Raw genomic sequence first — 72089 nt, forward strand, 5'->3', positions numbered from 1 at the left:
ATTTAGTATTTTTTAGTATTTATAGTATAATCTAGTATTTTTAGTATAATCTAGTATAATTGAGTATAATTTAGTATAATTTAGTATAATCTAGTATAATTGAGTATAATTTTGTATAATTGAGTATTTTTTAGTATTTTTTAGTATAATTTTGTATAATCTAGTATAATTGAGTATAATTTTGTATAATTGAGTATTTTTTAGTATAATTTAGTATAATCTAGTATAATTTAGTATAATTTTGTATAATTTTTTTATAATTATCAGGGACAAGCAAACGTTCCAAAGCTAGTGAGGACGAGAGCTGGGTAGTTACTGGACCGGTTGCTGGTGGTCCCGTTGATGGTTCCGTGATTCCTAGTTTTCTAGGACATGTTGCCTCACGGATGTTGGGAGGGGAGATTCGGTCGTTTCTGACATGCTATAATAGATCAGCAGCATGCAAAGATTTATGTCAGTGGTTTTCTGATGCGTCACCCGAGGTAAGCATAATATAGTGTGTCAACATTTATTGTAATTCGTATTTTTAACTATAAACATACAAAACATTCTGTAATTTTATAATTTTATGTGTCATTTTACAGCTGAGGGAGATGATCGAGAGGACTGGTTTATCCCACCTTCCACGTGCCATGTTCAGGAACCTCGACACTCCGCTATTGACTGCGTTCGTGGAGCGGTGGCAGCCCGATACGAACTCCTTCCACATGCCGTTCGGTGAGATGACTATCCAGCTGCATGATGTGTGGCACATTCTTCGGATCCCGATCGACGGTCAGATGGTGTCCGAGTCTCCCCCTGTTGACTCGCTTCATGCCATGTGCATGATGATGTTTGGGGTGACTCAGGCTGAGCTTCTATTGCCGACTAGTCGTTTATGGTCAGGTGGAGGTGTATTTGTTGCGGCTGTACAGAGGCTACTGGGTGAGGGTAGGGATGACGCTACTCGGGCAGCGGCGTGGATGTGGCTTATGCTTGGATCCACTCTGTTTGTTGACAAGAGTGGAGATAGGATTAGACCGGCCCATCTTCATGAGGTTTACAGCGGTGTCAGCGGGGCAGTTGGACTATCATGGGGGTCTGCCACATTACCCATGTTGTACCGACAGCTGGGGATAGCGAGCAGAGGAGATTGCTCCGGTATATGCGGATGTTTGACCCTACTGCAGGCATGGATATATGAGTATTTTCCGGTTTTCCGGCCGCATAGAGGAGCTCACCTGATCCCAGCTGACCATGCCCGTGCAATGAGATGGGAGGTCGGGGTCCCAGGCAAGACGACCGCCCGACTAGATACCTTTCGGGGGCAGCTGGATCGTATGACGGCGGCAGAGGTATTTTATAAAATTCTAGAATTTATTTAATTATTATTTATAGTATATTATTTGTATAATTGAGTATTACTTTTTTCCAGGTGACGTGGTTGCCTTATGGTCCTGTCGCTGATGATGATCGGCTTCGGGTGTCCTACGCCGGTTGGATACGGTGTAGAGACATCGTCGAGCCGTATATGCCCGACCGAGCGCTGCGACAGGTCGGATATACTCAGCCTATCCCAGCTGAGCGTATTAGACCTGATAAAGCAGTACGACCATGGAAGTCATTATCGTACAAGCTCACGCATTCCTTAGTCACAGTTGAGGACACCTGGCGGAGATTTCCATCGGCTCAGGGCATCGATCGGAGGAGATGCCGACCAGTCGGATACGATCCCACTGCCTGTGATCCTGCTTATATGGGTTGGTATATGCAGTATTCGCATCCCCATCTCCTTCATGCACCACAGGCTGGACCGGTACAGCATTCTCGCGCCAACAGCGAATTGGTAAGTTTATTATTTTTTAATATTATTATTTTGTATTGGTTTATATGTGTTTAATTTTAAATATTTATTTATACATTTTTTTTGCAGTGGGTTAGCTGGTTGTGGCGTGTCACCCAACTAGCGGCTACCCACCGATCTGACGAGGATGTTCCACGCATTAAGAGGGAGATGGATGAGTTTATGGATGCGTGGCGTCGGGCGAACTAGATACTCATATATTTGAACACTTTTTGTTGTATATATTACGTTTATAAATGTTTATGTTTATTAATGTTTATTTTAATTTTTATGTTTTTAAATTTTTTTTGTTAAGTACATTTAACGGACTATTTACGGGTTTAACGGCATATATACGGGATACATAACACAATTTTACGGGATACATAACACAATTTTTTGCTCTCTCGATACACGGGCGTGTGAAGATCACGCCTTCCCGTGTGGTCGGGCGTGATAGCCCTACGCCTCACCGAGTGGTCGGGCGTGATACTCATACGTCCGACCACTCGGTGAAGCGTATGGCTATCACGCCCGGCCACACGGGAAGGCGTGATCTTCACACGCCCTACCATGTGGTGAGGCATGATGTCCATACGCCCTTGCATCGAGAGAGGGAAAAAAAGTGATTTTTCTACCCCAAAACCTATGAAAGGGTAATTTCGTCCTTTCACGGGACTAGGGGTGGGAAAATGGGGCTGGGTTTAACAACACCCTATATTTATTATGGAACCAAAATTTTTATTGTCCAAAATTACTATTTTTTGAGTTTTCTCTTTCTAAACATTAACTCTATCTCTCACAAAAAACAAACACCTAAATAACCTCAAACCTAAAAAGTTGAAGAATTAAAGTTACTAAATATCATTTAATTCGTAAAAAAAAATTCATTTTGAGGTCGTTATTTGTCAAATTTAGAAAAATAATTTTTTTACCAACAATAGGTACCGATCTTAAAAAATGTAAAACCACATAATTAACTTTTTGTTTTCATTTAATTAGATGTTCACAATAACTAACTAAGTTGATAAGCTACTATCATTAAAAAAAAATCATCAGAATTCTTTTTTTTATTTGAGAGAAAGAAATTAATCACTAAAAAAATTACAAGATCTTTACAAAGAAAATCAATTAGCAAACTAGGAATAAAAACGAATAAAACTCGTTAGCATTGGAATGTAAGATCAGAGATTTAAGCTATTAAAATAAAAACACTTAAATCACTATTTGGCTTCTAAAATTTTGTTATTTGACATTTGCCCTATTATTTAGTATATTTAGCTCCTAACTTATCACAATTTGAATGCAAACTTGGTAAAAATGTTATCTCATTGATATGTTGCGATGTTTTGACTTTTGAACATGATATTTTTCTAAAAAACTAATTAATTATTTACATTTAAGAAAATTTACATGACAAAAATCTTTAAGACATATCATATTTCAAGTTCATGTGTTAAAACATCACTATGTGTTAGGTGGGATAATGGTTTTATTAAGTATCCATCATCTATTAGAACAAATCATTAACTAAATGTGATCAAATAATAAGCAAGGAACTAAGGGGGTGTTTGGTTCGTATAGGGGTAACAGAATGGAATCAAGAAAGGGAAACAAGGAGAAAGGAATGGAATGACTCTGAATTCCCTTCTCTGTTTGTTTCAGTTCCACAAAAAGAATGATATACCTATTATCCGATTTGTGACTGTTTGGTTCAAATGAGATAATAAACTAGAGTTGTGTTTTCAACAATAACTTCTATACATACCTGTATCTATATTAATAAATTAATCACATGTAGAATGAAAATCAAAAGTGAGATTAATCTAGGGATTAAAAAAATACAAGGATCAAAATAAAAATAAAAATGTAAAAATTAGTCAAGAATATTTTTTTGAGAATAAATAAATAAATAATATAAGGATAAGGATAAAAAAAAATGAAATTAATTCAAGGATTAAAAAAGTATAAATAAATAAATATATGGACCAAAAATATAAATTAAAACAAAATAGAGACTAAAATGAAATTTTATAAGGAGAGTATATGTTCAAATTAGTGAGAGAGAGGGGAAGGGGAATGGAAAACCTTAGGGGGGTCGGGGGGGAATAGGGTTAGAGGAGTTAGGGTAAATCTAAAACTAAAAGAGGGTAAAGGGAATGGTTGAATTGATAAAACAAACACCAACAAACGGAATGAAACCTCCTTTATCCCTTACCCTTTTCTGAAACCCCCAAAACAAATGACCCCTGAATGATAAAATTTTGAATAGGTGAAGGTAAAAAGAGTGGTTTAAGCCAAATAAAAATGATAATGAGTTTTGAGTATTGTTTGATAAAACTGAAAATTAAGTGCTGGATTTTAACGGTTGAATATTTTAAGTGCTGAAAGTATTAAATAATGTAAGTGCTATAAAAATATTAGTCAATAATGTTTAACTTAAAATGTTAAGTTAAATATTTTAACTTATTTTAATAAGTGATTTTTAATTTAATTGACAAATTTAAATGGTACATAAATAACCGTTATCATACACAATTAAATCAAATAAATGTTTAACATTTTAATTTAAATGGGAAGTGGGTTATCAAACAATACTTTATATTTATATTTATATTTATTTTTTCATTTTAAAAACAAATAGTGGATCTTGGTATAGTGTTTGAAGAGTTTTGGTAGTAGGTCAAAAGAGAGGAGCTTTGAGCATTTCAATGATTTAAAAGAAGTAAGAGTCCATCCATCTCAATGTCATTAATTATTAATCCAGATCTTAATCTTGTCCTTTTTCTTTTATTTTCTAGAGTTGAAAATTGAAAAAAAGAAAAACGATATTGTCCCCCAATTTCAACATTCCCCTTCCTTTCCCTTTTTGTAGCATTGTGGATCTAATTGCAGCTAAATCCCCTTTTTAATCCTGTCTTATACCTCTACTTTCTACTGGGTCCACTTTTACTTCAATTGCTTTGCATTTTTATCTTTACCTCATGCACTTCTTTTCCATTTCCACCCACAAATTACACCTTCTTTATTTTGTTTTGCAATAATAATTCTGATTATATTTTCTGGTCCCCAAGGGTCATTTCCAGACAGCAAATAAGACAACTTTATATACATAATACTATTAAATATTGGTTCCGACATTTACGGTACACTTAATAAAGATATTTTAATCAATAATTTTTTTAAGTATATATGTTTGTAATGTAGAGTTATTTATTGGCTTAATACATAAGTTGTCCAAAAAATTTGATTGTCCTCTTAAACTTTCAAAGTATCTTGATAGTTCCCTCAAATTGTATAATATATTCAGTTAGCTCCCTAAGCTTACACAAAATGTAATCAATTGATCACTCAGTTACAAAAAAGTAAGTTAAATGCGGAAGATGTATTGCACGATCGAGTCTTAAAAAAAATAAAAGGATCAAAATCGGAGTATACGGTTTTAATATTAGAGAAGACAAGTCGTATAACTTCATTTTAATCTATTTTTGAATTATGTAATAACATTCTAAAATGTGTGTAATATGTCTTTCGCATTTAACTTACTTTTTTACGATCGAGTGATCAATTGATTACATTTTATGCAAGTTCAGATGACTAATTGAACATTTTATGGAAGTTAAGAGGACTATTGTGAAACTTTAAAAATTAAGGGAGCCAATCAAACTTTTTGGACAAATCAAGCCTTATTTATTTAAGATGGAAGAATGGAGCCAGCTCATGATTCCCTTTAGTTTAAAGTGGTACAAAGCACATGCTATCTTTATTCCATTCCCTGCCTATTGCAACTCTTAATTACCTAATTATCACTATTAATATTCTTATCCTCCAATTATCAATATAAAAATACATCTGCTATTTATTTTTCCTTAAAAATATTAAGGAAACAATAATATTTTTGAGCTCTCTCAATCAAAATGCTATAATTTGATGAAATTTAACCCTGAAATTATTATTTGTTAAAAAAAATATCAAATTATTTTGTAAAAGAAATTAAATCACTACTATTTGTGAGTTATTTCTTTATTACTGTTGATAGTAGATAAGTCCAATATTAATTAAATATTTTTAGTCTAAATAAAAAAATAAAAACGAACTACAAAAAGGGAAACTTATCGATATTGTATCAAACTTTAGGAGCTAGAATTGAGAATTTAGGAAAATTTAGATGGTAAAACTATTACTTTTCCGCGGAAAAAAAAAAGTTAATTTCTATTATCACAAGAATTGTCAAAAATAACGCCGGAAATTTATAATTAGAAAGAAAAGAAAAAGAAAAAGTGAAAAAAAGAGTAGAGCAATATGCACATTTATGAGGGGAAGTGGTTGTCCCTGTCGAGGGCAGTTCTGCGTAGACTTTGCCTCGTTGGATTGTACTCTTATTCCTACTTTTAGGTTTGAAGTTTAGGTAAATTACACCCATTACTCATCAACTTTAATCATTTAATCATTTTTACGGTATTCTTTCCAAATTTTAAAATGTAAGGTAAAAACTATTATACTTTCTACTATTATGGTTATTAAAGTTCAATAAATATCTAAAAATAAGCGTTAACGATTTTAAAATAAAAATATATAAGAATTAAAGTTGTTTAAAACCATATTTACTAAAAAATCATGTTTTTTATTTTTCGAAATCAATATTGTTGAAATAACATTAAAATGAAAAGTTGAATTTTTAAAATTATTTAGAATGTCACGAGTTCTCGGAATTTTCTACTTTTAGATCATCAACAACCATTTTAAGACGTTAATTAAAATTTATAGCCATAATAAAATTGATATTACGTTTTGAAATTTAGTAATAAAAGTGAAATTCAGTAGCTATGGATGTAATTTAGCCTTTGAAGTTAATATATGTTCCTTTGAAAAGATGGGATTTACTATTTGATCCCATAAATAATGTGTATGTCAATTATTCACTAAATCAATAATTTAATATACGTGCTATATTAAATATTAACAAATATAATTAATTATTTATTTGTTTATATAAAATTTAAAACCCTAAAATATATATTTCATACTTCAAACTTTAAATTCTAAATTTATTTTGGGGGTATATACTCTAAAATATACATGATGTATTGTCAAAATGTTGACTCCACAGGATGAGATGTACCAAAATTTCTCCATCCCATATAATGTTAATTATAGTAATGGCACCACCATCACACTGTATCAAAAACTAGCAAATATTTATGGATTTATTTTGATATAAGGGTATAGGTGCTATAACGGATAAATACAAAAATAAATATGCGTATTAACCCAAAACTAAAAGCTACTCCTATTAATTAACTTAGATAATAAACATACAATGTTACTATTAATTTTCTTTGGTACACATAAAAGTGTACAATTTTTTTATGACCTCCTACTAAAATGTACAAATAGTAATTTTGACCGGTCAAACGTGAAGTCAACACGTTATGTGAGCAATTTGACCTCTTTTAAAGTCGAAAGTTAACTGTTAACGGAAAGTCAATACGTCACGTCAACAATTTTAACTTTTATAGAGATCAAATTATTGATGTAGTACATTGAATTCTCATTGACCGGTCATAATTACCGATTATACATTTTAGTGGAATGTACTAAAAGATTATACAATTTTGTTTGGAAAAAAAGATGTAAAACACAAATGTAATTTACCCAATTTTGTTGTATGAAGATGAAAAGTGTAGAGTCTAAGCTCAACTAACGAGGTCAAACATCCAAACAAATAATAGTAAAAAAAAGGAAAAAAAAATGACAGTGGCCGACATCACTTCACATGCAAACAAAAAAAACTATAATTTTCCTAATAATGTTTTGTTTATTTAATAATTTTGAGTTTGGAAAATTTTCAATTTAATTCAGAAAATTAAAACGGGTATACGGTAACGTATATACATGATAATAGTGGATGGATATATTAGGTGCAACCGTGCAAGTTCTCTCATACTAGTAGTTTTTCCAGTTTCCGGATAAAATGCCAACCATCTCTGCTTCCATTTTCTAGGATTCGACAAACAGAGATGCTAGGCAATTTAACAACAACAACAAGAACATCAATTATTGACACTTGAGTCCACAAAAAAGAGGATTAAAATGAAAGATTAGGAATTAACGAGGATGTATCTGCATTTTGATTTGCTCTGCTTTTCTTCGTCGGCTGCTCCGGTGAGGAAGACACTGATCCCACTGCCCAACTATCATTTGAACTCTCTGAACTAAATGATACATCCATTACACATTTTGGACTACCCGGATACCAACCGTACTTCCTTTTCTTTGATTCCATCCTGTAATATTCCATTATCATCTCTTTGCACTCATTCACATTCTCCTCCTCCTCCTGTTTTGGAAGAGTTTCAGATTAAAGATTTAAACTTTTTTTCTACTTTAATAACCGGAATTAATTTGATTTAAAAAAGCAAATAATCACCTTATCAATTCCGAGAATCCCCGATAGTTGGCTTTCAAATTCATCTCCGATACTGGGTTGTATACCATTGATTACATGCAGCATTGTTGCAGATGCAATTACACTAGGAAGATAAGGTAAAGACCTGGAATCTGAGATTATAGAGAGAACAATAAGCTCGGATCTCCGGATAAATTCCCAGCAGAGATAATCCTTAAATCCAAGCCTCCTTGCTATGTAATCGATAAACGATAATGGAGTCACAGGGTTCATTCTCCATTCAAGCGTGGAAAGTACTAAAAGCTCCATTCTTTGTATAGTTTTAGCCTCAAACACATACTTACTGTCCTCCACCTTCACTTTCACAAATAATAAATCATCAATCAACAAATGAGACATAAACTCTAATTTATGATTAAAGTTAAATTAAATGTAGGTACCTGTAGGTCCAACAGAAGTGGGACTTGGGTCTCCTCCAGTTTTGCTGCTAAAGAAAGACAAGCCACAGCTACGAGTTGGGTCATCCATGGCTTCTCTGTCTGAAGATCGAACTTAAATAGGAACCTATCGAGATAATTTATGGCCAAAACTGAAGATAGAACGGTGAATGAGTAGTGAGCATTGACTTTAAGTATCCAATCCACAGCATCACGGCGAGCTTGAGCTAGAGATGGGTTTGTTTCTAGTTTTTTATATAGTTGATTTGGGTCTTGTTTTGAAAACAAAGAGGAAAGTTCATCATCTTCCCAAGTTAAGTCTTGTGGTAGCAAGATTGGGGGAAAGTGTTGATCTTGAAAATTATCAAAATCAACAACTTCTCCTCCATCCCAGTTATTATCTTCTGAGCAGTAAAGAGCATCATTGAGAAAGAAAGAAGAAGGGTTTGAGATGGGACAATGTTTTGCCATCTTCTTCTGGGAAGAAGATTGATTAAATTGGGATATTGGTTCATTATAGGTCAAAGGAAAAGAAGAGCAATAAAGACTGAGTTAGAGGCATCTCTTCTCTTCTCTTCTCTTTGTGGGTATTGTGTAAAAGAAAGAAACAAAAAGAGGAACAAGAGAAGAGAATAGGGGCAGTGTTTGTGTATTGTTATTATATACTTGATTAAATCATGGCCCATGTTCCTCATTAACGAGACACGTGACATTTGCACCATTTTCATTTTCATATGTTTTGTTTAAATAATTGTTTTGAACCGTTATGGTTCCAGATCATTTTTTACTAGGAATTCAATGAGAATATAAACTATGTTTTTGTCATCCACCTCAACAATAACACTGAAAATTAAATCCAAGTAAAAGTACTATAGCAATCTTTTTTCTACGGTGGAAAATGTTGATTGAATTCAAAAGGTTTGACAAGTTCACTTCTCCCTTTATGTTCATGTTTCTTTAAATTCACCTTGAGTATTTTTAATCTCAGATTAGTTCATCAATATACATTTTTTGTTTTGGTCATGAACAAGGTATAACCTTTTTAAATACAAATAAAGCAATAGCATACGTTGGGTTTAACACACTTCGCAATTTTAAATCTAATTAGTAAAAAAAAAAAAAATTGTGTAATTTCAAATTGAGGATTGAAAGGCGTTATACATAAAAAAAAAAAAAACATCTTCCATTAATAAAATTTGAAATTACAACATCTAGTAAGATTAGGTTTTAAATTGCAGTATGGTACGTGAAAGCTATATCTGTTATAATCCATTACTACCCTGTCCCTCTTTGTTTTCTTTGGACAGGACTATATTCACAACTAATCAATTATAAATTCAATAATAACATCCTTTTCCACAGGCAACGTCTAGTTGAACACAAATCACAAAGTAGTCAAAGAGCAATAATATTCATAAATTTCCTCTTAGCAAATGCCAACCACCATTTGTTTGGTGTCCCATTGGGTCTATATGCAACACTTAGCAGTCTTCCGCTTGTCTCTTCCCTAATCTGCTTCAGATAATTCCTGAACAGCTCTGCAATTCAAAAACCAAACATTTTTAGTTCACATAAGTAACTACCCCACTCCTAACATGGAACACAACCTTGCTCAAAAACCAAGAACCCAACATTTCAGAATTATCATCGCGGGTGGAAGAAAATCTGTTGTTCCCATTTTCCTCTGCCCTTACATTGAGTGAGAGACAGATAAGAGGACAAGAAAATGGGAACAACAGATTTTCTTTCATCAATCCCATCCCATTCTAAAGATCCTGTTTTAGTTTTTGTAGCCAACCGAAATTACTGTTTTTCTGAAATGTTATTTTACCACATTAAGTTTCAGTACTACTCCCATAGTTTAGTTTATGCCTTGTAGATAACAGGACCATTTTATTAACTTGATATGGTTGGTCTTAAAGAGACTATTGGTAATGGCAATAATATGGCCAAGAAAAAATCTTAATGATTTCAGAAGGAAATCATGATCTACAAAAACTAGTCCTATCATATGGACCACATGATTAGGCAACAAGATGAGAACCACAGCAATGACAGAAGTAAGATATAAACGAAAGGCACACAAGAAAATTGAGGTTAAGGTTACTATCCCTATATTCTCAAGCAGCTAAGAAAGAAACTAGACAAAAGAAAAATAGTTCTCAGTAGGTTTGGAATGAGAGCAATGATGTTGATACATAACAATAGATTAAACATTGAAATCTCAGGATTATTCACAACAAATTAGAAAGACTACAGAAGCACGTTGAAATATAGAATAAAATTGGACAGTCTCCCCAAAATCAGCGCAAACATGAACATGGAGGAACGTTACCTGCTTCATTTTGAGATTCGGGATTCACAAAAAGGCCAGGAAAAGGAAAACCGACCTCTCCAGGCACAGGAACTTTCTCAAGACCTAAATTAATGATGGCCTTGGTCCCTTCTGCCAAGGTTCTGCACCCTTCAAGCCTCTTCAAAGCCACATTGATATAGAATGTTAAATATATAAGGAGCTTATCAGCCGGGCTCTTAATATCAAAGTTTCTAAAGAAAACATTAGCGCGAAAAAATGTTATTGCTTCATCAACAATGTCAGTTCTATCTGCACAAAAGCATATGCTGATTAACATAGTTGAATAAATTAGGGAAAGAAATTGGCAGCAAAATTATTCAACAGCCAACAGGAAATATCTATAACCTTGGTCTGAACTGGGAGCAGGACCCTTTATATGGCTTTTCAGAGGAAGTAAAGGGCATCCACAAGCTTTTTCAACTCCTTCCTCGTCCACAAAGCTAGAGTGATAAACCTGCCGTGACAATCATCTTCAAGTTGCATAGAAACTAGAGCTATATATAGCAAATCAAAGTAAATATATGGACTTCCATAACAAAAAGGAATTCCCGCTTACAAACAACCAAATTTATAATCATCTAAATGGTTTATCAAATTCACACACAAAATCTAGGGGATATGCCAAAAGTAATACCCAGAACCGGTAATCAGAGCTGGGAAGGGGGGAAATAATAAATGTGGTTCAAATCGCAACTAGTTCTTCCAAGAACAGGAAGATCTTAAACACAAAACCATAAATTAACATGCTAAATCAAGTTGATATCAACAAATTGAAAAGCTGGAGTCGGAATTACCAGATTCAAGAAATATTTTAGTATTTTGCCAAAATAAAATTTGTTAAAGATCCCAATACAAAATAAATAGATTGCGTACCATTTCTTCAGTGGAATAGATCGATTCCTTCAAGCTCAGCAAAATGGCTAAGAGAAGATCACAAATACAGCATTCAGGTAGGATTTCAATAATTTTTAGAAGGCATTAAACAGATAAAGAAACAAAATCGTAAGGAATTAAATTGAACTAAAATGAGGGTGTAGATGAATTCTTAAATGTAGAAGTTACCTGATTGAGGGGGTGTTTGTTTCTCCTTTTCACATCTGCAAACTTTGCAATTTTTAGGTCTGATTAGTGTTTTTTTTTTTTTTTTTTTTTTTTGTGTAATTTCAATTGAGGATTGAAGGTAATGGGGATATAAAATTATACATGAAAAAAAAAAAAACTCATCTTCCATTGATAAAGTTTAAAATTCCAACATCTAATAAGATTAGGTATTAAATTGCACTGTTGTACATGAAAGCTATATCCGCTTTAAACCATTACTCACAGGGCTAAAGAGATTGACTTAGGTATGCTGAAAATTAATAGCAAGGCATCAGTTAAACGAAACTAATATACAGGACCTGAACTATCTATTTTAACATATATCAACTGCCATACCAAAAACTTCCCACGAAATTCAGACAGAATTTAGATGATCCTCTCTCAATTAAAACTTATTTTGTACAATAAGATTTAAACTTAAATCTCTAGTTTAATGAACAAAAATTTGATGAACAAAAACACAGAAAGTTGGTAGTGACTGTGTTAATTGTAATTTCTCTTAACTTAATTTCTCACATGGTGGCATGTGAAATCTGCATCTCAAAATTGGATAAGATATCAAGCAAGAAGATTGCTCAACTATATTCAAATTTATATTTGGACAAAAATGCACAACAGATAAAACAAATTGAACAACTTTTTATTTATGTATTCCTAAACAATATAGGACAAATTGTTCTAGTTATTGATTCCAACAAAAACTAAGCAATTGAAAGCCACGAAAACTGAAATGGTAGGACGGACAGAACATTTAGGCAAACCCAGACATCATCAAACCCAGACGTTAGCAAACCCAAACATTGGTATTTACCTTAATCAACGACGACGGTGAGAGATCAGAACGACGGCGGTGCGAGACAGAATGAGGAACGGCGGTGTGAGGAGATCGGAAGGGATGAGGAACGATCGTGTGAGGAGATCGGGACGAGGAGGAACGATGGTGTGAGGAGGAGAGACGGCGGCTTCCTTTCGTTCTTCTATATTAGATTTTCTTAAAGGCATAAAGCCCAATTGAGTCCCTGAACTATAGAGAAAAAATCAATCAGCCCCCATTCTATTCAAATCAGCAAAATGGTCCCTGTAGTATTTTTGGATGATTAATCAACTCCCTCTCTTAACTGCTATCCCTTCTTCGCCTTCTTCACCTGCCGGAACGGTTTTGTAGAGGAAAACAGAAAAAAAAAATGAGCTACATTTACAATCTAGGCACAACACCAGACCAAGTTGTATCAAGTAAATCATGGCCCCAATTTCATCCATCCAAACACTATAATTATTATTAGGCTAAATTTAGTAGAAGGTTCAATTTACCATATAACCGGCCTTACTACATCTATGTATTTCTCTGATTTTCAGAAAAATATCTATGGTTTTTAATCAATTATTTCAATTTATCACTTCAAAATCCACCAAACCTTGCAAAATTCAGAAACTAGATTAAAGAAACTCCCAATTGAAAAGTCACTCCCTCGACAAATCCATTTTGTGGTTACTCAAACTAGACATCAGAAAAACCCAGTAATTTGGATTTCATACAAAATCAACATCACTAAGGAGCAAAAAAAATTAAAGATGGGTCTAAATAAATTTTTCATAGATCTCTGAAAATTCTAAATTAATTGCAGAAATAGAGAGTAAAAAAGCAATTACTTACCAAGAATAGGAGAGAAAGCTTCGTAATGAGAGATTGATTGGCAGACGTCAAAGGATAATATTAGTGATAACATTGTGATATTATCCCAAGGATCAAAAGGGATATTTGATTAAAGAACGCCATGTACCGAATCCAGAAATTCCGCGGCGTATCGAAGTAAAGAGATCCGACGGGCGAATCACCTAAAACTCGCCAAGAGTGACCCGCTAGCGAACCTATGAGGCGGATCTCCACAAGCTCTCAATCCGCCATGAGAACGGCAGAGCCGACCTTGTAATAAAGACCATTAATGAGCTATCAATTAGCTAACCGCCAACTTAAGGGTAACCAGTAACCGCCATTAATGGGGCATTAATGGAGACTTTCTAGTTACTGAGAGTTACAACTTCACGACTATATATAGCCTATGTCTCAGGCTATCAAGGTACACATTCACTTACCCTTTGTCAATTCAGTTTGCTCTCCTGTTCTTCCTTACTGACTTTGGCATCGGAGCTTCCCCCCGTCGAACCCAACGATGCCCCCACAGGGACGGAAGTTAATCAGAATTTCTCCACTTGTTATCAATTGGTGCGGTGAACGTGGAATCCTTAATCAAATAAAGGGTTTCCATTCACGTTAGAGAGAATATGACAAATGGAGAGCAGAACCCCTCCTCAGGGGTTGAAACACCATTAATAACGTCATCGAGTCAACCAGTAACTAGTGTTGGACGCACTGATCCCAAATGCTCCCACAACACAAGCTGAAAGTAGTATGCCCCTGGATGCATTCATCAACATGTGTGCAGAAGCAATAGGAGAAAAGTTTGGCCCTAAAACAGGTGATCGCCTACGGTCATTCATGACCATTCCTCCGTTTTGGAGCATGACGCCCACATCTACGATATCTTCTTGGCCCCAGATGACTTTAGGACCGAATGCCCTCAATTCTTCGTTTCTCCAAGCTCACAATACAGAATCCATGGTAACTTCCACGGCGGCGTTTGGAGAACGACCGATCAATCGGGAATTATTCCCTGCTGGCGCAGGAGGAAGTCAAAGGAACGATCAAACTCTTCCTGGCGGATCTGCAAGCCAATGGCTAAATCTAGGCGGATCAGATATCCCAAGGCGACCACGGTCGAATCTCTCCTTGGGTGGATCAGAAGGGCGAAAACACAAAAAGCGTAGAAAAGAGAAGAGTAGGCGGTTCGAATCACCTTCGCCCCGACGACCGAGATCCTCCCGAAAGGGTAGATCACCCCCATTTACTGGACGTAGACAGAGCAAAAGGCCAGTAGAGACACCACGTTCGAATGGGCCACCGCCACCACCACACCAAGGAAATGAAGGGCACATTCTTTCAGGAGGCTCTAGAGGGGGTAGCGGTCAAGCTCCCCCGGGCGGACAGGGTGGAGGACGTGGAGGTGGAGGAGGAGGTGGGCATGGAAACAGAGGCGGACGCAGAAGCGGAGGTGGACGATCACCCTCAGATCCGTCTTCGGGATCCAGCTCTTCATCTTCTCCAAGCAGATCTCCACGGAAGGGCCGCCCAAGGGCGGGTCCGGAGAATTTTGACGACAGAGTTCGAGCTGCGGTGCTCCGCATGAACGAGGAGAATGTCAGGCATAACCCATTCGCCAATAGAGATTCACCCTTCACGGCTTGGATCGAGGCAGAGGAAACAGATAGACATTTTAAAATACCTAATCTCCCAATATACACGGGTGCTGACAACCCAGAGGCCCACGCCAGAAAATATCGAACACTGCTTCGCCTCAACCGTGCAACTGAACCAGTGCTATGCAAAATGTTTATGACCACGTTAGGAGGTCCCGCTTATGACTGGTTCCAATCTCTACCTCCTGGCTCGGTAAACAGTTGGGATCAACTAAGCAGGGAGTTTTGTGCTAAATTCGCCGGCTGTATCCCTCCAGTGGTCAAGTCACGGAAGCTTTTTGAATTAAAACAGAAGCCGAATGAATCCCTTCGAGAGTACGTAAACACTTTCAACAAATTTTGTATACAAATTGTTGATGTCGATATCTCCATGGTAGTGGAATCTCTGGTAAAGAACACAACTTGTAAGAGTTTATAGGAGGATCTAATTCGAAAGAAGCCCAGCAGCATGGCCGAGTTGATAGAGCGTTGCAAGGACTTTATGGAGGTGGATGACATTCACCGCGAGTCACTATCTCCGCCCAGAAAGGACAAAGGCGAATCTCGCCACCGAGATAGAGAAAAGGACAAGCACCAAGACTCCTCCTCTAGAGGCCAGCGAAGGGGTTCAAAGAACAAATCAACGTTTGTCACGTCCTTCATGCCTCTCAATGCCTCTAAGAGCGAAGTGCTCATGTGGATAGAGAACAGCCAGCACAAGCGGAGCATTTCATACCCCGAACCAAAAGGGGGGGAGTACACCAACACTGGTAAAAATCCTAAAAATTATTGTAAATATCACAGGAAAAATGGCCATGACACAGATGCATGCTGGGAGTTAGCCCGGGAAATAGAGCGTCTCATTGAGAGAGGAAAATTGGATCGGTTCATCCAAAATGATGGCAAGAAGGGAGATGGTGATAGATCCAGAGATGACCCGAAGAAGAAAGGAAAAGGGACCATCAATGTCATAGCAGGCGGACCTGGGTACCAACCAGTACTGAAAAAGGTAAAGACCACCGCTCTTGACAGGGCATCACTGAATCGTCCCTTTGTAGATGTAGGTCCAGAGATCTCTCCTCATGCAGATGCCTTGGTCATTACTATGATAGTGGAAGGCTGGGAAATGAAAAGAGTGATGATAGATACTGGGAGTTCGTGCAATGTCATCATAAGGGGAGCATTCGCCAAACTAATGGTGGACCCGATCCAGGTGGAAACCACCATAGTAGACATCCTGGGAGTGACAGGACACACCATTCGCACAAAGGGCCAAGTAACGTTAGATTGTGAGCTAGCAGATGACGAACAAGTCTGGAAAGGCGATCTGGAATTCTCTATCTTGGATGGTCAGTTAGCCTATAATATGATCCTTGGGCGACCTTTTATCTCCGAAGCAGCGGCCCTTATCTCCATTTGCCACTTAACTTTTTATATCCCCACGGCCAATGGAGGTGTAATGATCAGAGGGAGTCAAAAAGTAGCTCAGGAGACATATTCGGCATCATTAATGATTCGCCCCCAGTCAAAGGAAGAAGACGAAGAAGAACTCATCACAATGGCCTTGGGCGAAACCGAAATGTACCTCATGGCAGATGAAAAGAAGGTACGGATGGCTAAAGGGCTCAAGGGAGAAATTAAAGAAGCAATCACCAAGGTTCTCCATGAAGCAGAAGACGTCTTTGCCTGGAAGGATGAGATCCTCCCCGGGATTAGTCCAGATGTGATCACTCACAAACTCAACATCGACAAAGATGCAGTCCCAGTTGCCCAAAAGCGGAGAAACCATGGCCTAGAAAGGCAGAAGGTGATAGAGGAAGAAATCGCCAAGCTCCAACGGGCGGACGCCATTGAAGAGGTACTTTATACACAATGGTTGGCGAATGTCGTTCTAGTGAAGAAAGCAGGTGGATCCTACCGCATGTGTATTGACTTTACAGATCTCAATAAAGCTTGTCCAAAGGACAACTACCCCTTGCCGTGTATCGATATCCTCGTAGATGGAACCACGGGACACACTATGTACTCCTTCACTGACGTGAAGTCCAGCTATCACCAAATCCCGATGGAGCCCTCCGATAGAATCAAAACCTCATTCGTGACTCATCAAGCCACTTATTGCTTCAAAGTCATGCCCTTCGGACTTAAGAACGCAGGTGCAACCTATCAACGGATGATGAACAAAATATTCACGGAAAGCATAGGTGATAAATACTCCGTCTATGTGGATGACATGATCATCAAGAGTACCACTGTGGAAAAGCATGCAGATGATGTAAGGGAGGTACTGGGCGTACTCCGGCGTCACAATATCAAACTGAACCCAGAAAAATGTACCTTTGGTGCAACGTATGGAAAGTTCTTGGGATTCTAGAGATGCAAACGCCACGGAATATCAGGGAAGTGCAACGCCTTAACGGGCGGATCGTAGTTGGGCAGGTTTATCTCTTGTTCGGCCCGCAGATGCCAACCCTTTTATGAGGTCATCAAGAAGCAAAAGGCGTTCGAGTGGAATGAGGATTGTGAGAAGGCCTTCGAAGGAATCAAACGGTTTCTCACAGAACCGCCCTTAATGAGTCGGCCCTTGAAAGGTGAGGACCTTTATATGTATGTCTCGGTTACAGATAAAGCTATTTGCACGGTCATGATAAGAGAAGAGGACGGCCAGCAGTATCCAATTTATTACGTGAGCAAAGTATTAAAGGATGCTGAAACCAGGTACTCCAAGCTTGATAAAATGGCGTTGGCTGTTGTCACCACGGCAATCCGCCTCAGGCCATACTTTCAGGCTCATACTATTATAGTTCGAACAAACATACCCATGAGGAAGGTATTGCAAAAGCCGGACACCTCAGGCAGATTGATGGAATGGGCAATCCGCCTTGGAGAGTTTGATGTACGATACGAGAGCAGATCAGCCTTGAAGAGTCAAGTCTTGGCAGACTTTGTGAATGAATTCATGGAAGAAGGGATGAATCTCCCAAAATCTCAGGTCGAGGAATGGACGATGTACACAGACGGAGCTTCCTCGGCAGAAGGAGCGGGTATAGGCATCATGATCACAGGCCCTCAATATATAAAGCTAAGGTACGCGGCAAAATTGGATTTCATAGCAACCAACAATGCAGCGGAGTACGAGGCCTTAATATTGGGACTACGCCTGCTGAAAGAAATCACTCCCGAGCGGATCGTGATCTATAGAGACTCCAAGTTGATGGTCAACCAGGTGATCAAAAACTACGAGGTAAAAGATAAGGTTTTGGCCAAATACGTTGCCGAGGTTAAAATATTGCTGGATCACCTTGAAGCTAAAGAAACTAAATGGGAGTTGATCCATGTACCTCGCGGTTCAAATACCGAAGCAGATCATCTAGCTAAAATGGCTTCCAGCAAGGAGAACTGGGTGGATCCACAATGTCCATTCGAAATTAAAGCAGCTCCAGCGTTCGCCTCGAAAGAAGTATCTCTACTCACGACAGTAGAAGGGGATTGGAGGTCTGCCATCCGCCAGTATCTGTTAGATGGAGCACTACCTATGGACAAGGAGGAAGCTCGGCGGATAGTCAGGAAGGCGGCCTGTTTCTCTATAATAAATGATTGCCTTTACAGAAAATCTTTTAGCCATCCTTGGTTAAAATGCATTTTGCCAGAAGAAGGACAGCAGGTCCTCCAGGAGCTGCATGAAGGAGCATGTGGAGCCCATGAGGCATCCGCCTCCATCCTAAAAAAGTCCAGGCTAGCAGGATTTTATTGGCCCACTGCAGAACTTGATGCACAGAAACTGGTGGAATCTTGTCATAGTTGTCAGATTCATGCGAATGAATCTCATACTGCAAAGCATCTCCAAAAGCCCATCCTGGAAGGTCGACCCTTTGCCCTTTGGGGAATTGACATCGTTGGACCATTTCCTCCTACTCGTAGACAAAGAAGGTATGTGGTAGTAGCCGTAGATCACTTTACCAAATGGGTGGAAGCTGAAGCTGTCTCCTCCATTACTGCTGAGAGAATGGTAGAATTCGTCAAGGATAATATCGTGGGAAGATATGGCATCCCACACACGATCATCACGGATAATGGAACGCAATTCAACTGTGGTGAGTTCAAAGCTTTCTGTGAAAAATTGGGCATTTTGAACAGATTCGCCTCCGTGTATTACCCACAATCCAACGATATGACCGAAGTCACGAATCGGACAATCGTAAAGGGAATAAAGAAAAGACTGGGGGAGCATGATAAGAAATGGGCGGATCAGTTAACAAGCGTCTTATGGGCGTATCGTACTACTCCTCGCACGGCCACAGGCGAAACCCCATTCGCCCTTTCTCATGGCGTGGAAGCAGTTATCCCAGTCGAGATATTGGTTCCAAGTGACAGAGTTGCATTCTATTGCGAGGAGGACAACGGTCAGAGATTAAGAGAAAACCTTGATCAAGTGGAAGATAAGAGGGACAAGGCATATGTGCGTATGGCGGCTTATAAGCAGCGGATCGCAGCTTATCATGACAAAAACGCCAAACTTGTAGAATTGAATGTGGGAGATCTCGTGCTTCGCAAGGCCGACAAAATCCAATCAAAAGAAGGGAAGGGCAAGCTAGGGCTCACCTGGACTGGTCCATACCGCATAGTGGACAAGATTGGGTTTGCCACATTTAAAATCCAGGACATGGACGGAAATACACTGCCACACACTTGGAATCTCCAAAATCTCCGCAAGTACTTCGCCAGAAAATAGAATGTGAACGAGGCTCACATATAAGACCATCTGGCTGTAATAAAGCATATTGTCTATCAAATAAAAAGCAATTGTTCTATTGTCCATATTCTTTTTAAGTATTTTTTATAGCAATATAAATATTCCAGTCTCAAAAAGAGGGGGGGCATCAAACGCTCTCCACATTAAAAAGTACTGCTATCTCATAGCTACTTTTTCTCCTCAAAGATAGGAGAACAATCTCATGGGCGGATCCATCTGTAAACGATCCTCATTCGAGATAGAGTTAAAACGTTCCTTGGACGCAAGGTCTTTACACTCTCTTACTCCCTTCCCAAAGAAGGGTTCACAAGACCTATAGGCGGATCACTTCACCTCAAAGATAGGTAGCAAGTTGATCCCTAAAGGCAGCTTTACTTCCTCTAAAGGAATAAAACAGCTTCAAACCTTCACAAAGGTTCGCACAATGGAGTATGGCTGGCCACCTAGTTTTACAAACAAAATAAAACATCAAGTAACAACAGGAGCATCCTCCTTAACATTCGTCTCGCCAGAAGCACCTGCTTGAGAAGCTTCCTTCTCGACAGCCCCGGATACGCCCACCAAGGATACCTCCTTTTCCACGGAAGGTGTTTCCCCAGGAAGAGGGGTGCCATCAGTTATCGGCTCCTCACCAGACTTCGGAGGCACTTCCTCGAGGTCCACTAGCTTGACGTTGGTGGCAGGTTTGCTTTCTTCAATATGTCCCTTCATCCATTTCCGAACATAGTCACGGAGGTAGTCCTTGATGTCCGGGATTTTGTTAAATTTAAGAACATCTTTTGGGTCTGGAACGGCGAACTGCGGATCTGTGAAATCGATCTCAAGATGCGCCAACGAGACATACGCCATGATCAGTTCGCCGTAAAAGAAAGCTTGCTCACCAGCCATGTACTCAGCTTCTTCTACAGCATTCTCATGCTCCTTGGAATCTGCCTCAATCTTCTCCTTTAGCTTCTTTATCTCGGCGTCCTTAAGGGCCATGGCGGACGTGGCGGATGCGATATTCGCCCTGGCATCAGCTATTTCTTTCTCCAACCTTTCTATGGTAGCCTTATCCGCCACGCCTTGAAGGAGCTCAGCTTCCATAGCACGTATGCGAGTATACATCTGTCAAAGACAAACAGTTTTGTCAAAATGAAGGAACAAAGATATAACTTTTTCTAAAAACAGGGAGAGTCATTCTGGCAAAGGGATCTACCGTAAGAAGCTCCGTCTTTCCCCTTTGAGCATGGATTGATCCCGGAATCTGGTTCTGATTCCTCTGTACCTCGTCCAGCTGACCCAGAGCCTCATCTAGGTCATTGATAACAGATTCATTCTCTAAAGATCCCTGGACACCATACTTGGCAGACCAGTATCTGCCTAGGTCAGGCTTCGCCATCTGCACGAAAATGTAAGGATCAAAACTTAGATTCCAAACATAGCTAACAGATAAGAGATAAAGACAACCTACTTGTCCCATCTCCACCACGAGCATGGCGGATCTCATGGCATCCGCCATAATCTTCGGACCACCCAAAGCTGCAGGTTTCCTCCTTTTTAGAGGCGGATCGGCCGCTGTCTCCATCGGACGTTTCCCAGTATCCTTTTGGGGATTCGCCATTTGAGCTTTCTTGCGAGCCTCATCCTCCATCAGCTTCCTACGCTTCTCTGCAAGAGCGTGATTGGCCTTAGATAAACCCCTGCCAAGGAAAACAACAAAGTAATCAAAGTTCAAAAAGAAAACGCAGTTACCTTGGTCAAATTGAGTAATCTTCGAGTAAATGAACTTGTCCCCATCCTTGCGAATCAGGGGAATATCGCTCATCATGAAATCTAGGGCATCAGCATATGTCCAGGCATCCGCCTTGACACTTTTCATGAGCTCCGCCACCACCTCATCACTATTCGTCAGAATACACATATCTCCCACCATATGTAAAGGTTTGGGATTCCAATATGTTGGGAAGCCTAGAGATTCGCCCTCATTTATCTTCACGTAGAAGAATTTTTCGTCCCAGCAATGGACGTTGGACATTTTGCCACTAAACGGCGAGTACACTCCAAATTTTGCAAAAGTGAGAAAAGACTCAGACTTTCGCTTTGATGGTTTATAAAAGGTGTTGGAAATAGGGCTAAGGTATAGCAGCGGAAATATAAAAATTTTAGCCTACTTCCTTTTAACCATAGGATCCATTAATCGTTATTTCATATAAAGAGGAATAAGAAGAAATACCTTTCGTTGATCAATCTACCGTTGCAAACGAAGTGCCCACAACTTCAAAGGAGAGGTAAACTGTTTACCAATCTGCCCCTATTCGAAACAGACCTTCTAGACCTCCGAACGACAATCCCTTCGGTGAAAACGTGGAAGAATATGTCTAGAAGCTACTGTCCAAACATCGCGACGATCCGACGGTTCAATCTCCGGGAATCCTCGAAATAGTGAACTGACCTGATGTAGGCGAAGAAAAACGAATTTCTCCCTTTTGATTGTTTTTCTTCTTTCGTGAACACGGTGAGGTTAAATTAGAATCAACCCTTATGAGATGTAACCAAAATAGATTACCTCTAATTAACCAACACAAGATCAAGGAGAAAGAGGGATGAATTAGATTAATCAATCGATGGAATGCCGAATGAATTCTTGTCCACGAACTTGGGGATGGGAATTCTTTTCTCTCTCTAACTAAGCAATTTCAAAAATCACTTTAGGGGAGGGTAGAGGCTTAGGTCGAAACTCACATGTAGGAGGGGTATATATATTTGCTTGTATCTAAACCCTAGTTAGATAGGAATAGGTTACTTAATAGGAATCCAATTCGGAATAGGATTTCTAATTATTATCTTACTATATATCTAATATAATTAGGATAATAATAAATAACCTAGTTAGATAATAATAGGAGTATATTAATCTAATTAAAACTCCTAACTTGATTATCTCTTAATTAATTTAATTTCACAATCCTAATCAAATTAGGATGAATGGAATAAATTAATTCCTTACTCAAATACATATAAATTTCGGCCCCTCCATGTAATTGGGCCTTACTGGGCTTAATTTTGGGCTTCCATCTATTAATCATATCCATCTCTCCTTTTGGTTCCAAGTCTTATGTGTGATCCATTAGGTCCTTACTACTTCTGGCCGTATGCAACCTATTAAATTAATTTCTTCAAGAATTATATTTAATCCCTTGCATAACGGAATGATGTACAGAGTATGTTATTGGCAAGTCCATAATCATTCCCCCAGAGTCCGTTAAGAAGACAGGTTGATTCTGTCGTTAACCCTTCCGTATTAGTTACGGTATAATACGATCCTTTATCAACTACATCCTTGAACTGAATCTTATGACTATGGATGATGTCAAGTCACATATAGCGAGACGTTCGTTTTACTTGTTATTGGCCGAGTCAACTCAAAAGATAGGTTAAGTGAAATCCGAATTTCTACTCTTAAGCTATCACCTTGCAAGGGTTTAGAGTCGAGTCTTCCACAAGCGATCCTTGGATGTATCTCCCATTCATCGGGAGTGATAAATGCTCAATCCAATGTATAACTACCCTGACATTACCTCCTGCGACACCCAACCTTTGCAGTTCACACCCCAGAGTCATTTCTGTTAAGGATCGTGGGACCACGCGATCAAAGTCTCACATTCAGTAATTCAGGATGACCAATTAACATTCCTTTGAGTCTGAGGATTAGTTATACCTATTAATACCAATGAGATGAACAGGTGACAAGGATGAATCTACCCATCCTGTTATCTCAAGTCGGATCCCCAATCCTAATGAACAACGTTTCACCGGATCTATGTAACTGTCCAGATATCTATATATGTGAAGCTTGTGAGATCAGCTTTCTGTCGGACAGAAGACATTGTTACATACAAGTCTCAACAGTGATATATCAATCCTAAACATATCACTTGACTTGGGGTGGTTTTAAGTTTATTAGTTTATTATAAAGTTTTGTCTCACTTCATGCTTGTATGAACACTTTATAATCACTTTAAACAAACTTACAGATTTCCTTTTATTAGACTTTATTTAGTGCTTTAAAAGGGATTGCCTTTATATAGTTATAAAACATATATCTTATTAAAACAAATGATATAAAGAACAATTCATTTACAATAAGTTTGTATCCTGCAACAATTGTCTATAGGACACTAAACCCCAAGATACTCCCACTTGGACTAAAGCCAATTGTTTCTAAAACTTATCCCAGTAGAAGTTAAATGACGATCATGTACTTTCTGGGCTAATGGCTTTGTCAACGGATCTGCAACGTTGTCCTCGGTAGGTACTCTTTCTATTCTCACATCTCCTCTAGCCACAATCTCTCTAATGATGTGGTATCGCTTTAGGTAGTGCTTGGATGCATTATGAGACCGTGGTTCCTTTGCTTGCGCAATGGCTCCATTGTTATCACAGTACAGAGTAATGGGATTGACAATGTCAGGCACCACTCCTAGTTCTGTAATGAACTTTTTAATCCAAACTGCTTCCTTTGCTGCTTCCGCAGCAGCGATGTACTCTGACTCGGTCGTAGAGAAAGCTACGCTTCCCTGCTTGGAACTTTTCCAACTGACCACGCCCCCATTCAAGATAAACAGGTATCCTGATTGGGATTTAAAATCATTCTCATCTGTGAGATGACTAGCGTCTGAAAATCCTTCAATTTTCAGATCTCCTTCTCCGTACACTAGGAACATATCTTTAGTCCTTCTCAAGTACTTAAGAATGTTCTTGACGGCAATCCAATGCTCGTCTCCCGGATTCCCTTGGTAGCGACTCGTTACAGATAACGCGAACGCTACGTCAGGTCTAGTGCATAGCATAGCATACATAATCGAACCGATCACGCTGGTGTACGGGACAACAGTCATGCGTCGTTTGTCATCATCAGTTTTAGGACATTGATGATTGTTTAACTTTACTCCATGTACCATGGGTAAGTTACCTCGTTTCGATTCAAGCATGCTAAACCGATTTAGCACCTTTTCAATGTATGTAGTGAAAGACCAAGCAGTCTACGCGATCTATCTCTATAGATCTTTATACCAAGTATATAGGCTGCTTCACCAAGGTCTTTCATTGAGAAGTTACCGGATAACCATACTTTCACCGATTGTAATAGAGCAATGTCATTTCCTATTAACAGTATATCGTCCACATATAGTATGAGAAATGCTATAGAGCTCCCACTTGCTTTCTTGTAAATGCAAGCTTCTTCGCAATTTTGTTCGAAACCAAATTGTTTTATGGTTTCGTCAAAACGCTTATTCCAGCTTCTAGATGCTTGCTTGAGTCCATAAATGGATCTCTGAAGTTTGCAAACTTTATTTTCATCCTTTGATATGAAACCTTCAGGTTGCATCATGTATACATCCTCAAGTAGGTTTCCGTTTAGGAAAGCTGTTTTCACATCCATTTGCCAAATCTCATAATCAAAATGAGCGGCAATTGCAAGCATGATTCTGATTGATTTGGACATAGCAACGGGAGAGAAGGTTTCGTCATAATCAACGCCTTGTTTTTGACGATATCCTTTCGCTACCAACCTAGCCTTGTAGGTGCTAACCTTTCCATCCATGTCAGTCTTCTTTTTGAAGATCCACCTGCACCCAATGGGTTTTATCCCTTCGGGTGGATCAATCAAAGTCCAAACTTGGTTAGTATACATGGAATCCATTTCAGAATCCATGGCTTCAAGCCATGCTTTAGAATCTGGACTAGTAAGAGCCTTTTCGTAGTTTTCGGGTTCGTCGTCTAACACGGGAACCTCATCATCATCTCCCACTAGAAAACCATATCTAACTGGGAGTTCACGAACTCTTCGTGATCTACGAATAGGTGCCACTGGAGTCTCATCTAATGGGACTTCTTCGGGTACCTCGACCGCCTCCGTTGTTTCAGTCGTTGTTTCTTCCTCTTGAACTTCGTCGAGTTCAATCACGCTTCCCTTTTGTGTTTCTTCGAGAAACTCTTTCTCTAAGAAGGTTGCGTGTTTGGATACGATCACTTTCTGATCATCTGGATGATAGAAGTAATATCCCATAGTTTCCTTAGGGTATCCAATGAAGAAACATTTATCAGATTTAGAATCTAATTTGTCGAACGCAACGCGTTTGACATATGCTGAACAACCCCATACTCTCATGAAAGAGAACACGGGTTTCCTACCAACGAACAATTCATATGGCGTGGAACTAGCGGATTTAGTTGATACTCGATTCAGGGTGAAGAGGGCAGTTTCTAAGGCATAGCCCCAGAACGTCTTTGGAAGTAAGGCCATGCTCATCATGGATCGTACCATATCTAATAGGGTACGGTTTCTCCTCTCGGATACACCATTGTGTTGTGGTGTATAGGGAGGTGTCCATTATGAGCATATCCCACATTCAGTTAGATAATTCAGAAAATCATCTGAAAGATATTCGCCACCTTGATCGGATCGAAGCGTCTTTATTTTCTTTCCTAATTGATTTTCCACTTCATTCTTGAAGCATTTGAACTTGTCAAAAGCTTCTGATTTGTGCCTCATCAAGTAGATGTAACCATATGGAGTATGGTCATCTATGAAGCTAATGAAGTATCTGAATCCTCCTCTTGCTTGGACTGACATAGGACCGCATACATCTGAATGAATGAGTCCTAGAGTGTCTGATACACGCTCACCTTTATTGCTAAAGGGTGTCTTTGTCATTTTACCTTTTAAACATGATTCGCATGTTTCCAATGATTCCGAATCGATTGGATTTATAAGCCCATCTGAATGTAGCTTTAGCATGCGTCTCTCGTTTATATGACAATGCCACAAGTAAGTTGAATTATCTAGCTTATGTCTTTTGGTATCAATTGCGAAAACAGAAATCTAACACATAAATCCCATTTTGAGATATTCCTGAAAAATAAAAAATCCCATCTCTATAAAAATCGCAATGTTTGTTCTTTATCGAAATATAGAACATACCAGATGTTTGGAGTACCAGCTTTTCCCTTCTGGAGGGTAGCTCGGTACAAAGAACAATTTCTCTTCCAATGCCCCATGTCACCACAATAGTGGTACTTTCTTTTAGGCTTCTTCACTTCCTTTCCCTTAACTTTAGTGGGCATGGCTTTCTTACCTTTCTTGGGATGTTTAGGATCGGGAGAATTCCCTTTCCACTTCTTTGATCCCTATATGACAATAGCCGGTATTGCCTTGCCTTTCTGAATATTGGGTTCAACTGACTTGAGCATATTTGCAAGCTCTTCAAGAGAGGTTTGCAAGTCATTCATCTGATAGTTCATGATGAACTATGAATAACTCTTTGGGAGGGATTGAAGAATTAAGTCTACACTTAGTTCGTTATCCATCGCGAATCCAATACTAGAAAGTTTGGTAATATAGCCAATCATCTTGACATAATGTGTCATGATTGATGTGCCCTCTTGCATCCTGCAACGATATAACCATTTGGATATCTCGTAGCGTTTGCACCTGGTTTGTTTCCCAAACAATTCCTTTAGGCGCATGATGATGGAACAGGCATAGTTGCCTTTGTAATTCCGATGTCATCGATGCAAGTATGATGCATCCGGCATGATCGTCATCAGCATTGTGCTTCTTGTAAGCATCGATTTCCTCGATTTGGAGCATCATTATTAGGGATAGGGGGTATCGATGTATCAAATACATACCCTATTTTATCGAACTTCAAAACAATTTTGAGGTTGCGATACCAGTCGGTGAAGTTTGAACTATTCAACTTGTTATCGGTAAATGTGTTTTGCAGATTGGTGTTAGTCATGATTTTAAGAGTGTTTCATTAAACTGAGAGTGAGAAAGAGTAAACGTATGTTATTCATTTGCTTTAAAGTATAACAATCTAAAATTATAGGCCTTTTAATTTATTTCAGATTGCTCCCACTATTTTGCCAAATTAATAACCCTCCATATTAATTCGAAGAATTTCACAAATCCTTTAGTGAGCTAGGATCCTAACTCCTGAGATTTCGCCTTAACTTTATCCAACAAACTAGTCTCATTCGTTAGGTAGATTCATTCAATCAATCACATCTCGAATGTGATTCCTAGGTTATTGGGTTACTAACCACATTAGTAACTAATATGTCATTCATATTAATCCCAACCATTTTGCCCATTAGTGTATGACAACATGAGTTTGCCCATCCAATTATCATACTCTAATTTAAGTATTACCCCATATTCATGAAAGAACGATTTTCGATAATCCAGGTGTTACCATAAGACCCCGAGCTTGACTTTGGCCAACAACCCAAAGGCCCCCAGTACTGCCGGCTGAATTATAATATTAGGGAGGGGCAACCGATTTTAATAACTAATTTATTTACTTAACTTTTTAATGAGGGATTTTTATTTAAGTCTCATAATCTAACTTAGTCTTGATTTGCTTTAGCATACATCAGACACACATTCACACATACATTGGCGTTATGGACATATCATCTAAATTATTCCGTCGAGCCAGAGACGGAATAAAAGGGCAAACCTAAGGAAATACTAACTATTATATATTTCTCTTTAGGTCCTCCGTCTTCTCCATGGCGCCTTGAAAATTACATATTAATTTTCTATACTACTAAAAGAAAACTTCAATTGAATTGAAGGGAATCAGATGAGAAGAGAAATTACAATAGATAGTAGAAAGGCAGGACGCGCATGCCATATTTCAAAAATACCAAAAGAATGAAAGAGGGTCCAAATATGTCCATAACTCCAAACATGCAAAGACTCAATTAAATAAATTTAATTGGTTGATTACATAACTGATTTATGTAATATTTATGTTAATCACATTAACTTATCAATTTCATCCAATTTTACTTCTAATCGTTTTGTATCTTTATATTAATTCTTAGATTAATATAACCATATAAAACGTTGATTATGCATGTCCCAATTATTTTTGATTTCAATTCATTTAACGCTTTGATTTACAACTTGGTAAAACAAACTTTTAAACGAATTTTCATTCGATAATCAAAACAGAAAACTATTAATTTCCGAAACATGTATATATATATATATATTTTATATTCAAAACTAATTTTAAAGTACATATATATATCAGATTTTCAAAACGGTTGAAAAGCGATTTTCAGAAATAGGCAAAAACTACAATAGATTTCTGTTTTATCTTTAGAATCAATAAAACTAATTTTATTAATCTAACCATAAAACTAATAGATTTTGTTATAATGATTATCAACCGAAATAATTAGGAACATAAGCATAATCAGTTTTAATTAACAATTAATCAAAACTTTATTTATCTTTAGAATTAATCAATCAATACTATTTGTCAATTAATCCTAACCATAAATATTTATTCAATCCTATTGAAAACTTCTATATTTTCATATATGAAATAACGGATTTAACGATGGCTCTGATACCACTGTTGGAAATAGGGCTAAGGTATAGCAGCGGAAATATAAAAATTTTAGCCTACTTCCTTTTAACCATAGGATCCGTTAATCGTTATTTCATATAAAGAGGAATAAGAAGAAATACATTTCGTTGATCAATCTACCGTTGCAAACGAAGTGCCCACAACTTCAAAGGAGAGGTAAACTGTTTACCAATCTGCCCTTATTCGAAACAGACCTTCTAGACCTCCGAACGACAATCCCTTGGGTGGAAACGTGGAAGAATATGTCTAGAAGATACTGTCCAAAAATCGCGACGATCCGACGGTTCAATCTCCGGGAATCCTCGAAATAGTGAACTGACCTGATGTAGGCGAAGAAAAACGAATTTCTCCCTTTTGATTGTTTTTCTTCTTTCGTGAACACGGTGAGGTTAAATTAGAATCAACCCTTATGAGATGTAACCAAAATAGATTACCTCTAATTAACCAACACAAGATCAAGGAGAAAGAGGGATGAATTAGATTAATCAATCGGTGGAATGCCGAATGAATTCTTGTCCACGAACTTGGGGATGAGAATTTTTTTCTCTCTCTAACTAAGCAATTTCAAAAATCACTTTAGGGGAGGGTAGAGGCTTAGGTCGAAATTCACATGTAGGAGGGGTATATATATTTGCTTGTATCTAAACCCTAGTTAGATAGGAATAGGTTACTTAATAGGAATCCAATTCGGAATAGGATTTCTAATTATTATCTTACTATATATCTAATATAATTAGGATAATAATAAATAACCTAGTTAGATAATAATAGGAGTATATTAATCTAATTAAAACTCCTTCTTACCAAAAAAAAAAAAAAATCTAATTAAAACTCCTAACTTGATTCTCTCTTAATTAATTTAATTTCACAATCCTAATCAAATTAGGATGAATGGAATAAATTAATTCCTTACTCAAATACATATAAATTTCGGCCCCTCCATGTAATTGGGCCTTACTGGGCTTAATTTTGGGCTTCCATCTATTAATCATATCCATCTCTCCTTTTGGTTCCAAGTCTTATGTGTGATCCATTAGGTCCTTACTACTTCTGGCCGTATGCAACCTATTAAATTAATTTCTTCAAGAATTATATTTAATCCCTTGCATAACGGAATGATGTACAGAGTATGTTATTGGCAAGTCCATAATCATTCCCCCAGAGTCCGTTAAGAAGACAGGTTGATTCTGTCGTTAACCCTTCCGTATTAGTTACGGTATAATACGATCCTTTATCAACTACATCCTTGAACTGAATCTTATGACTATGGATGATGTCAAGTCACATATAGCGAGACGTTCGTTTTACTTGTTATTGGCCGAGTCAACTCAAAAGATAGGTTAAGTGAAATCCGAATTTCTACTCTTAAGCTATCACCTTGCAAGGGTTTAGAGTCGAGTCTTCCGCAAGCGATCCTTGGATGTATCTCCCATTCATCGGGAGTGATAAATGCTCAATCCAATGTATAACTACCCTGACATTACCTCCTGCGACACCCAACCTTTGCAGTTCACACCCCAGAGTCATCTCTGTTAAGGATCGTGGGACCACGCGATCAAAGTCTCACATTCAGTAATTCAGGATGACCAATTAACATTCCTTTGAGTCTGAGGATTAGTTATACCTATTAATACCAATGAGATGAACAGGTGACAAGGATGAATCTACCCATCCTGTTATCTCAAGTCGGATCCCCAATCCTAATGAACAACGTTTCACCGGATCTATGTAACTGTCCAGATATCTATATATGTGAAGCTTGTGAGATCAGCTTTCTGTCGGACAGAAGACATTGTTACATACAAGTCTCAACAGTGATATATCAATCCTAAACATATCACTTGACTTGGGGTGGTTTTAAGTTTATTAGTTTATTATAAAGTTTTGTCTCACTTCATGCTTGTATGAACACTTTATAATCACTTTAAACAAACTTACGGATTTCCTTTTATTAGACTTTATTTAGTGCTTTAAAAGGGATTACCTTTATATAGTTATAAAACATATATCTTATTAAAAAAAATGATATAAAGAACAATTCATTTACAATAAGTTTGTATCCTGCAACAATTGTCTATAGGACACTAAACCCAAAGATACTCCCACTTGGACTAAAGCCAATTGTTTCTAAAACTTATCCCAGTAGAAGTTAAATGACGATCATGTACTTTCTGGGCTAATGGCTTTGTCAACGGATCTGCAACGTTGTCCTCGGTAGGTACTCTTTCTATTCTCACATCTCCTCTAGCCACAATCTCTCTAATGATGTGGTATCGCTTTAGGTAGTGCTTGGATGCATTATGAGACCGTGGTTCCTTTGCTTGCGCAATGGCTCCATTGTTATCACAGTACAGAGTAATGGGATTGACAATGTCAGGCACCACTCCTAGTTCTGTAATGAACTTTTTAATCCAAACTGCTTCCTTTGCTGCTTCCGCAGCAGCGATGTACTCTGACTCGGTCGTAGAGAAAGCTACGCTTCCCTGCTTGGAACTTTTCCAACTGACCACGCCCCCATTCAAGATAAACAGGTATCCTGATTGGGATTTAAAATCATTCTCATCTGTGAGATGACTAGCGTCTGAAAATCCTTCAATTTTCAGATCTCCTTCTCCGTACACTAGGAACATATCTTTAGTCCTTCTCAAGTACTTAAGAATGTTCTTGACGGCAATCCAATGCTCGTCTCCCGGATTCCCTTGGTAGCGACTCGTTACAGATAACGCGAACGCTACGTCAGGTCTAGTGCATAGCATAGCATACATAATCGAACCGATCACGCTGGTGTACGGGACAACAGTCATGCGTCGTTTGTCATCATCAGTTTTAGGACATTGATGATTGTTTAACTTTACTCCATGTACCATGGGTAAGTTACCTCGTTTCGATTCAAGCATGCTAAACCGATTTAGCACCTTTTCAATGTATGTAGTGAAAGACCAAGCAGTCTACGCGATCTATCTCTATAGATCTTTATACCAAGTATATAGGCTGCTTCACCAAGGTCTTTCATTGAGAAGTTACCGGATAACCATACTTTCACCGATTGTAATAGAGCAATGTCATTTCCTATTAACAGTATATCGTCCACATGTAGTATGAGAAATGCTATAGAGCTCCCACTTGCTTTCTTGTAAATGCAAGCTTCTTCGCAATTTTGTTCGAAACCAAATTGTTTTATGGTTTCGTCAAAACGCTTATTCCAGCTTCTAGATGCTTGCTTGAGTCCATAAATGGATCTCTGAAGTTTGCAAACTTTATTTTCATCCTTTGATATGAAACCTTCAGGTTGCATCATGTATACATCCTCAAGTAGGTTTCCGTTTAGGAAAGCTGTTTTCACATCCATTTGCCAAATCTCATAATCAAAATGAGCGGCAATTGCAAGCATGATTCTGATTGATTTGGACATAGCAACGGGAGAGAAGGTTTCGTCATAATCAACGCCTTGTTTTTGACGATATCCTTTCGCTACCAACCTAGCCTTGTAGGTGCTAACCTTTCCATCCATGTCAGTCTTCTTTTTGAAGATCCACCTGCACCCAATGGGTTTTATCCCTTCGGGTGGATCAATCAAAGTCCAAACTTGGTTAGTATACATGGAATCCATTTCAGAATCCATGGCTTCAAGCCATGCTTTAGAATCTGGACTAGTAAGAGCCTTTTCGTAGTTTTCGGGTTCGTCGTCTAACACGGGAACCTCATCATCATCTCCCACTAGAAAACCATATCTAACTGGGAGTTCACGAACTCTTCGTGATCTACGAATAGGTGCCACTGGAGTCTCATCTAATGGGACTTCTTCGGGTACCTCGACCGCCTCCGTTGTTTCAGTCGTTGTTTCTTCCTCTTGAACTTCGTCGAGTTCAATCACGCTTCCCTTTTGTGTTTCTTCGAGAAACTCTTTCTCTAAGAAGGTTGCGTGTTTGGATACGATCACTTTCTGATCATCTGGATGATAGAAGTAATATCCCATAGTTTCCTTAGGGTATCCAATGAAGAAACATTTATCAGATTTAGAATCTAATTTGTCGGACGCAACGCGTTTGACATATGCTGAACAACCCCATACTCTCATGAAAGAGAACACGGGTTTCCTACCAACGAACAATTCATATGGCGTGGAACTAGCGGATTTAGTTGATACTCGATTCAGGGTGAAGAGGGCAGTTTCTAAGGCATAGCCCCAGAACGTCTTTGGAAGTAAGGCCATGCTCATCATGGATCGTACCATATCTAATAGGGTACGGTTTCTCCTCTCGGATACACCATTGTGTTGTGGTGTATAGGGAGGTGTCCATTATGAGCATATCCCACATTCAGTTAGATAATTCAGAAAATCATCTGAAAGATATTCGCCACCTTGATCGGATCGAAGCGTCTTTATTTTCTTTCCTAATTGATTTTCCACTTCATTCTTGAAGCATTTGAACTTGTCAAAAGCTTCTGATTTGTGCCTCATCAAGTAGATGTAACCATATGGAGTATGGTCATCTATGAAGCTAATGAAGTATCTGAATCCTCCTCTTGCTTGGACTGACATAGGACCGCATACATCTGAATGAATGAGTCCTAGAGTGTCTGATACACGCTCACCTTTATTGCTAAAGGGTGTCTTTGTCATTTTACCTTTTAAACATGATTCGCATGTTTCCAATGATTCCGAATCGATTGGATTTATAAGCCCATCTGAATGTAGCTTTAGCATGCGTCTCTCGTTTATATGACAATGCCACAAGTAAGTTGAATTATCTAGCTTATGTCTTTTGGTATCAATTGCGAAAACAGAAATCTAACACATAAATCCCATTTTGAGATATTCCTGAAAAATAAAAAATCCCATCTCTATAAAAATCGCAATGTTTGTTCTTTATCGAAATATAGAACATACCAGATGTTTGGAGTACCAGCTTTTCCCTTCTGGAGGGTAGCTCGGTACAAAGAACAATTTCTCTTCCAATGCCCCATGTCACCACAATAGTGGTACTTTCTTTTAGGCTTCTTCACTTCCTTTCCCTTAACTTTAGTGGGCATGGCTTTCTTACCTTTCTTGGGATGTTTAGGATCGGGAGAATTCCCTTTCCACTTCTTTGATCCCTATATGACAATAGCCGGTATTGCCTTGCCTTTCTGAATATTGGGTTCAACTGACTTGAGCATATTTGCAAGCTCTTCAAGAGAGGTTTGCAAGTCATTCATCTGATAGTTCATGATGAACTATGAATAACTCTTTGGGAGGGATTGAAGAATTAAGTCTACACTTAGTTCGTTATCCATCGCGAATCCAATACTAGAAAGTTTGGTAATATAGCCAATCATCTTGACATAATGTGTCATGATTGATGTGCCCTCTTGCATCCTGCAACGATATAACCATTTGGATATCTCGTAGCGTTTGCACCTGGTTTGTTTCCCAAACAATTCCTTTAGGCGCATGATGATGGAACAGGCATAGTTGCCTTTGTAATTCCGATGTCATCGATGCAAGTATGATGCATCCGGCATGATCGTCATCAGCATTGTGCTTCTTGTAAGCATCGATTTCCTCGATTTGGAGCATCATTATTAGGGATAGGGGGTATCGATGTATCAAATACATACCCTATTTTATCGAACTTCAAAACAATTTTGAGGTTGCGATACCAGTCGGTGAAGTTTGAACTATTCAACTTGTTATCGGTAAATGTGTTTTGCAGATTGGTGTTAGTCATGATTTTAAGAGTGTTTCATTAAACTGAGAGTGAGAAAGAGTAAACGTATGTTATTCATTTGCTTTAAAGTATAACAATCTAAAATTATAGGCCTTTTAATTTATTTCAGATTGCTCCCACTATTTTGCCAAATTAATAACCCTCCATATTAATTCGAAGAATTTCACAAATCCTTTAGTGAGCTAGGATCCTAACTCCTGAGATTTCGCCTTAACTTTATCCAACAAACTAGTCTCATTCGTTAGGTAGATTCATTCAATCAATCACATCTCGAATGTGATTCCTAGGTTATTGGGTTACTAACCACATTAGTAACTAATATGTCATTCATATTAATCCCAACCATTTTGCCCATTAGTGTATGACAACATGAGTTTGCCCATCCAATTATCATACTCTAATTTAAGTATTACCCCATATTCATGAAAGAACGATTTTCGATAATCCAGGTGTTACCATAAGACCCCGAGCTTGACTTTGGCCAACAACCCAAAGGCCCCCAGTACTGCCGGCTGAATTATAATATTAGGGAGGGGCAACCGATTTTAATAACTAATTTATTTACTTAACTTTTTAATGAGGGATTTTTATTTAAGTCTCATAATCTAACTTAGTCTTGATTTGCTTTAGCATACATCAGACACACATTCACACATACATTGGCGTTATGGACATATCATCTAAATTATTCCGTCGAGCCAGAGACGGAATAAAAGGGCAAACCTAAGGAAATACTAACTATTATATATTTCTCTTTAGGTCCTCCGTCTTCTCCATGGCGCCTTGAAAATTACATATTAATTTTCTATACTACTAAAAGAAAACTTCAATTGAATTGAAGGGAATCAGATGAGAAGAGAAATTACAATAGATAGTAGAAAGGCAGGACGCGCATGCCATATTTCAAAAATACCAAAAGAATGAAAGAGGGTCCAAATATGTCCATAACTCCAAACATGCAAAGACTCAATTAAATAAATTTAATTGGTTGATTACATAACTGATTTATGTAATATTTATGTTAATCACATTAACTTATCAATTTCATCCAATTTTACTTCTAATCGTTTTGTATCTTTATATTAATTCTTAGATTAATATAACCATATAAAACGTTGATTATGCATGTCCCAATTATTTTTTATTTCAATTCATTTAACGCTTTGATTTACAACTTGGTAAAACAAACTTTTAAACGAATTTTCATTCGATAATCAAAACAGAAAACTATTAATTTCCGAAACATGTATATATATATATATATTTTATATTCAAAACTAATTTTAAAGTACATATATATATCAGATTTTCAAAACGGTTGAAAAGCGATTTTCAGAAATAGGCAAAAACTACAATAGATTTCTGTTTTATCTTTAGAATCAATAAAACTAATTTTATTAATCTAACCATAAAACTAATAGATTTTGTTATAATGATTATCAACCGAAATAATTAGGAACATAAGCATAATCAGTTTTAATTAACAATTAATCAAAACTTTATTTATCTTTAGAATTAATCAATCAATACTATTTGTCAATTAATCCTAACCATAAATATTTATTCAATCCTATTGAAAACTTCTATATTTTCATATATGAAATAACGGATTTAACGATGGCTCTGATACCACTGTTGGAAATAGGGCTAAGGTATAGCAGCGGAAATATAAAAATTTTAGCCTACTTCCTTTTAACCATAGGATCCGTTAATCGTTATTTCATATAAAGAGGAATAAGAAGAAATACATTTCGTTGATCAATCTACCGTTGCAAACGAAGTGCCCACAACTTCAAAGGAGAGGTAAACTGTTTACCAATCTGCCCTTATTCGAAACAGACCTTCTAGACCTCCGAACGACAATCCCTTGGGTGGAAACGTGGAAGAATATGTCTAGAAGATACTGTCCAAAAATCGCGACGATCCGACGGTTCAATCTCCGGGAATCCTCGAAATAGTGAACTGACCTGATGTAGGCGAAGAAAAACGAATTTCTCCCTTTTGATTGTTTTTCTTCTTTCGTGAACACGGTGAGGTTAAATTAGAATCAACCCTTATGAGATGTAACCAAAATAGATTACCTCTAATTAACCAACACAAGATCAAGGAGAAAGAGGGATGAATTAGATTAATCAATCGGTGGAATGCCGAATGAATTCTTGTCCACGAACTTGGGGATGAGAATTTTTTTCTCTCTCTAACTAAGCAATTTCAAAAATCACTTTAGGGGAGGGTAGAGGCTTAGGTCGAAATTCACATGTAGGAGGGGTATATATATTTGCTTGTATCTAAACCCTAGTTAGATAGGAATAGGTTACTTAATAGGAATCCAATTCGGAATAGGATTTCTAATTATTATCTTACTATATATCTAATATAATTAGGATAATAATAAATAACCTAGTTAGATAATAATAGGAGTATATTAATCTAATTAAAACTCCTTCTTACCAAAAAAAAAAAAAAATCTAATTAAAACTCCTAACTTGATTCTCTCTTAATTAATTTAATTTCACAATCCTAATCAAATTAGGATGAATGGAATAAATTAATTCCTTACTCAAATACATATAAATTTCGGCCCCTCCATGTAATTGGGCCTTACTGGGCTTAATTTTGGGCTTCCATCTATTAATCATATCCATCTCTCCTTTTGGTTCCAAGTCTTATGTGTGATCCATTAGGTCCTTACTACTTCTGGCCGTATGCAACCTATTAAATTAATTTCTTCAAGAATTATATTTAATCCCTTGCATAACGGAATGATGTACAGAGTATGTTATTGGCAAGTCCATAATCATTCCCCCAGAGTCCGTTAAGAAGACAGGTTGATTCTGTCGTTAACCCTTCCGTATTAGTTACGGTATAATACGATCCTTTATCAACTACATCCTTGAACTGAATCTTATGACTATGGATGATGTCAAGTCACATATAGCGAGACGTTCGTTTTACTTGTTATTGGCCGAGTCAACTCAAAAGATAGGTTAAGTGAAATCCGAATTTCTACTCTTAAGCTATCACCTTGCAAGGGTTTAGAGTCGAGTCTTCCGCAAGCGATCCTTGGATGTATCTCCCATTCATCGAGAGTGATAAATGCTCAATCCAATGTATAACTACCCTGACATTACCTCCTGCGACACCCAACCTTTGCAGTTCACACCCCAGAGTCATCTCTGTTAAGGATCGTGGGACCACGCGATCAAAGTCTCACATTCAGTAATTCAGGATGACCAATTAACATTCCTTTGAGTCTGAGGATTAGTTATACCTATTAATACCAATGAGATGAACAGGTGACAAGGATGAATCTACCCATCCTGTTATCTCAAGTCGGATCCCCAATCCTAATGAACAACGTTTCACCGGATCTATGTAACTGTCCAGATATCTATATATGTGAAGCTTGTGAGATCAGCTTTCTGTCGGACAGAAGACATTGTTACATACAAGTCTCAACAGTGATATATCAATCCTAAACATATCACTTGACTTGGGGTGGTTTTAAGTTTATTAGTTTATTATAAAGTTTTGTCTCACTTCATGCTTGTATGAACACTTTATAATCACTTTAAACAAACTTACGGATTTCCTTTTATTAGACTTTATTTAGTGCTTTAAAAGGGATTACCTTTATATAGTTATAAAACATATATCTTATTAAAAAAAATGATATAAAGAACAATTCATTTACAATAAGTTTGTATCCTGCAACAATTGTCTATAGGACACTAAACCCAAAGATACTCCCACTTGGACTAAAGCCAATTGTTTCTAAAACTTATCCCAGTAGAAGTTAAATGACGATCATGTACTTTCTGGGCTAATGGCTTTGTCAACGGATCTGCAACGTTGTCCTCGGTAGGTACTCTTTCTATTCTCACATCTCCTCTAGCCACAATCTCTCTAATGATGTGGTATCGCTTTAGGTAGTGCTTGGATGCATTATGAGACCGTGGTTCCTTTGCTTGCGCAATGGCTCCATTGTTATCACAGTACAGAGTAATGGGATTGACAATGTCAGGCACCACTCCTAGTTCTGTAATGAACTTTTTAATCCAAACTGCTTCCTTTGCTGCTTCCGCAGCAGCGATGTACTCTGACTCGGTCGTAGAGAAAGCTACGCTTCCCTGCTTGGAACTTTTCCAACTGACCACGCCCCCATTCAAGATAAACAGGTATCCTGATTGGGATTTAAAATCATTCTCATCTGTGAGATGACTAGCGTCTGAAAATCCTTCAATTTTCAGATCTCCTTCTCCGTACACTAGGAACATATCTTTAGTCCTTCTCAAGTACTTAAGAATGTTCTTGACGGCAATCCAATGCTCGTCTCCCGGATTCCCTTGGTAGCGACTCGTTACAGATAACGCGAACGCTACGTCAGGTCTAGTGCATAGCATAGCATACATAATCGAACCGATCACGCTGGTGTACGGGACAACAGTCATGCGTCGTTTGTCATCATCAGTTTTAGGACATTGATGATTGTTTAACTTTACTCCATGTACCATGGGTAAGTTACCTCGTTTCGATTCAAGCATGCTAAACCGATTTAGCACCTTTTCAATGTATGTAGTGAAAGACCAAGCAGTCTACGCGATCTATCTCTATAGATCTTTATACCAAGTATATAGGCTGCTTCACCAAGGTCTTTCATTGAGAAGTTACCGGATAACCATACTTTCACCGATTGTAATAGAGCAATGTCATTTCCTATTAACAGTATATCGTCCACATGTAGTATGAGAAATGCTATAGAGCTCCCACTTGCTTTCTTGTAAATGCAAGCTTCTTCGCAATTTTGTTCGAAACCAAATTGTTTTATGGTTTCGTCAAAACGCTTATTCCAGCTTCTAGATGCTTGCTTGAGTCCATAAATGGATCTCTGAAGTTTGCAAACTTTATTTTCATCCTTTGATATGAAACCTTCAGGTTGCATCATGTATACATCCTCAAGTAGGTTTCCGTTTAGGAAAGCTGTTTTCACATCCATTTGCCAAATCTCATAATCAAAATGAGCGGCAATTGCAAGCATGATTCTGATTGATTTGGACATAGCAACGGGAGAGAAGGTTTCGTCATAATCAACGCCTTGTTTTTGACGATATCCTTTCGCTACCAACCTAGCCTTGTAGGTGCTAACCTTTCCATCCATGTCAGTCTTCTTTTTGAAGATCCACCTGCACCCAATGGGTTTTATCCCTTCGGGTGGATCAATCAAAGTCCAAACTTGGTTAGTATACATGGAATCCATTTCAGAATCCATGGCTTCAAGCCATGCTTTAGAATCTGGACTAGTAAGAGCCTTTTCGTAGTTTTCGGGTTCGTCGTCTAACACGGGAACCTCATCATCATCTCCCACTAGAAAACCATATCTAACTGGGAGTTCACGAACTCTTCGTGATCTACGAATAGGTGCCACTGGAGTCTCATCTAATGGGACTTCTTCGGGTACCTCGACCGCCTCCGTTGTTTCAGTCGTTGTTTCTTCCTCTTGAACTTCGTCGAGTTCAATCACGCTTCCTTTTTGTGTTTCTTCGAGAAACTCTTTCTCTAAGAAGGTTGCGTGTTTGGATACGATCACTTTCTGATCATCTGGATGATAGAAGTAATATCCCATAGTTTCCTTAGGGTATCCAATGAAGAAACATTTATCAGATTTAGAATCTAATTTGTCGGACGCAACGCGTTTGACATATGCTGAACAACCCCATACTCTCATGAAAGAGAACACGGGTTTCCTACCAACGAACAATTCATATGGCGTGGAACTAGCGGATTTAGTTGATACTCGATTCAGGGTGAAGAGGGCAGTTTCTAAGGCATAGCCCCAGAACGTCTTTGGAAGTAAGGCCATGCTCATCATGGATCGTACCATATCTAATAGGGTACGGTTTCTCCTCTCGGATACACCATTGTGTTGTGGTGTATAGGGAGGTGTCCATTATGAGCATATCCCACATTCAGTTAGATAATTCAGAAAATCATCTGAAAGATATTCGCCACCTTGATCGGATCGAAGCGTCTTTATTTTCTTTCCTAATTGATTTTCCACTTCATTCTTGAAGCATTTGAACTTGTCAAAAGCTTCTGATTTGTGCCTCATCAAGTAGATGTAACCATATGGAGTATGGTCATCTATGAAGCTAATGAAGTATCTGAATCCTCCTCTTGCTTGGACTGACATAGGACCGCATACATCTGAATGAATGAGTCCTAGAGTGTCTGATACACGCTCACCTTTATTGCTAAAGGGTGTCTTTGTCATTTTACCTTTTAAACATGATTCGCATGTTTCCAATGATTCCGAATCGATTGGATTTATAAGCCCATCTGAATGTAGCTTTAGCATGCGTCTCTCGTTTATATGACAATGCCACAAGTAAGTTGAATTATCTAGCTTATGTCTTTTGGTATCAATTGCGAAAACAGAAATCTAACACATAAATCCCATTTTGAGATATTCCTGAAAAATAAAAAATCCCATCTCTATAAAAATCGCAATGTTTGTTCTTTATCGAAATATAGAACATACCAGATGTTTGGAGTACCAGCTTTTCCCTTCTGGAGGGTAGCTCGGTACAAAGAACAATTTCTCTTCCAATGCCCCATGTCACCACAATAGTGGTACTTTCTTTTAGGCTTCTTCACTTCCTTTCCCTTAACTTTAGTGGGCATGGCTTTCTTACCTTTCTTGGGATGTTTAGGATCGGGAGAATTCCCTTTCCACTTCTTTGATCCCTATATGACAATAGCCGGTATTGCCTTGCCTTTCTGAATATTGGGTTCAACTGACTTGAGCATATTTGCAAGCTCTTCAAGAGAGGTTTGCAAGTCATTCATCTGATAGTTCATGATGAACTATGAATAACTCTTTGGGAGGGATTGAAGAATTAAGTCTACACTTAGTTCGTTATCCATCGCGAATCCAATACTAGAAAGTTTGGTAATATAGCCAATCATCTTGACATAATGTGTCATGATTGATGTGCCCTCTTGCATCCTGCAACGATATAACCATTTGGATATCTCGTAGCGTTTGCACCTGGTTTGTTTCCCAAACAATTCCTTTAGGCGCATGATGATGGAACAGGCATAGTTGCCTTTGTAATTCCGATGTCATCGATGCAAGTATGATGCATCCGGCATGATCGTCATCAGCATTGTGCTTCTTGTAAGCATCGATTTCCTCGATTTGGAGCATCATTATTAGGGATAGGGGGTATCGATGTATCAAATACATACCCTATTTTATCGAACTTCAAAACAATTTTGAGGTTGCGATACCAGTCGGTGAAGTTTGAACTATTCAACTTGTTATCGGTAAATGTGTTTTGCAGATTGGTGTTAGTCATGATTTTAAGAGTGTTTCATTAAACTGAGAGTGAGAAAGAGTAAACGTATGTTATTCATTTGCTTTAAAGTATAACAATCTAAAATTATAGGCCTTTTAATTTATTTCAGATTGCTCCCACTATTTTGCCAAATTAATAACCCTCCATATTAATTCGAAGAATTTCACAAATCCTTTAGTGAGCTAGGATCCTAACTCCTGAGATTTCGCCTTAACTTTATCCAACAAACTAGTCTCATTCGTTAGGTAGATTCATTCAATCAATCACATCTCGAATGTGATTCCTAGGTTATTGGGTTACTAACCACATTAGTAACTAATATGTCATTCATATTAATCCCAACCATTTTGCCCATTAGTGTATGACAACATGAGTTTGCCCATCCAATTATCATACTCTAATTTAAGTATTACCCCATATTCATGAAAGAACGATTTTCGATAATCCAGGTGTTACCATAAGACCCCGAGCTTGACTTTGGCCAACAACCCAAAGGCCCCCAGTACTGCCGGCTGAATTATAATATTAGGGAGGGGCAACCGATTTTAATAACTAATTTATTTACTTAACTTTTTAATGAGGGATTTTTATTTAAGTCTCATAATCTAACTTAGTCTTGATTTGCTTTAGCATACATCAGACACACATTCACACATACATTGGCGTTATGGACATATCATCTAAATTATTCCGTCGAGCCAGAGACGGAATAAAAGGGCAAACCTAAGGAAATACTAACTATTATATATTTCTCTTTAGGTCCTCCGTCTTCTCCATGGCGCCTTGAAAATTACATATTAATTTTCTATACTACTAAAAGAAAACTTCAATTGAATTGAAGGGAATCAGATGAGAAGAGAAATTACAATAGATAGTAGAAAGGCAGGACGCGCATGCCATATTTCAAAAATACCAAAAGAATGAAAGAGGGTCCAAATATGTCCATAACTCCAAACATGCAAAGACTCAATTAAATAAATTTAATTGGTTGATTACATAACTGATTTATGTAATATTTATGTTAATCACATTAACTTATCAATTTCATCCAATTTTACTTCTAATCGTTTTGTATCTTTATATTAATTCTTAGATTAATATAACCATATAAAACGTTGATTATGCATGTCCCAATTATTTTTTATTTCAATTCATTTAACGCTTTGATTTACAACTTGGTAAAACAAACTTTTAAACGAATTTTCATTCGATAATCAAAACAGAAAACTATTAATTTCCGAAACATGTATATATATATATATATTTTATATTCAAAACTAATTTTAAAGTACATATATATATCAGATTTTCAAAACGGTTGAAAAGCGATTTTCAGAAATAGGCAAAAACTACAATAGATTTCTGTTTTATCTTTAGAATCAATAAAACTAATTTTATTAATCTAACCATAAAACTAATAGATTTTGTTATAATGATTATCAACCGAAATAATTAGGAACATAAGCATAATCAGTTTTAATTAACAATTAATCAAAACTTTATTTATCTTTAGAATTAATCAATCAATACTATTTGTCAATTAATCCTAACCATAAATATTTATTCAATCCTATTGAAAACTTCTATATTTTCATATATGAAATAACGGATTTAACGATGGCTCTGATACCACTGTTGGAAATAGGGCTAAGGTATAGCAGCGGAAATATAAAAATTTTAGCCTACTTCCTTTTAACCATAGGATCCGTTAATCATTATTTCATATAAAGAGGAATAAGAAGAAATACATTTCGTTGATCAATCTACCGTTGCAAACGAAGTGCCCACAACTTCAAAGGAGAGGTAAACTGTTTACCAATCTGCCCTTATTCGAAACAGACCTTCTAGACCTCCGAACGACAATCCCTTGGGTGGAAACGTGGAAGAATATGTCTAGAAGATACTGTCCAAAAATCGCGACGATCCGACGGTTCAATCTCCGGGAATCCTCGAAATAGTGAACTGACCTGATGTAGGCGAAGAAAAACGAATTTCTACTCTTAAGCTATCACCTTGCAAGGGTTTAGAGTCGAGTCTTCCACAAGCGATCCTTGGATGTATCTCCCATTCATCGGGAGTGATAAATGCTCAATCCAATGTATAACTACCCTGACATTACCTCCTGCGACACCCAACCTTTGCAGTTCACACCCCAGAGTCATCTCTGTTAAGGATCGTGGGACCACGCGATCAAAGTCTCACATTCAGTAATTCAGGATGACCAATTAACATTCCTTTGAGTCTGAGGATTAGTTATACCTATTAATACCAATGAGATGAACAGGTGACAAGGATGAATCTACCCATCCTGTTATCTCAAGTCGGATCCCCAATCCTAATGAACAACGTTTCACCGGATCTATGTAACTGTCCAGATATCTATATATGTGAAGCTTGTGAGATCAGCTTTCTGTCGGACAGAAGACATTGTTACATACAAGTCTCAACAGTGATATATCAATCCTAAACATATCACTTGACTTGGGGTGGTTTTAAGTTTATTAGTTTATTATAAAGTTTTGTCTCACTTCATGCTTGTATGAACACTTTATAATCACTTTAAACAAACTTACGGATTTCCTTTTATTAGACTTTATTTAGTGCTTTAAAAGGGATTACCTTTATATAGTTATAAAAAATATATCTTATTAAAACAAATGATATAAAGAACAATTCATTTACAATAAGTTTGTATCCTGCAACAATTGTCTATAGGACACTAAACCCCAACAAAAGGCTCTGAAGATACGGGGAGTGTACACTACTCCTAAGTTCGAGGCCAGATAGCAATCTAAAGCTATGTCTAACCAGCCATTAGGATGCAATTGGCTAGCTGTAATGTCAAAATAAGCAAGGATGTCCGCCATCATCTTGGGAAGAGGCAATCGAAATCCTCTTTCTACGTGACTATAGTACACTGTCAAGAATCCGCTTGGCGGACAGGCGGGTCGTTGATGAGCCTCCGCCAATAGGGTCTCATAGTTATTTATCCATGGGAATCTACTCGCCAGATCCGCTAGATCCACGGCACTCATTCGAGACGAAGTGGACTCCGCTTGAGGTTTCTTTTTCCTAGGTAGGGTAGAAGAAGGGGCCATCCTCCCAGAAAAATGCCTAAGACCTACGGCCGGAACGGTTTCAGTGATCGGAGTTTGACCGTGATTACACGCCGAGTCAAGCAACTCAGCTAAATCGGAGTTAACCGAACCTTCAGAGGAAGTAGAATTTTCCGACGAAGAAGAGGTCCAGCTAAATACAACCTCGGAAGGAGAGGACAAATTGAAAAATTCAGAGGTAGACCCAGAGGATGAAGAGGAACTTCTAAACATTCAAAGCACAATATACAGAATGAAAAGATGAACTTACATGAAGAGTAGAAGATTAAAAGATTCTGGAAATACTCCGAAGAAGCTCTGCACAGAAGATGCGAAAGAAAATGGAGAAGAAGAACGAATGAGGAAGAAAGAGAAAAGAGAAACAGAAGAAGGCGTCTTCTCTCTCCTCGGGTGATGCGCCTGCTACACGTGTCATTCCATGATTGGCATCGAACAGAGTGCTCATTAATGCAGGTAATCATGACGGCGCGCAAAGAATCTCAAAAGCCCTAAAGGACTTTAAAGGAACTTTGGGGGGGCTTCTAATAACATTGTGATATTATCCCAAGGATCAAAAGGGATATTTGATTAAAGAACGCCACGTACCGAACCCAGGAATTCCGCGGCGTATCGAAGTAAAGAGATCCGACGGGCGAATCACCTAAAACTCGCCAAGAGTGACCCGCTAGCGAACCTATGAGGCGGATCTCCACAAGCTCTCAATCCGCCATGAGAACGGCAGAGCCGACCTTGTAATAAAGACCATTAATGAGCTATCAATTAGCTAACCGCCAACTTAAGGGTAACCAGTAACCGCCATTAATGGGGCATTAATGGAGACTTTCTAGTTACTGAGAGTTACAACTTCACGACTATATATAGCCTATGTCTCAGGCTATCAAGGTACACATTCACTTACCCTTTGTCAATTCAGTTTGCTCTCCTGTTCTTCCTTACTGACTTTGGCATTGGAGCTTCCCCCCGTCAAACCCAACGACGCCCCCACAGGGATGGAAGTTAATCAGAATTTCTCCACTTGTTATCAATTAGGAAAGGGAAAATTGTGAAATCTTTTCCGGATGGGGAACTAGTGAAAAGAGTATGCGAAAATTGAACCCGGGCTTTCTCTATTTTCCCTAATAAATCTAAAAATCAAATAACATTATACATCATTGTTATATGAATTAAAATTGCAGTGTCGTTTTGATTGCAATTGCTGCGTTTTAGTTCATAAAGCGTTAAACTAGTTTGTTAGATGAAATTGCATGTGTCTTGTTTTTCCTAAATCTTGTAGCACGTCATTGTTGGTGCAAAAGATTTATATTCCCTATAACTTGCTTTTCTATTTTTTATCAATGAAGTAAGTATAGTTTCTTTCTCTCAATCTTGTTCTCCTTTTCTTCTTATTCTCCCTTCTCAATTTTATCAAATATAATTTGGTATCAGAGCAACTTTCCTTCCCTGTGGAACCCAACCCGCCAAATCCAAACCTTAATTTCTTCTTCAATGAGAGACAACACTGGATCTCAGGATCTTAAGAAAATTGAAGAAAATTTAAAAAATATGGTGAAGAATATGTTCATCGAGAACAATTAGAAGCAAGAGCAATGGGTTGAAGAGATGATGACCAGGCAACAGAGCTCCATTATTAAAGAGCTTAAAACCTTCTTCAATAAGGAAATCGGTAACTCTTCTTCACACTTGAGAACCAATCACACTGTTAACCTTGGTCCAAGCCTTGAACAGCCGTATCAGCTTTCTACTCGATTTACTAAGGTGGATTTTCCACGCTTCGATGGAACTGGGCTAGAGGGATGGTTATTCAGATGCGATCATTTCTTTCAGATTGACAAAACTCCACTTGAATCCAGGGTCAAGCTAACATCTCTTCATCTGGAAGGTAGAGCTCTAGAGTGGCACCAATCGTATTTGAAAAGCAGAGGAAGGCTTGATGATCCACCATGGGATGATTATATGAAAGCAATTAAAGGAAGATTTGGGGAACGGATTTATGAAGACCCAATGGCAGATTTGAAGAGGTTAACTCAGACTGGTACTCTCTTGGACTACTTAGAGGCATTTGATGTCTGCTTTCATAAGGTAACCTTATCTGAAGAATACACTTTAAACTGTTTCCTTAGTGGATTAAAGGATGAGATAGGATATCCTTTGCAAATGTTGGGCCCAAAAACATTGCAACAAGCTTATGCTCTGGCTGGGATGCAGGATAACTATTCAAATGTTGTTAAAATGGGAAAGACTATCAACAATAAACCTGAATACACTACAGGATCCTCTATGTCTACACCTTACAAACCCCAACCTCCCCTGCTACCAACCCCTAATACACCTAAACTGTCCATAACTACCACTCACCAAAGCTTCAAACCAATGCATCCAGGTAATACTAAACCTCCGTCTCAACCTAAGGCTCGTAGATTATCTGAAGCATAATTGGTTGACAAGAGAGCTAAGAACCTATGTTTTTGGTGTGATGAGAAGTTCACTCCTGGCCACCAATGTAAAAAGAAATAGATCATGGTGCAAGAATGTCCAGAGGATGAATGTGTGAAGATGATGAAACAGAACTGCAGCAAGAAGAAGTACCCTTAATCTCTTTGTGTGCAATGGGGGGATTTTTTGCAGGTTCACCTTAGACAATGAGATTGGTGGGAAGTTTTAAAAAGAAATCACTATACATCCTGGTAGATTCTGGAAGCACGCATAATTTTATTGGTCTCACATTAATCAAGGGATTGGGGTACAAGCTTAAGCTTGTGGATCTTGTTAAAATCATTGTAGCCAATGGCCAGGAGGTATGGTGTTCTTACGTTTGTGAGGGATTTCATTGGATGATGCAGAATCAAGAGTTTGCAGCAGACTTCTTGGTAATGAATCTTGGAGGGTGTGAGATGGTCTTGGGAATGCAATGGCTATTGGGGTTTTGTGTCCTATAGTCAATTGTTGCAGGATACAAACTTATTGTAAATGAATTGTTCTTTATATCATTTGTTTTAATGAGATATATGTTTTATAACTATATAAAGGCAATCCCTTTTAAGCACTAAATAAAGTCTAATAAAAGGAAATCCGTAAGTTTGTTTAAAGTGATTATAAAGTGTTCATACAAGCATGAAGTGAGACAAAACTTTATAATAAACTAATAAACTTAAAACCACCCCAAGTCGAGTGATATGTTTAGGATTGATATATCACTGTTGAGACTTGTATGTAACAATGTCCTCTGTCCGACAGAAAGCTGATCTCACAAGCTTCATATATACAGATATCTGGACAGTTACATAGATCCGATGAAACGTTGTTCATTAGGATTGGGGGATCCGATTTGAGATAACAGGATGGGTAGATTCATTCTTGTCAACTGTTCATCTCATTGGTATTAATAGGTATAACTAATCCTCAGACTCAAAGGAATGTTAATTGGTCATCCTGAATTACTGAATGTGAGACTTTGATCCTGTGGTCCCACGATCCTTAACAGAGATGACTCTGGGGTGTGAACTGCAAAGGTTGGGTGTCACAGGAAGTAATTTCAGGGTAGTTATACATTGGATTGAGCATTTATCACTCCCGATTAATGGGAGATACATCCAAGGATCGCTTGTGGAAGACTTGACTCTAAACCCTTGCAAGGTGATAGCTTAAGAGTGGAAATACAGATTTCACTTAACCTATCTTTTTGAGTTGACTCGGCCAATAACAAGTAAAACGAACGTCTCGCTATATGTGACTTGACATTACCCATAGTCATAAGATTCAGTTCAAGGATGTAGTTGATAAAGGATCGTATTATACCGTAACTAATACGAAAGGGTTAACGACAGAATCAACTTGTCTTCTTAACGGACTCTGGGGGAATGATTACAGACTTGCCAATAACATACTCTGTACATCATTCCGTTATACAAGGGATTAAATATAATTCTTGAAGAAATTAATTTAATAGGTTGCATACGGCCAGAAGTAGTAAGGACCTAATGGATCACACATAAGACTTGGAACCAAAAGAGAGATGGATATGATTAATAGATGGAAGCCCAATTGAGCCCAGTAAGGCCCAAATACAAGGAGGGCGCCGAAATTTGTATGTATTAGTAAGGGATTGATTTTATTCCATTAATCCTAATTTGATTAGGATTATGAATTAAATTAATTAAGAGATAATGTAATTAGGAGTTTTAATTAGATTAATATTCTCCTATTATTATCCAATTAGGTTATTTATTATTATCCTAAATATATTAGATATATAGTGAGATAATAATTAGGAATCCTTTTCCGAATTGGATTCCTATTAAGTAACCTATTCCTATCTAACTAGGGTTTAGATACAAGCTAATATATATACCCCTTCCTATAGTGAATTTCGAACAAGCCCTAAGCCTCGCCACTTGTGATTTTCGAAATTGCTTAGAGAGAGAGAGAAAAGAATTCTATTCCCCAAGTTCGTGGACAAGAATTCATACGGCATTCCATCGATTGATTAATCTTATTCATCCCTCTTTCTCCTTGATCTTGAGTTGGTTAATTAGAGGCAATCTATTTTGGTTGCATCTCATAAGGGTTGATTTTATCTTAACCTCACCGTATTCTACTTTGCGGTTGGAACCTCGGAGAAGAATTGTGGGCGCTTCTTTAACAACGGTAGATTGTTCATCGAAAGGTATTCCTTCTTATCCCTCTTTATATGAAATAACGATTAACGGATCCTATGGTTAAAAGGAAATAGGCTAAAATTTTTATATTTCCACTGCTATACCTTAGCCCTAATTTCCTTCAATGGCTAGCCACATTGGGTGATATAATTTGGAATTTCAACTCTTTAACCATGACCTTCAAGGTAGGAAGTGCACAACATTGTTTTCAATGAGTTACATCATCTAAAGTGCAAGTAATATCTGAGAGCAACATGATTAGAATGCTTAATCATGGTTATACAGCCTTTTTAGCACAAGTAGTTCACCTACCTACAATATCCCCACAATCTGAAATTTTGGAAATCCTAAAGAGTTGGAGCCCTTACTACAGGAATTCAACTTCTTGTTCAATAAGATCACAACTCTTCCTCCTCAGAGATCATATGATCACAGAATTCCTTTAGTGGAAGGAACATCACCAGTGAATATTAGGCCCTCTAAGCATTCAGTAATGCAGAAGGATAGCATTGAAACAATGGCCCAGGAGCTGCTAGATAATAGTACTATCAGACACAGTGTGAGCCCATTCTCTTCTTATGTGGTCTTGGTGAAGAAGAAGGACAAAACTTGGAGGATGTGCATCGACTATAGAGAGCTCAACAGTAAAACGGTGAAGGATGGATTTCCAATTCCAATCATATAGGAGTTGTTAGATGAGTTACATGAAGCCACTATGTTCACTAAGATTGATCTCATATCAGGATATTATCAAATCAGGATGCATCCGCCTGACATCCAAAAGACAGCTTTCAGGACACACGAGGGCCACTATGAGTTTGTTGTCATGTCGTTTGGGCTAAATAATGCTCCCTCCACCTTCTAGAGTTTAATGAACCACATATTTAAACCATACTTGAGAAAATTTGTTCTTGTGTTTTTTGATGACATTCTAGTCTATAGCAGGGATATGGACACTCATATCCATCATCTTTGTTGGGTGTTTATGAAATTACAGGAGCATAAATTGTTGGCTAAAAGAAGCAAGTGCACATTTGGCAGCTCCTCAGTTGAATATTTGGGGCATGTAATTCAAGGAGGAGGAGTGTGATAGGGGTATTTTACCCCTATCTTTTAGCGTGATTTACGGGTTAATTTTAGAAGAAATAAATAAGTTTAATTACAAAAATAGAGTGTTTTGAATAAAATAACGAAATAATAATAAATTCCGTATTTGCGGATAAATTCCCTTGTTTTTGATATATTTAGGAAATAAAAACATCAAGCTAACTCGGCCCCAAGATTTGTATTTCAGGTACGAGCAAGGAGTGAAAATCCACTCAAAAACGCGAGGCGCATCATCCTATACGCGGGGCGTGAAACATAAAGTCAGAAATGATTGCCCTATCCACAGATGTCGCGTGGTATCGAGTCAGCATACACGAGGCGTACGCCAACTTACGCGAGGCGTATAAACATATGTCAGAAATGATTGCCTAATCCTGAAAGTCAGACTGCATTATCTTCTGAGTCAACGATCCATACGCGAGGCGTACCACCTTACACGCGGGGCGTGTAAGGGAGTTTGTCAATACAAAAAGTTCAGAGACTCATTTACGCAGGGCGTGCCTCAAGCTACGCGCGGCGTAAAAGGCTCAATTCAAGCAATAAAATCTCAGAGACTCAAACACGCGAGGCGTATCCCAATCAACGCGGGGCGTGTCTGAGACAACAAGATCCGAATTGGTCCACATGCAAGAGATTTTTGACGGAATGGGCATACACGCAAGGCGTACACCACCATACGCGGGGCGTATCATGGGATTTCTGCACAAAATAATGTTCCTCCATGCTTGCACTTTATGGAATTACAATCTTACCCCTAGCTTGATCTATAAATAAGAGTGTCTAAGCACTCATTTGATACCATACATTAGAGAGAGCAAAAACTATACTTGTTTTGATTGTTGTAGTTTAGATTTGTTTTTAGGCTTTGTGTAACTAAACTCTTCCATCTCGAGAGCTTGTCCGTTGCTCCCGACATTTCATCAAAGTCCCGCTCCATCTCCGCACACCAAGCTTGAGAGCTCCACCATTCAAGTCCTTAGAGACGGCTTTTGAGTACGGTTAGCTAGTTCCGAGGGTGGATTCTTCCCTTTACACTTGCTAATTAGCTTGATCTCATCCTATGTACTAGGCTTGTTTGTAATCCATATTTACACTTTCCATATTTATAATTTATGATTTATAATCTTCTCTTCTATATATGTGTTGATGTTTGTTACTTGTTTTGATATTTATAATTGATTGTTGTGTAGGAGAACGCGACTTCCGACGCCATTCGGGCTATTTTTAGGGATTCATATAGGTGTTGCCTTACCGGAAGTGACGAACCGGAAACCGTAGGAATTGACAAACCACGGAACTTACGGGCCCTAATTTCTGGTCCCAAGTTAGACACGCCTTGACTAGGAACCACGTAGTCTAAGTACCTCACGGGTCGATTTTTCTACACGTAGTCGTCTTTGCACGAGCAAACCATCAACCGTATAAACATTAGAAGTCATTATTTGTCATAGTTATAACTTATCGCATTCATATTACTCCATAGAGTTTCATTATATAAATTCGCCTCACACGTAGTTAGGAGTAGTTTGTAGTTGTGTCTCACACCAACCTCAAAGTATTCACCGCTTAAATAATGTATAAAGCCGAGTCGTTTAATACTTGCAGTTATAAATCCCGTGGATTCGATACCCGGTCTTAACCGGATTATTACTTGATACGACGGGGTACACTTGCCCCTAAGTAGTGACATCTAGTAGATACAAAGCACTTAGAAAGACCACATTCATAGTCATAGCGCAATCGTCGTAATATACATTTCGTCGTTAAAAAGAACACTACTAGGTGACACGCATCAAGTTTTTGGCGCCGTTGCCGGGGATTTATAACATCTTGCAATATTAGACAAAAACGTTTTATTGTTAGTTTAAGCATTCTTTTTGTATAAATTGTTTATATATACTTTTACTAACATCATTCTTTCTTGTTGATATTATATTTTATTTCACTTATTTTATGCATACCCGATCTCGGAGTGATTCTCTTATTCCTATTGATCTCGAAATTGAACGTACTCTTTGTAGGATTCGAAAAGAGAGAATGGCAAATCTCAACAATGAAGCTAACCAGCCCGAGATCAACCAAAGGGTGCCGGAACAACCCGTGAATAACAACCGTAATGGTGGAGGCAATGACACGCATTCGAAGTTGGAGATTCTCGCTCCACATCGCCCTCAAATCCGCCACGGAATCGTTGCCCCCACCATTCCGGCCGACACATTTGAAATAAAGACTAGCATGATCCAATTAATCCAACAACTCGGTCAATTTAGAGGGGAACCCCATGAAAACCCTAACGAACACCTTGATAAATTTCTTATGTGTGCCGAAACTTCGCGGCAAAACGATGTTCCGGTTGAGGCCGTCCAACTAAAACTATTTCCTTTCTCTTTGACAAGGCAAGCATTGGAATGGTTGCACTCGTTAGAGGCGGGATCGATCACATCTTGGGAGGAACTTGAGAAGGAGTTCCTATCTTACTACTTCCCGCCCTCTAAAACGGTTAAGTTGAGAAAAGATATCACCTCCTTTCGGCAACTTGGATACGAGGCCCTCCATTCAGCTTGGGCTAGGTTCCGAAAGTTGCTCCGAAGCTGTCCCCATCACGATATCCCTAAGCATGATCTAGTAAGTACCTTTTATCATGGTTTAACACCTACTAATCGTGCAACCGTTGATTCTGCCGCAGGTGGGGATTTGTTTCGCAAATCGGCAAGCGAGGCGTATGAGCTCATTCACGAATTAGCTAGGAAAAGCGTCCAATGGCAAGAAGATCGGCTTGCCGGACCCTCGCAACATCAAACCTTTGCCGTAGAAGATGAGGCTCCCACAATCTTCATGATCGAAATGAATAAGAAGCTGGACGCCTTAATGGCACAAATGAGCCTCCAGAATTCAGCACAAGTCCTAGTGTGCTCTCATTGTGGTGGTGACCACCAAGGTAAGGATTGTCAAGCCGGAAGCCCTTTTACCGGCGACACCGAAAGCGTAAGTTATGTAGGAGGACAACAAAGGTATAATTCTCATTATAACTCCTCTCCTAACACGCATGCTTATCACCACCATAACAATAATAATAACGGATGGAGGCCTCAACACCAACACCTGATTCCATCTTACGATAACAAGCAGAATGTGTTGAAGCCCCCATCCGAACCCCATGGTAAATTTGTGGAACAAGGGTTGGGCCAATTCCCTCATGTCCAAGGAGGGCAAAAATCGCAACCTCCTAGCAATGCGCAAGACGCAATGGTAATTGATCTCCTTAAAGAAATATCTTCCCGTCTTGCTAACAATGAAGCATTTTGCAGGGACTTGGGACAGCAAGTGGCCCAATTAAGTCGCCAACGACAAGGGAGACAACATGAGTCTCCCCCGATTAACACCGAACAAAACTCGAGACCAAAAGATTGGGAGACCGCACAAGCAATAACTCTCCGTAGTGGTAAGGGTTTGGAACCACCGGTTCCAAAGGCGACTCCACCCGCTCCACAAGTAAGTGATGAACCGGAAGTGGTAAGCAACCCCGGTTCGGATCCAAAACCCGTAACTTCCTTGGATAAGAATAAAAATGTGTGTGATCCAATTGGAGCTTACGTACCGAAGCTCCCTTTTCCACAACGACTTAAAAAGGAAAAATTGGACCACCAATACGGCAAGTTTTTGGAAATTTTTAAGAAACTTCACATTAACATTCCACTTGCGGAAGCATTGGAACAAATGCCTACATATACGAAGTTTCTTAAAGAAATCCTCGCCAAAAAGAGGAAGTTGGATTATAATGAAACGGTAGCGCTCACGGAGGAATGCTCCGCGATTATAACAAACAAACTCCCACCTAAACTCAAGGATTTAGGTAGTTTTTCTATCCCTTGCACGATTGGTAATGTTGAGTTTAGGAGAGCTTTATGTGATTTGGGTGCTAGTATCAATCTAATGCCTTTATCTGTGTTTAGGAAGCTCGGCTTGGGAGAACCAAAGCCTACCAATATGACGCTCCAGCTGGCTGATAGATCCATTGCCCGGCCAAAAGGGGTTGTGGAGGATGTCTTAGTAAAAGTGGACAAGTTCATTTTCCCCACCGATTTTGTAGTACTCGATATGGCGGAAGACGATACGGTACCAATCCTCCTAGGACGACCATTTCTTGCAACAGGTAGGACTCTCATTGACGTCCACGAAGGTAAACTTATCCTACGGTTACAAGACGAAGAGGTAGAGTTTAACATGTACAACTCCATGAAATTCCCGTCTAACACCATGGAGGATTGCAACTTTTTAAATTCCGTAGACTCTATTGATCTTTTTGTTGAGGATTTTTGTGATAGGTCTTCTGTGGGAACCTCTTCGGAATTAGATGGTATTGAGCATTTGGATGAGGAGCCATTGAATAAGCCATTTGAATACTCCTCCGAAATAGAACAATGTCTGTTGGTAAGGAGCCGGTTCGAGGGTTTAGACCGGGATAGCAAAGCAAAGCCGAAGACCTCTCTTGAGGAACCTCCAACTTTGGAACTTAAACCCTTGCCTCCTAATTTAAAATACGTATTTTTACAACCTCCCAATTTCTTACCGGGTGTTATTTCTTCACTTTTGATAGCGGAAATGGAGGAAGCATTAATTGCGGTGTTACAAAAACACAAGGGCGTATTTGGGTGGACTATTCACGACATTAAGGGGATCAGCCCCACCATTTGCACACACCGCATCTTTATGGAGGATAAAGTCAAGACCTCCATGCAGCCGCAACGACGACTTAACCCCAATATGAAAGAGGTAGTGAAGACCGAGGTAATCAAACTCCTCAACGCAGGTATAATCTTCCCTATCTCCGATAGTCCAAGGGTTAGTCCGGTCCAATGCGTTCCCAAAAAGGGGGGCACTACGGTGACAGAAAATGATCAAGGGGAATTAATCCCCACACGGAAAGTAACCGGGTGGCGAGTATGCATTGATTATAGGAAACTTAACGAAGCCACCCGAAAAGATCATTTTCCCTTGCCGTTTATTGACCAAATGTTGGAAAGAATGGCGGGTCATAAATTCTTTTGCACCCTCAATGGCTTATCCGGTTATATGCGAATTCCCGTCGATCCTTCGGATCAAGAAAAGACGACATTCACTTGTCTGTATGGGACATTTGCATATAGGCGGATGTCGTTTGGGCTTTGTAACGCCCCCACCACCTTTCAAAGGTGCATGATGGCTATATTCTCCGAAATGATTGAGGACTTCATGGAAGTCTTCATGGATGATTTTTCTGTTTTTGGATCGTCCTTTGAAATTTGTTTGAACAATCTTGATAAAGTCCTTCAACATTGCGAGGACACTAATCTCGCTCTAAGTTGGGAAAAGTGTCAGTTTATGGTTCGAGATTGTATTGTTTTCGGACACAAGGTGTCCGGGGAAGGAATCACGGTCGATCCGGCCAAGATTGAGGTAATTGAGAAATTACCCCCTCCAATCAACGTTAAAGGAATCCGGAGTTTTTTAGGTCATGCGGGATTCTATAGGAGATTCATCAAAGATTTCTCTAAGATAGCAACCCCTTTGACCCAACTCCTTGCAAAGGATGCGGAATTTAGTTTTTCCCCCGAATGTTTACTTGCATTTAATACGCTAAAGGAAAAACTAGTTAATGCACCCATTATGGTGAAACCCGATTGGAGTCTTCCCTTTGAACTTATGTGTGATGCAAGTGACTTGGCTGTAGGTGCTTGTTTGGGCCAGCGGGTGGATAAAATTTTCCGCCCCGTTTATTATGCGAGCAAAATGCTCAATGAGGCCCAACAAAATTATTCTATCACGGAAAAAGAGATGCTTGCTGTAGTCTTTGCTTTCGATAAATTTAGATCATATCTCGTATTATCCAAAATTGTCGTATACACTGACCACGCAGCTCTCAAGTACCTAATGACTAAGCAGGACGCCAAGCCACGATTAATACGGTGGATTCTACTCCTACAAGAATTTGATATCGAAATCATGGATAAAAAAGGAGTGGAGAATGTTGTAGCCGACCATCTTTCCCGGTTACAAAGCGAGCAAACCACATCTCCGGGAGTTGTGGAGATTAAGGAGACCTTTCCCGATGAAACTCTCTATGCGGTAACACCTTTACCTTAGTATGCCGATATGGCAAACTACAAAGCCGGTAATATTCTTCCCCCACACCTTACTTACGAGCAACGTAGGAAATTCTTTCATGATGCTAAGAACTATTTTTGGGAAGAGCCCTACTTGTTTAAATCTTGTGCTGATAATGTCATTCGTAGGTGTTGAGCGATTTCCACAAGTGCACGGTTTCGCTTGTAGTAATAAAAATATCGATCCCACAGGGATACGTTTTTTAACGAAAAAACTTATTTTTTGAATCTGTTAATTTCGAACTAGTTAGATTTACTATTAAATGTAAATGAAAAGTGAAAATTGGTTTAATTGAATTTAGGAAATTTGTTTAATTGAATTTGTGAACTTTGAGTATTTGAAAATGCTGGAATAAGATTTTATATTTAGAATAAATCGATTGTTAGAAAGGTCTTCTGATTTTAAGGATGAATTTTACAAAACAGGAACATTTAGAACTTTTTAGAAAAACGAATGAATTTATTCATTTGCATTAAGGAAAGAAAACAACTTAAACTTTGTATCAATTATGATGATGAAATAAATGACGGAACCTCTAATTAATTGGCTTTGAACGCGACAAAACCCTTTCGGGATAGTTGCCCTTACTCAAATTAAAACTCTTTCGAGATGATAATTTGCCTAAGTGTTCAACAAAGTTTCCTTGTAATGATTTTGAATTCAAGTGCATATTAATGAAAACACCAGCCTCACTTATATTGGATTGGTTACCATAAGTGCTGCATAACGATTTGTCGAATAGAACGGACTTTATTAGATGAAATATAAATTGATACAAGTTTACAGAGAACAAGGAGCATCGAGTTCTTCGAGGGCGTGCAAGTGAAGAGCTTGACCAGTTCCGCTTCCTTGGGTTTCCTAAGAGGTTGTCAGGCTCAGGGGCGAACACTCTACTCAATCTTCTCGCTGTAACTTCGTAATAGGGATTCGGTCGGCCACTACCATGATGCAAACTAAAACTGGAACAATGTCTAAACGCTACTGAGTTGTAATTAAACTATAAACAATATGTGTACCTCATCTTGTTTTATACAGAATCTAATTTCTAACTCTCGAAATGTGTTTACTTAGAACTTCGACATAAGTTCTACGCTCTGATTCTATATCTATATTATAACATTTCACTGCCCTTTTTCTCAACATCAACTCTTTATTTATAGATGTTGAAGGGTTGTGTTTGAAGTGATGTATCCGTTGGTTAAGAGTCGTGTCCGTTGTGAAAGGACGTCTTTATCCACTTGAACGAACGCGTTTCTTGGATTTTCAGCATGTGTTAAATGCTCTTTGTAAATTTTCTGCACTTACCGAGGATGGTAATCCGCGGCCGTGAATGACGTAGCATTGAGTTGAACGACGGACGAAGGGGAGAAATAGCTATACCACGCGTGTCGCGGTCGCGGGTTGAGGATCCACTGTCGCGGCCCGGTGATTTTTCTCACTTCTTAGCTTTCATTCGTGTCTTCGACTTGGCGCTTTCGATTTACGTCGTCTTTGACTCCTTTTGTAGGGTTTTTCTTCTGTTTTAGATCCTTTTTCGTTCCTATTTGGATTTTACCAAATATTTAGGTACCTTGCAAGAAAGAAAGATATTCGAGAGTAAAAGTAATCTAAACAGATATAAATAACACGAATTTGTAATAAAAATGATGTAAATGTTAATGATATTTTAGGTATATTTTGGGCTTAACAAATCTCCACACTTAATCTTTTGCTAGTCCCGAGCAAAATTTCACTGAATTTATTCCTTAACTAATCTCTTTATGAAAATAAAACATATATCTTTGTGTTTACCTTTTAAATTAGTTAAGCCGAAAAGACTAACTTTGCATGGCAAATTTATACGCAAAATATCAAACTAACTTAGTATAAGTACGATATATCATTCGTCTTGTATTTCAATGTTTAAATTGAAGTATTCGGGACGATGTAAGCACGCATGTTATTGAGTCTTTCATCTCAAGGCATTTCAAAGCACCAAATTTCCTTTCCCAAACTTGAATTATTATATATGAGTATTAAGTTTAATTTATTTACTTAGTTACGCCCGTGATAAGGGTGGTCTCGATCGTAACTTTATATGCATTTGTTTTGTGTTCGCTTAAGAGGTACCGACCATGCCATGGGTGGACGCAATCGTTACTTTAAACTTTAAACACGCTTAATTTTTTTATTATTTAAACGTTCCTTTCATACCTCGATTGTGATAAGGGTGGTCGCAACCGTGGCCAAAAGTACGCTTTATTTATTAATTTCTTCCCTTTCATACCTCGACTGTGATAAGGTTGGTCTCAATCGTGGCCAAAAGTTAAGAATACGATTTATTGATTAATTAATATGAATTGGGAAAAAGAAAATTAGCACATCCATCCTATATTGACTTAAAATTCAACATGTATTATGGCTATAGTTTCCTTAAAAACTTCAATTGGTGTTAATGTAAGACAAAATCAAAACCGAGCTAAAAAAATTGTTAGTTTAATTTAATGCCTATAAACCTAATTGAAAATTTAAAATAAGATTTATTATATCATGAATTTCATGATATGAAATAGAGATTGAAAATAAAGAATTTTTACTTAAATACATTCACTCGAGACAATTTTTACTTAAAATCGTGTCGAAGATTTGTGAAAAATTTGAAAAATATTACCCGTATAGAAATATTTATTTCTATCGATAATGATAACCTAAAAGTAATCACAAAAATTTTAACTTATGATTAATTGATAAATGTATAAAAATGATATTTCATAAAAAATGTTAATTTTTTTCATTTGTTGCAATATACTTAAAAGTGTTGCAATATACGTTGCATTTTGTATTTTTGAAAACAAACAAGTGTTGCATACATTCATTCATTCATTTGCATACATTCGTTCATTCATTCGTTTGTATAAAAATGATATATGTATATATCTCCTCCCACACTTAAATTGGACCATGTCCTCATTGGTGCAAAAATGGAGATAAAACGTTAAAGATAAAACAAACGGAAAGAAATGAAAGATATAGCAAAGAAAACATGCATCATAGAATTAAATTAAAACTGAAATTGTACGAAACATAAGAAAATAAAAATGTACGAAACTGAAATGAAAACAAGATAAGATAAAAATAAAAGATAAAACCTAAGCATGCGGCGGGGAATCCGGAGGTGTTGGTGAAGTTTCCACATTTCGGCGTCGGAAAAACGAAAGCATCCGATGCCGAGTCGATCTATGCGCACGCCTCAAAGAATTGAGGTTGTCATTCATCACCATGTTGTTCTCCACCAAATCATCAATCCGTAAATTCATTTGTCGATTATTGGCATTGATTTGGTTCAAAAGTCTCCTTAAATCCATCGGATCATTATCTTGTGTTGCTTGGGCTTGTGGGGCAGCTTCCGCTCCTTCTCCCTCGGTACCTACATTATGAGAACTAGAAGCACCTCCACCCATAGTGCCACGAAGATGAGCAATACGGGTAGCATAAGAAATAAAAACCGGAGGAGCCGCAGAAACCAATAAATGAGCCCGCTCAAGAGCCGCAATGTCCAAAACCGGAACATATCCATGGTAGGTGGACATATCAAAAGTAGCCAATTCATCCCGTGCTCCCAAAACAATAGCGGTTATGAAATTACCGAGAGGGACTTGAGTGGTATGAGCCCTCGAAGCACGATATAAATTGTCAAAAATCATTCCAATGCTATCAACCCGTAAACCCTTGAACAAACAATCCCAAACAAATAAATCCTGGACTTGAATTTTTGAACTCTCAACACGACCAAAAAGTGAAAAACTCAAATACTTGTGAAAGAAGAACACACAATTGTCCTTAATCAACTTGCTTGAAGTGTTTTTAGAATCAAAAGAAGTTTGGTCGGAAAGAGTTTGCCAAAAAGAGTTATTGTCAAAATCCCGAGGCTTATCATAAAAATCACTAGTAGGGAAACCAAACATGTTACCCATAGCCTCATAATCAACGGTATAGGTGACACCATTATTCCGAAAAGAAATTTCAGTCCTCTTTTTGTTCATCGTCAAAGTAACCAAAAATTCAACCACATACTCTTGAATTTGTGGAAAACGCATAGAAGCAAAAGTTTCCCATCCCAAACTTTCAATAAAAGCAGTAATTTGTGTAGTGAAGTTCAACTTCCTTACCGAATCAAGCACTTTTCAAACGCCAATCGTAAGTTCGTGGATATGCAGTTTTTTGACTTTGACGTCCAACTTCTTCTTCAGAATGAATGTCGAAATAAGCCCCGCAACTAATCCTTAGGCGATTAGCCTCAGTGACAGCCGGCTTGTGTCCAACACGCTTTGCTCTAGGCATGGTTATGGTGTTTAGGGTTTAGATGAAAAAGATGAAAAGAGAGAAAAGCTTGAGGTTGAAGATGAAGTAGAAGTGTTGTATGTAGACTTGAATTGAAAGGGGTAAGTGATTAAAAAGGGTAATGATGAAATTGGGAAGAGTAAAAGTGAAGTATTGGGAAGAGGTAAGAGTAGGGAATTGGTTAAAATTAGAGGTGGTGTAAGGTTTGTGTAAGGAATAGGTATATATATAGGGTTTGAAGAGGAAGTTTAATAGGTAGAGTAGGAATAGGAAGAGTAATGAGTATAGTTGGAATAGGAAGAGGTGTAAGTAGAGGAGGAATAGGAAAAAGGTTGAAAATTAGGCCAAAAAATCCGGACTTGGAGTTGCCTTTAACACGCGTGTCGCGGTCGTGGATGTGTATCCGCGGCCACAGATTGCGTTTTTCAGCCAATTTTTTCTTTGAATTGTTGTGGGAATTTGCTGAAGTTACCGAGAAATACACCATTCGCGGCCGCGAATCGCGTTTGGCAGCGAATTTTTTGTCTGAATTTGGAGTAAATTTGCTGAAGTTACCGAGAATCCATTAATTCTCGGCCGCGGATCACCTCGTGGCTACCCAAATCTGCATATTAACTCCTATTTGTGTAATTTCTTTGATAAATTTGATCATGTACTCCTGGACAATGTAATCTGTACTTAAGAACATAAATGTAAAACATTAAATGATAAGGAAAACCAAAGGTTTATCCTTATTAATGGAAAAATAAATGAAAAATGCTTTAATTAATGGATGTTAAATGAATCTTTATTTAAGGAATTGAAACTTAGTTATTAATCATTTAATTAGTAATGATTGGATTAAGTTTGCATTTAATAAGTGCATTAGTTTAGAATTATGGAATTAAATGTTAGTTTAACCAAATAATCAAAAACGGGAAATAATGCAAAAGAGAAAGATTTTTATTGAATAGAAACATATTTACAAACAAACGAAACAAAAGCTATGCTAAAAATTCGTCCCTTTCAATCAGGATTTTCTTAGCCCTATAGCGTTCTGTTATCAACTGCACGAAGGCTTGACGTTCTTGTGCAGAAAGAAAATTGGGTCCTGATCGAAATACTCGTTTCACTAGACCTTCATATTCTAAAAACTCATAGTCTAGCATTGGGAAAGATTCAGCATCACTCCAAGGAACATAAATACTTCCCTTGGTCCCTAGAATTATTCCACATACAATATTCCCGAATCCAACCTTCTTAGCCTTGGATCTAGATGCGGCAACAAGACCCTCCATCAGAATTTTTGAAGAATCAACCACGTTGCCTTGAAATATATCGCCAAGGACATAAAGATCAGATTCTTGGACGACACTACTGAACGTGCGACCGAACAGGCTGTGACTCAGAAACTTATGCAAATATAGCATAGAGTTGGAATAGAAAGACTTATTATAGGCAAGTTTTGGGTGGAAAGGCCAGATGCCGGTGAGCATTCGCCAAATATCAGTGGACGTCATATCTCTTCCATGATGACGTTTGGTAGTATCCTTCAAGGGAAAACCAAACCAAGCATGTAATTCTGGATATCCAAAAGTGAAAGTTTTGCCATCCCGATGAAAACTAAGACGCACCCGACGCTTGTTAACAAAGCGAACCGTACAGAAGAACTCTAATATCCAGTCTCCAATTATAGGAAACTTCATATTAACAAATCTGGTCCATCCTAAACGTTCCATGTAGCGACTCATATCTTCTTTAATTCCCAACTGATCGTTAAGAAAGTCATCAATGTATAGCATTCTGACAAAGAATGTGTATCGAAGCTTCAAGAAGCGCCTTCCCTCATCATGATTGAAGATGGGAAAGTTACATCCGTAACGCTCTGATATATCAACATGCTTATTGCGTGAAGCAATAACTTTCTTAGATGAAGTGTTTGAGGAAGTCATGGTGTTTGGAATGATTAAGGAAGAAAGGTTCTGAATTTAGTTTCTGGGTTGTTGAATGGTAAGAAAATCAGAGATAGTTCTGATAGAGATGAAAAGAAAGTGACAGAAAACTGAACATCTAGAACCTATTTATAAGATCCTAGGACGAAAAGAGGTGTTGTTTTTGAAATGAAAAGGCATGAAACAGCCCTTTTAGAAATGAAGAAACGTAATGCTTCGTTTCTGAAGAGTTGCATCTGCTGGAAAAAGGGTCAATTTTTGCATAATTTCCCCGTGTCGCGACCGAGGATGCTGACCCGCGGTCGCGACACGCTGATTTCCTTGCGGAAATCAGTTGTCAAAACTCCAAATTTCTGATCCTCTACCGAGAATCCTCATCCTCGGTAAGTTCAGAAATTTTCCTTTCAATTTGAAATCAGAATTCTCAACTGAGAATCTGAAATCCTCTACAAATCCAGAAATTTTCCTGGCTACTAATTATACCCAAATTCTCAACCGAGAATTTTAAATTCTCTATAAGTTCAGAAATTTCTTACCTCCTTAAGAATTCTATATATGTGAATCCTCAACTGAGGATTTCAAATTCTCAACTGAGAATCACTGAATTTCTTCTAATTCTCATTAAATTCCTAAAAATTAATTAAAATCATGACTTGTATATATTTTTCTATATCTAAAATTCTAATATAAAATGATATAATCTAAACAAAACAAAAATAAAAATAAAAAATAATAAAAACTAACTATTAGAAAAATGAAATGATTTATATGTCAGGAAATCTTGTTACGAAATTAGTTCCTATTTCGGAAATATTTTCGTAATAAATTTTACATCGATTACCGTTAACTTTAAAACGATTACCGTTGGTTTCCTCAAGTTCCAAAGAACCATAGTCGAATGTTTTGACGACTAAATACGGTCCGTCCCATCTGGACTTAAGTTTTCCTGGAAATATACGAAGCCGTGAATTAAATAACAGCACCTTATCTCCAACATTAAAGTGTTTGACTTTGATATTGGCATCGTGCCATTTTTTCACTTTTTCTTTATAAATCCTCGCATTCTCATACGATAGATGTCGTAACTCATCTAACTCATTTAAATTGAGCAAACGTTTCTTTCCTGCTTGTTGTAAATCAAAATTAAGTTTTCTAATAGCCCAATAGGCTTTATGTTCTAATTCTACTGGTAAATGACATGCTTTTCCATACACTAAACGATATGGAGTCATTCCTATTGGTGATTTAAATGCAGTACGGTATGCCCATAGCGCATTATTGAGTTTTTGTGACCAATCTTTTCTTGATGATGAAACAGTTTTCTCTAGAATCCATTTGAGTTCTCTATTTGAGATATCCGCCTGACCATTCGACTGAGGATGGTATGGCGTTGACACGCGGTGGCGTACTCCATATTTTTTCATAAGCATATCAAAATTTCGATTTATGAAATGGGTACCGCCATCACTAACAACGAATCTAGGACAACCGAATCTACAAAATATATCGTCAAGAAAATTAATAACTACTTTAGAATCATTCGTAGGGGTTGCAATTGCTTCAACCCACTTCGAAACATAATCAACGGCTACTAATATGTAAGTTTTATCATTGGAAGGCGGAAAAGGTCCCATGAAATCAATTCCCCACATGTCGAAGATTTCAACTTCCAACACGTTTTTGAGGGGCATCTCATCTTTCCTTCCTAAATTTCTCGTTCTTTGGCATTTATCACAACGAGTAATAAATGAACCAACGTCCTTAAACATTGTAGGCCAAAAGAAACCACATTCTAATATTTTAGCTACCGTTTTATTAACTCCATTATGTCCTCCATATGAGCTGGAATGACATTCTGTTATTATAGATTCATATTCATTTTCTCCAACACATCTCCTAATTATCCCGTCACCACATGATTTGAATAGAAAGGGATCTTCCCAAAAATATTGTTTAATATCGAAGAAAAATTTCTTCCTTTGTTGGGAAGATAATCCTTCCGGAACAATATCGGTTGCAAGATAATTAGCAAAATCTGCATACCATGGTGACATGATACTTTCTACTTGATAGAGATGTTCATCGGGGAAATCATCTCGTATACCGACAGTTTCACCTATAGGACCGTTTTCATCTTCTAGTCTTGATAGATGATCGGCGACAAGGTTTTCTACTCCCTTTTTGTCTTTAATTTCTATATCAAATTCTTGTAACAACAAAACCCATCTAATCAGACGCGGTTTTGCATCTTTCTTAGCAAACAGATAACGTAAAGCTGCGTGATCTGTATAAATAATAACTTTAGATCCTAACAAGTATGACCTAAACTTATCACATGCAAATACTACGGCTAACATCTCTTTTTCTGTTGTTGTGTAATTTAATTGTGCACCGGACAATGTGTGACTTGCATAATAAATAACATGTAATCTTTTATCCTTTCTTTGACCTAAAACACATCCCACTGCTAGGTCACTTGCATCACACATGATTTCAAAAGGTAAATCCCAATCGGGCTTAGCAATTATGGGTGCACTGACTAAGGCTGTTTTCAATGTTTCGAAAGCTTTAATGCAATCTTCATTAAAGTCGAAGGTTGAATCCTTCATAAGTAAATTAGTAAGTGGTTTGGAAATTACAGAAAAGTTTTTTATAAATCTTCTGTAAAAACCTGCATGTCCTAGAAAAGATCTTACTCCCTTGACAGTTGTTGGTGGGGGTAATTTTTCTATTACTGAAGTTTTTGCTCTATCCACTTCTAATCCTTTTTCGGATATTTTATGACCTAAAACAATTCCTTCGTCAACCATGAAATGACATTTTTCCCAATTTAATACTAAATTCGTTTCTTCGCATCTAGAAAGAACTTTATCTAAGTTTTTTAAACATGCATCAAAAGAATCTCCATAAACTGAAAAATCATCCATAAATACTTCCATGATATCTTCGATGAAATCATTAAAAATTGCAGTCATACAACGTTAAAAAGTTGTTGGTGCATTACATAGACCAAAAGGCATTCTTCTATATGCAAATGTTCCATAAGGACATGTGAAGGTTGTTTTATCTTGGTCATCCGGGTAAATATATATTTGAAAGAATCCGGAATAACCATCAAGAAAACAATAAAATGCATGACCGGCTATCCTTTCGATCATTTGATCGATGAAAGGTAAAGGAAATTGATCTTTCCTAGTTGCCTTATTTAGGTTCCTATAATCTATACAAACCCTCCAACCGGTGGTGGTTCGCGTAGGTATTAATTCACCTTCATCATTCCTTACTACAGTTATACCTCCCTTTTTGGGTACACAATAGATTGGACTAACCCATTCACTATCCGAAATAGGATAAATGATTCCATTGTCTAAAAGTTTAGTAATCTCATTTTTGACTACTTCTTTCATGTTCGGATTTAAACGTCTTTGTCTATCCGCTTTAGGTGGCTTATCTTCTTCTAAGTGAATCCTATGCATTACAATACTAGGATTAATTCCTTTTAAATCTGAAATCTGCCATCCCATACTTCCTATTCTATTTCTAACAACTTCTTTCAATTTTTCTTCTTGATTTTCTGTTAATTTGTTAGAGATGATTATAGGTAGAGTATCACTTCCGCCTAGGAAAGTGTATCTCAGATGGTTTGGTAATTCTTTAAGTTCTAATTTAGGTGGAACTATTACTGAAGGCGGAACTGGTCCATCTTCTCGAATCAAAGGCTCTGGGTCCTTATCTTCTAATTCTTCACCCATTATAGGTTCCATTATTTCTTCTCTTTGAACAATTTCATTAACACATTCTTCAACTAAATCAAGCTTCATACAAGCGAAATCCTCCATAGGATATTTCATTGCTTGATTCATATCGAACTCGATCTTATCGTCACCTATTCTTAAAACTACTTTTCCTTCCGACACATCAACTAGAGCACGTCCCGTGTTCATGAATGGTCTACCAAAGATTAGTGGACAATTAGCATCATAAGCAAAATCTAAGATAACAAAGTCAGTAGGAAAAATAAATTTGTCAACTTTCACCAAAACGTCTTCAATTATACCATATGGTCTTTTAGTGGATTGATCCGCTAATTGCAAAACCATATTGGTACGCTTGATGTCTTCTTCTAAACCTAATTTCTCAAAAATAGACAATGGCATCAAGTTTATACTAGCTCCTAAATCACAAAGACAACTTGGGAATTCCATATTTCCCAATGTACACGGAATGGTAAAGCATCCGGGATCTTTGAGTTTAGTAGGTAATTTGCTTGATACTATCGAACTACATTCTTCAGAAAGTGAAATGGATGAAATTCCTTCCCAACTAATCTTTTTTGAGATTAAATCTTTCAAGAATTTTCCATAGTTAGGAATTTGCGTAATTGCATCCATGAATGTTAAATTTATATGCAAATTTTTAAGTTTATCTAAAAATGATAAAAGTTGTTTATCATGGTCCTTATTTCGGACCCTGTGTGGAAAAGGTGGTTTTGGTACAAAAGGTTTTGGATTAGAGTCAATTGGCGTATCTTTTTGTTTTAATGTATCTTCTTTGGATTTTGGTAAATCATTTCCAGGTAAAGTTGAATTTCTGGGCATTTCCGGACCTAAGTAGTTTTTTCCTGAGCGAAGAGTGATAGCCTTAACATGCTCTTTCGGATTTTCTTCTGTTTGGCTGGGAAGACTTCCCTCTTTGCGGGATGGAATTGATTTAGCAAGTTGTCCAATTTGAACCTCCAAATTATGGATGCTAGATGATTGGTTTTTTATAAGCTGATCGAATTTATTTTCGACCCGTTTAAAACCATCGTCTTGATTACTTACCTTTCCATTCATAGCATCAATAAATTTATCGATTTTTGAAGATAAAGTGCTAATCGTATCTCTTGTTTGATTTTGATAATTATTTATCCGATATTGATTAGCATTTGCATTATTATTATTATTACCATCTTTCCAGTTAAAGTTAGGATGATTTCTCCATCCAGGATTATAAATATTAGAATAAGGATTAGTAGTTTGGTTTTGTCCTTGGACAAAATTTACCTGTTCTATCTCATTCATACCTTCATAATCAATGTCTCTCTGGATTGGATCATTAGGATCGCATGGTGCCATAAATTTATCAATTTTGTGCGATAAGGCAGAAAAGTGGGCTTGTAACATTGAGACAGGATCAAGATTCATTATACCTTTAACCGATGATGTAACATTGCACGGTTTCGCTTGTAGTAATAAAAATATCGATCCCACAGGGATACGTTTTTTAACGAAAAAACTTATTTTTTGAATCTGTTAATTTCGAACTAGTTAGATTTCCTATTAAATGTAAATGAAAAGTGAAAATTGGTTTAATTGAATTTAGGAAATTTGTTTAATTGAATTTGTGAACTTTGAGTATTTGAAAATGCTGGGATAAGATTTTATATTTAGAATAAATCGATTGTTAGAAAGGTCTTCTGATTTTAAGGATGAATTTTACAAAACAGGAACATTTAGAACTTTTTAGAAAAACGAATGAATTTATTCATTTTCATTAAGCAAAGAAAACAACTTAAACTTTGTATCAATTATGATGATGAAATAAATGACGGAACCTCTAATTAATTGGCTTTGAACGCGACAAAACCCTTTCGGGATAGTTGCCCTTACTCAAATTAAAACTCTTTCGAGATGATAATTTGCCTAAGTGTTCAACAAAGTTTCCTTGTAATGATTTTGAATTCAAGTGCATATTAATGAAAACACCAGCCTCACTTATATTGGATTGGTTACCATAAGTGCTGCATAACGATTTGTCGAATAGAACGGACTTTATTAGATGAAATATAAATTGATACAAGTTTACAGAGAACAAGGAGCATCGAGTTCTTCGAGGGCGTGCAAGTGAAGGGCTTGATCGGTTCCGCTTCCTTGGGTTTCCTAAGAGGTTGTCAGGCTCAGGGGCGAACACTCTACTCAATCTTCTCGCTGTAACTTCGTAATAGGGATTCGGTCGGCCACTACCATGATGCAAACTAAAACTGGAACAATGTCTAAATGCTACTGAGTTGTAATTAAACTATAAACAATATGTGTACCTCATCTTGTTTTGTACAGAATCTAATTTCTAACTCTCAAAATGTGTTTACTTAGAACTTCGACATAAGTTCTACGCTCTGATTCTATATCTATATTATAACATTTCACTGCCCTTTTTCTCAACATCAACTCTTTATTTATAGATGTTGAAGGGTTGTGTTTGAAGTGATGTATCCGTTGGTTAAGAGTCGTGTCCATTGTGAAAGGACGTCTTTATCCACTTGAACGAACACGTTTCTTGGATTTTCAGCATGTGTTAAATGCTCTTTGTAAATTTTCTGCACTTACCGAGGATGGTAATCCGCGGCCGTGAATGACGTAGCATTGAGTTGAACGACGGACGAAGGGGAGAAATAGCTATACCACGCGTGTCGCGGCCGTGGGTTGAGGATCCACTGTCACGGCCCGGTGATTTTTCTCACTTCTTAGCTTTCATTCGTGTCTTCGACTTGGCGCTTTCGATTTACGTCGTCTTTGACTCCTTTTGTAGGGTTTTTCTTCTGTTTTAGATCCTTTTTCGTTCCTATTTGGATTTTACCAAATATTTAGGTACCTTGCAAGAAAGAAAGATATTCGAGAGTAAAAGTAATCTAAACAGATATAAATAACACGAATTTGTAATAAAAATGATGTAAATGTTAATGATATTTTAGGTATATTTTGGGCTTAACAGTAGGTGTATACCGGAAGATGAGGTAAATCATGTGTTGCATATGTGTCACACCCAAGAGCCGGGGGGCCACTTCGGCCCTAGTCGGACTATGGCAAAGGTCCTACAATGTGGTTTTTATTGGCCTACCTTATCCAAAGATTCCCAAGACTTTGTCAAATCCTGTGACGCTTGTCAACGGAGCGGGAACATCTCCCGTAAACATGAAATGCTCCAACAAGGGATCCTAGTTTGCGAACTTTTTGATGTTTGGGGGATAGACTTTATGGGGCCTTTCCCTAAGTCGCATAACAACTCCTACATTCTTGTGGCGATTGACTATGTCTCTAAATGGGTGGAGGCCGTTGCCTTACCCTCCAACGACTCCAAGGTGGTAGGGAAATTTATAAAGAAAAATATCTTTACTCGGTTTGGAACCCCTCGAGCTATCATTAGTGACGGAGATTCCCACTTTTGCAATCGTCAATTCGACCAACTCTTACAAAAATATGGGGTTGCACACCGAGTCTCAACACCCTACCATCCGCAAACTAGCGGGCAAGTCGAGGTTTCTAACCGCGAGCTAAAATGTATCTTGGAAAAAACGGTTAGTTCCTCTAGAAAGGATTGGAGCCTAAAGCTCGATGACGCTCTTTGGGCTTACCGCACGGCATTTAAAACGCCTACCGGGATGTCTCCCTATCGCTTAGTTTTCGGAAAATCATGTCATTTACTTGTGGAATTGGAACATAAAGCCTATTGGGCTCTAAAATTTTTAAATTTTGATATGCAGGCCGCAGGGGACCAACGTCTCCTCCAACTCAACACCCTTGATGAAATTCGTCTTGGCTCCTACGAAAATGCCAAGCTTTACAAGGAACGAACGAAGAAATGGCACGACAAGCACGTGCAAATCAGGGAATTCAGCAAAGGGGACCAAGTCCTTCTATATAATTCTCGCCTCCGCCTGTTCCCAGGAAAACTAAAAAGCCGGTGGTCAGGACCATACACTGTTGTCCATGCTCACTCATCGGGAGCAGTTGACATCCAAGGTTCCGACAACGAAACCCACCGAGTGAACGGACACCGCCTGAAAATATATTGCGGGGGAACTCTTCCACAACTCGGAGAAACCACATTTCTCAAAACACCGTGAGCATGCACTCATCCAGAAAAGTCGAGCTACTCCGACTCTAAGCGTAGCCTCGGTTTGCGTCCCTCAAACCCTTTGTATATATATCAAACCCGTTTGTTTTTTGGCACTGTTCTTATTTTCTTCCAATAAAATCAACGAAAACCAAATCCTGAGCAAATCCAAATACCTCACGCGGGGCGTGCCCACTGTCACGCCACGCGCTTCCGAGCCTCTGGCCGAAAACGGCCTAAATCACACCTTTTACGCAGGGCGTACC

The 72089-nt window shown here is 37.9% G+C and overlaps 2 protein-coding genes across 3 annotated transcripts; both read right to left on the reverse strand.

Moving 5' to 3' along the window:
* Window positions 1–7666: 7666 nt before the first annotated feature.
* LOC136235001 (cyclin-D3-1-like) lies at window positions 7667–9277 on the reverse strand. Its single transcript, XM_066024517.1, has 3 exons — window positions 8672–9277; window positions 8253–8585; window positions 7667–8162 (listed from the first exon to the last, which is right to left on the reverse strand). Exons 1-3 carry the CDS (start codon window positions 9137–9139, stop codon window positions 7911–7913), a joined length of 1053 nt encoding a protein of 350 aa, XP_065880589.1. The 5' UTR covers window positions 9140–9277; the 3' UTR covers window positions 7667–7910.
* Window positions 9278–9830: 553 nt separating this feature from the next.
* On the reverse strand, window positions 9831–13282 carry LOC136201170 (actin-related protein 2/3 complex subunit 3). 2 transcript variants are annotated; one of them, XM_065991762.1, is made up of 6 exons: window positions 12937–13282; window positions 12087–12121; window positions 11898–11944; window positions 11370–11478; window positions 11004–11273; window positions 9831–10206 (listed from the first exon to the last, which is right to left on the reverse strand). In XM_065991762.1, the coding sequence occupies exons 3-6, from the start codon at window positions 11898–11900 to the stop codon at window positions 10064–10066; spliced, it is 525 nt and encodes a 174-aa protein (XP_065847834.1). In that variant the 5' UTR covers window positions 11901–11944; window positions 12087–12121; window positions 12937–13282; the 3' UTR covers window positions 9831–10063. The 2 variants fall into 2 exon arrangements, with proteins under 2 accessions (XP_065847834.1, XP_065847832.1); XM_065991760.1 differs by having other exon boundaries at window positions 12087–12128; window positions 12937–13280.
* Between the last annotated feature and the right edge of the window lie 58807 nt (window positions 13283–72089).

The sequence above is a fragment of the Euphorbia lathyris genome, chromosome 7, assembly GCF_963576675.1.
Source record: "Euphorbia lathyris chromosome 7, ddEupLath1.1, whole genome shotgun sequence".
NCBI lineage: Eukaryota > Viridiplantae > Streptophyta > Magnoliopsida > Malpighiales > Euphorbiaceae > Euphorbia > Euphorbia lathyris.

Excerpts from the sequence above, each read along its gene's own strand:
- LOC136235001 (XM_066024517.1), bottom strand. The coding sequence starts at position 9,139 with ATGGCAAAACATTGTCCCATCTCAAACCCTTCTTCTTTCTTTCTCAAT. Across the intron at positions 8,586-8,671 it reads CACTTCTGTTGGACCTACAG|GTGGAGGACAGTAAGTATGT; the intron begins GTACCTACATTT and ends GTGAAAGTGAAG. Across the intron at positions 8,163-8,252 it reads GGATTCTCGGAATTGATAAG|GAGGAGGAGGAGAATGTGAA; the intron begins GTGATTATTTGC and ends CTTCCAAAACAG.
- LOC136201170 (XM_065991762.1), bottom strand. Across the intron at positions 11,274-11,369 it reads TGCTCCCAGTTCAGACCAAG|ATAGAACTGACATTGTTGAT; the intron begins GTTATAGATATT and ends GCTTTTGTGCAG. Across the intron at positions 10,207-11,003 it reads CGAATCTCAAAATGAAGCAG|AGCTGTTCAGGAATTATCTG; the intron begins GTAACGTTCCTC and ends TTTGAATTGCAG.